At 41.1% G+C, this 72,089-nt stretch overlaps 2 protein-coding genes across 2 annotated transcripts; one reads left to right on the top strand and one right to left on the bottom strand.

Moving 5' to 3' along the window:
• Positions 1-21,226: 21,226 nt before the first annotated feature.
• LOC114302130 (UDP-Glycosyltransferase superfamily protein) lies at positions 21,227-27,215 on the top strand. The gene is made up of 5 exons (XM_028247108.2): positions 21,227-21,589; positions 21,687-22,520; positions 24,412-24,520; positions 26,267-26,402; positions 26,775-27,215. The coding sequence occupies exons 1-5, from the start codon at positions 21,378-21,380 to the stop codon at positions 26,897-26,899; spliced, it is 1,416 nt and encodes a 471-aa protein (XP_028102909.1). The 5' UTR covers positions 21,227-21,377; the 3' UTR covers positions 26,900-27,215.
• Positions 27,216-27,848: 633 nt separating this feature from the next.
• On the bottom strand, positions 27,849-33,867 carry LOC114302131 (uncharacterized). The gene is made up of 5 exons (XM_028247110.2): positions 33,113-33,867; positions 32,434-32,589; positions 28,768-28,866; positions 28,356-28,505; positions 27,849-28,241 (listed from the first exon to the last, which is right to left on the bottom strand). The coding sequence occupies exons 1-5, from the start codon at positions 33,614-33,616 to the stop codon at positions 28,110-28,112; spliced, it is 1,041 nt and encodes a 346-aa protein (XP_028102911.2). The 5' UTR covers positions 33,617-33,867; the 3' UTR covers positions 27,849-28,109.
• Between the last annotated feature and the right edge of the window lie 38,222 nt (positions 33,868-72,089).

Below are 72,089 nucleotides of genomic sequence, written 5' to 3'. Positions count from 1 at the left end.
TGTCCACAGGCCTAATACCCAGACTTGCAAACTGGTATATGCGTTCCTGTAGAGATACACTCTAAAAGCACATAGCAAGTAAGAGAGAGCCAAAACACCCCTATGTTGGGGTAGGGTTTCCCTGTCCTATTTTGTCAGGAACTAGGGTTTCACTACGCACACAGCGGTTTCAAACAACCTAACATCGGGTGAGCAACCTGTCCTAGTTTGGAATGGTCACTATGGATTTCAATATGCACTAGGTCGAATGGTCAAAAAGGGTGCCCTGGTAAAAAACCGGGGTTTGTGTTCCCATACTGTCAGAGCCCATAACCGGTCAGCCTTATGGCATGCTTTGACAAAGTCAAGCCTCCGGCAAACCGTTCAGGAATGGCAGATGGCAAACACGGTGTCCTAGGCGCACCAATGCACATGCAATGCAAAGAGACACATAAATGAAATCAAAACAGGATATCATGAGTTCGAGTCAAGCTCTCTAAAATCCCCAGCAGAGTCGCCAGAAACTGTAGACGCGCCCGCGTGGGGGCCTTCGCTACAGTTCGGACTCGATTTGTGTCACGGTTCGTAATCTTGAACCAAAGAGTCCAAATCTGGCAAATCGTTTTGAGAAATAGATTTTTTTGAAAAGAAGTGCCAAACATGGACTGCTTTGCCAGATACAGAGTCGCCACCTAAATATTTTTTATGGGGGAATTTAGGAAACCCTGACTCGGTGCCAAAGACCACGTGTCCGTCATCACCAAAGTTGCCTCGGCTCGGGAACTTGGGTACGATCGGGGAAGGTCAGCTATGAGCACCCCCTCTCGCCCGATCCGAAGATCGGCCTCTACTAACCGTGATATCCGTTTTTGAAAACGTTATGTGTTCTTATTCTGGTTATTATCCTAGAATTACTATGTTGTGCGCACAGCAAACAAGTATAGACCAAATTGCCTAAATTGGAACAAAACATTTCATGCTTGTTTTGAAAATGGTTTGCTACTCGCAAGTAGGCTAAAATGTAGGTTTTGCCACCCTCGAGTGGGCGTTTAGAAAAGATGGTTTTGCCACTATCTAGTGGGCTTAAAACTCACAGTTTTAATGAATTATCCCAATTTAAGCAATTCGACCTTCATCCACAGGCATTCAAACAGTTTATCACGTAAGCATCGAGCCACATGGTAAGCATGCTGTCATGATAGCATTCACACGCATGCGGTATGCTAAAGCATAAAAGCTCACTTAGTACTCCAAGCCAAAACAAAAACCAGTTAGTAATCACATGCATGATCGTAGTTCATATTTGAAATGGCTAATGTAACACATGCAAAGATGCAATCTAAACAGGCTCGGCCATCCTAAACATGGCATGTGAAGTGCTGCAACTAACAAATACTCAACTTGGAATTGAAATACGAGTGCAGTTAGCATGATGTACCGAGCCTGGTGCATGCAAGACAAATGTATGAATGCAAGCATGCATAGCATAAGGTATGCTAATTTAAATATGCCCTAGTCTACCATCATAAGCAGGTAAATAAAAGGGAAGAAAGACGTGGGGTTGGAAGACATGCACACACGCACCCACACTTATTACAAATTTGCCCTCGCTCGGAGGGACCGAAAGAATAATACAATCCGAATAACAAATCAACTATCCTAGCTAATTAATTATTACAGACCCTTAATTAATTAACAAAATAAATGCAGACAGAAGGTGGCCGCAGCCGTCGCCTTGGGATGCGCGAATGATGCATGCTTGACCCATATCGCCCGGAAACTCGCTGCCATAGCACTGTTGCCTCTGTTTTTCACTACCCTGCTCCTCTGAGGACTGCCAAAGTCTAAGGACATGCTCTCTGGATGTTGGGGAATACCACCGGCTGGAAGGGATGGCCACCGGCCATGGGAAATGGTCACCGGCCGCTGATGAAGTTATCGGCCATTGATGGATTGTCGGTCGGCACTGTATTTAACCGACCGGCCAAAGCTTCCTGCAAAACCTGCAATTGGCAGCAGCAGAGGGCAAGCAGTGTATGGCATAGAATTTTTAGGCAAATGTATGCATGGACACGCTCCCTATCATGTAATGGACTCAAGGGAGCATGGCCCTCGACCCTCGGGCCACCAATCACGCATTTCGATGCATGATGGCCAAAGAGTCAAGTATGCATTTCAATGTCAAATGCAATGCACACAAAACATACAAGGGACCCAACCTCAATCATGGTTGGTCAAGAGGCGAGGCAATGCACAACAATGCACATGCGACCTAAGCATGCAAGCAAACATACAAACATGCAATACAACTACATGGCACACACAATGCTAACAACATAACATGCACAACGCATTGAAACATGGCATACACAGTGCAAGATGGACTTACACCAATGTGAGTGGACCTCAGCCACACCCACATCAGTGGCCATCAGATGAAAACAAGACAACTCGAAATGCGTGCACGCGTGCACGCGAACCGAGGACCGACCCTCAGGTATCGAAATGCCACTCTCATGAGACATGGCAAAGACATGGAATATGATATGCAAACATGCAAAAATCAGTAGCAAAATGAGGGGGGCAAAACAGCCCCGAAACAAGGCGAAATGACACCCGATGCATGGAATTTCTCCCGAAATGCAAAACTAGGTACATGAAATGGCTTACAGCTATACAAAGCATGCACTATTCGATTATGACATGTGAAGACAGATTCTAGGCAGCCCCAAGATAAGCATTTTTACAGTTCAAAGCATAGCCAAACAGTAAGCACAAGTGGAGCTAAATTATCATACAAAAATGGCTCCGCAAGGGAGGCAATGAAGCGAGTGGTAGGTGCAAAGCCCAAACATAAAAAGACTCTTCTAAAACCCTGAAGAGGGACCAAAAATATTACTACTTACAGTTTATGGCAACCCCCAAAACAATATACAAGTATGCTCAAAATGCCATGCAAGGTAGGGCCCAAAAGAGGTCAAAACACAAAGTATACAAAACATTCATCAAACATCCAAAGACCCTCAATGAAACATGACAAGGGGGTCAAAATAAGACTGTTTTCAGTTCTGAAAAGAGCCCAAAAACAGAAGCATCCGAGGCTAATAAATCATGCAAAAATGAAGCAAAAACATGGATTTCAAAGCAAGTAGCACATGGTGTATCTAAACAGTGATGAGCCCTTCTTCAATGTTGAAGAAGGGCTCGAAAAATGCTCACTTACAGTTTATGACATGCCCCAAAACAGATTACACATAGGCCAAAAATAACATGCAAGATTGGGGCCTAAAGGAGAGATAAAGAAGGAAGTGCAAGATGGGGACCTCAAATGACAAAATTCCCTTAATAAAACATGAAATAGAGCTCAAATAAAGGGTACTTTCAGTTTTGGTCGGAGCTGAAAACAGCAAGCAAAAGGGGCTTAGATATGAAGCAAGGCAAGGCTAGAAAAGAGAGAATGAAGACTTACCCTTGAAGAGCAGCAATGCAGCAGCCTTTGATCCAAGAAAAGGAGTTCCTACCCTCTGAAAATTAGCCTCAAATGGTTGGAATGGAGGATGGAGGCCTTGTGCTATGGGTTGGTGTGTAAATGGCCAAGGATAATGGACTTTAGAGCTTGGAAGGGGGAGATGTATGGAGGATTGTATGTAATGCTCCAGCTGGTTTTTCTAACCTAGTATAAGGAAAAGGAGAGCTTCCTTTATAGAGCCAAGAGACTAAAGCTTCTCTTAGAAGCTTCAAACTAAGAGCCAAGATCCTCCATACACGTGTATGGAGAATCTAGTCTGTGCCCTCCAGCTGGCACAGCTGGCATCCAATCAATCTGTAGAATACTCCGGAAGGTCGTCGGCCAGCAAAAATGGCCGGTCAGCACAATAAATTACCGGTCGGCACAATAAATTGCCAGCCGGATAAATAGATTTCCGATAGGTGCTTCCAAGGTCAAAAAATGGCCGGTGGGTGTCCAGATTTAAGCCCCGGAAGTTAGCTTTCCAATGGCGCAAACCTTGCATTAAAATTCCTCCTGTGGAAAAAGTTATACCTATTTTGGTGAAGCCGCGCAGATTCGATCCAACCGGGATGATGCCCAACTTCAGCTGCTCATATCTCCCCCACCCGGACTTGGCTTTAAGAGATTCTTGAGTGTAAAATGAAGCCCCAGAAGTAAGCTTTCCGACGGTGGTGGCTCCATAGCTAAACTCCAACGGTACAGACAGATAAGCCCGATTCAGCGAGGGCTGCTCGACTCGCTTCTACCCGGATTCATGCCGAACTTCTTCCAAACTAGTTTTCTCCTCTCCTTTCCTCTCTTCTTCAACTTCAAACCCCTAAGTAAGGTGTTTTGAAAGATTTTTTTAAAAATTTCATCTCTCTTTCATTAATTTCCACTTTGTCCTTGCTTGGTTTATCGAAAAGCGCATCATTTGACAAAATGTGAGCCTCGAAACATTGTAGCAACTTTATTTCAAAAATGTTTTGAAAGAGAGGGTTTTAAGGTCTAAAAACCATCCAAAATAAATTTGGTCCAAAATGGGGTGTGAAGTTGAGATTTGTCTCTCTTCTTGCCGAAGAAACTGAACCTTTGCCCTGCACACCTGTCTCCACCAAGTAAATCATCAGTAACGCCCAAGTCTTATGGGCTGTCAAAAATGGGGTGTCTACAGTTGCCCCTCTTTGACAGAACTCGGAAGTCATAAGAATGACGGGAGTGAATGTCAAAGCCCAGAGACGACCTATTTTTGACAAGGCCGAAGACTTGGACAAACAAAATACAAATGAATGAATGGTTGTGCCCGCAGGCTGCCTACGTATCCCTTTGCAAGGAATCAAACCAGCGTAGTTCAGGGGCAGGATGCAAATAACATGCAGGAAGACTTTGATAATTGGACTTATACGCTACGCGAAGCCGGTTTGTAATTGGACTTATACGCTTTCTCGAAGCCGATTTGTAATTGGACTTATACGCTTTCGGGAAGCCGGTTTGATAAAACAATGCAAGTGGAATGTGCGTGACAACGCAAGTGAAGAGGTGTGCATGACAATGCAACCTAAGATGAATTCCAAACACACTGAAATCGTGTGGGGAAATGGGACAGGGAGAAACATAGGGACATATCCCGGTGTTTCGGAATGGTGTGAGCTTTGGAACGTATTCCGAACGCTTTTAACCGAAGAGGGAGAGACATAGGGACGTATCCCAAGGATTAGGGACGTATCCCAAAGAATTAGGGACGTATCCCAAGGATTAGGGACGTATCCCAAAGGTTAGGGACGCATCCCAAGGATTAGGGACGCATCCCAAGGATTAGGGACGTATCCCAAGGATTAGGGACGTATCCCGGTGTTTCGAAAAGAGAGAGAAACATAGGGACGTATCCCGGTGTTTCGAAAAGAGAGAGAAACATAGGGACGTATCTCGGTGTTTCGAAAAGAGAGAGAAACATAGGGACGTATCCCGGTGTTTCGAAAAGAGAGAGAAACATAGGGACGTATCCCGGTGTTTCGGAATGGTGTGAGCATTGAAACGTATTCCAAATGCTCGTAACCAGAGAAGGTCTAACCCGTCGCACGCGCGAGGAGAAAGAATGATAATTGCAAGTGAAAAGGTGCATAACAATGCAAGTAATGAGCATGACAATGCTAGATAGATGTGCAAAATCAATGCAATGAATGAGCATAACAATGCTAGTGAAGTGGGTGCATAACAATGCAATTGGAACGTGCATCACAATGCAAGTGGAACGGGCGTGACAACGCATATTCGGAACAAAATGCCGAATAAAGGAATACAAGCCTTAACAAGACCAATTCAAACACAACCTCCGATTTACCTCTCAGAAGGGTCACAATATATATTTCAAAAGGATACACCTCGTGCATGCCGACTGACGATGAGCTACGCATCGAAGACATGAATTGAAAATTCCGCAGAAACAATTTGAGCTGAAAGTGGGTTACTCTTGCTTATACTTCCAAAACGCAGTTACTACCTTTCTTTCCTGGCAAGGACTGGTTTTCTGAGGGAGCACTTTGATTGCCGTTCTGGCTTGAAGCAGACCTGATCTTGAGCTTGAGGTAGGGGCACACCCATACTTCGGAGTAGTGACAAGGCCTGAAGAGGTACATCCGGAGTATAATCACGGAATTTGCTGAAGGTGAAACACACTCAAATGCTTCGATTTTCCCTCTTTTCTTTTGCTTTACAGTCCGGAACCCATGTAGCTTCAGACAGGTCCTAGTTTTACTGTTCTCACCTGACCTGGGTTGAACCCTGCGATTTTATGAAAGAACAAATCTTGATTTGCACAATTGTGAAGAATGACACAGCACTCTAAGCACAAAACAATTTTATTTTTTAAATAAAGAAAAGAGTTCTTAACCGGGTATTGAGCCTACGACTGAACACAGTGAAAAAGACTCAACAACGAAAAATAAAAGGTAAACAACCTAAACACATCGAGACATGCTCGGAACGACTCAAGACAAGAATCGAGACAAAACAAAAGACACGACACACAGACGTGCACAGGGAGCCTGTTTCACCGGTTATTGTTTCCCACCCTCTCTCATTTGTGATCTTCACATCGGTCGGCCCTCAAGCTCTATTTTTCTGAAAAAGCCCTTTTCTCACTTTTTCTCTCATCGCACATCTCTCTATTCTTCAATCTCTCATTTTTCAATCCCTCCCCTGGGTGGTTGATGGATAAACTAGAAATTGTGGGCTCTTGCCGCTGGTATTCTACCAGATTCTCAATCTTGTTCACAACAGTGAGCTTCTCCCATAAAGGGGCTGCGCTACAACTGGGCGTGTAGCAAATTTGCAGCTGACATCGGTTGACGATGCTCTGTTGGGGAGTTTGGACGTGATCAGATTTGTCCAGATGAGGATGTGGAATATCATGATCCATTCCAACTGGTGCTTCGCACTTGGCTCGATACCTCGTTGCTTGGAGGATAAGAGAGCTTTTCAGCCCTTTTGCTGTTGACTTCAGTTGTGCCCTTCTTGGCAAGTAGGGTGCCCTTCTTAGCGAGTAGTTGATAACGGGGGAAAGACAGAACACCTGACTCAACTGTGCCCCTAGTTCATCATTTTGACCATTTTTTTTTGGTTTTCTACGAAAATAGTTTTGACCAATATGAGAGTTAGATTAACACACTTGTTCGATTTTTGATTTGAAATCATGTAAGTGAGGCTATGAGCACACAAAATTTTCCTATTTTGGGTCCAAGAAATGGTCCAGTTTTTAGAAAAGATGGAACAATTTTCGAGAAAATTAGTCAACTTCAGTAAAAATTCTCAAAAACTATTTTTGCAAACGGCCAATGCTTAACAAGCACGGAACCTACTCTTGAGACGCACAATCTCGGATTTGGAGGAAAATTGCCCCTTGCTGGAGGGAAGCTGCATGGCAACGGAAAGTTGCCCCTTGTTTGAACGGCACCGCAGCGCATTGAATGGCAACTAAAAGTTGCCCCTTGTTTGAAAGACACCGCGGTGCATTGAATGGCAACGGAAAGTTGCCCCTTATCTGAATGGCACCGTAGTATATTGTAATCAGCCCTCAGAGCGATGATTGCAACCGAACTCCCGGATACAGAAAAGACAAAGATGACTAGAACCATCACATGGACACAGTTGAATTTGGAGTGTTTTATGGCTGGACTTCAGAATGAAGTTGCCTACGTATCCCAAACATGGGAATCAAGCCTTACGTAGTTCCGGGATTAAGGTACACTCGGGTATTAACCTCTCCTTTTTAGGCTCTAACTTTTGCCAAGGTGTCCGTTGCGGGTTTTCGACCTTGCGAGCTTTGTTCTTCTTTTCTTTTCAAATTTTTTTTTTCATTTCTTTTTCTCTTCTTTTTGTTTTGCATTTTTTTTCTTTTCTTTTTTTCTTTTCTTTTTGTTTTGCATTTTTTTTTTCTTTTCTTTTTTTCTTTTCTTTTGCATTTTTTTGCTTTTGTTTTTTTTGTATTTTTCTCTTGCTCTAACTTTTGCCTGGGTCGCCCTTCTGGGTTTTCGGCCCAGCGAGACTCTCAAAGGGTAAAAGTGTAACAAGTCCATGCCGAATGGTTTTAGGGTTTTAAAGCCATCCGTATCCAGGAGAGTGGCTGTTGTATCGATTTGCAGAAGGATCCATCTTCGGCTCTTCGAGCACATCAGACATGTTTGCCCCTAGTTTAAGGGGGGGCTTCTGATCTAGCTTTACAAGCTTCTTTCGATCTGATCTTCTTGATCTGACTTTGGTGCCTCTTGTTCGAGGGCTGCTTCAAAATGGCCACATAGGCCTCACGTTGTGGTTGACCGTTGAACGTTCTGAACTCAGGTTGTGAGGGGTCGAATCTCAAGGCTGAGAGCGATCCTAAGCTGCACAATCTCAAGAGCGATCCCACACAAGTCTTTGCAGGACCGCGCAAAATATTTTTTGAAATTTTTTTTTAAGAAAGCGACAAATCGCTCGCGCCGAAGACAGTGTAGAACCAATCTGGATCAAGCCAGGGTCCTTCTCAGTACTCACATTAACAAGCATGATCTCAATCATTAAGGGCTTAGCATGCCTCTCTTTCTCTCAATTGATCAAGTTTTGCAAAACCTGAGGAATTCCTTCCTCTTCGTTTTTATTACAATGTTTCGAAAAGAGTTTTGAAAAACTTAGGTCATTACAATGACTTCAAAGGCACAGAAAAGGCAGGCGAAGAGCACTGTCACTTCATTCAAACTTTTGGCACAACTAGCACACGGTAGAAGCAAACACAAGAGTGTGAAAATCACTGTTGTTCCATTCAGATCTGTTGGCATAGCTGGCTCCAAGGCAGAAACAGACTCAAAAGAAAGCAAAAAGACAAACACAAAACAAGAGAGTGATGTCTGAGGTAACACCCCTGGAATCACCCGACTCTAACAAAACAGGACTGACTTGATACAACAAGACAGACCCGATTGACTCAATACAACGAGGCAGACTCGACAGGACTGACTCGATATGAAAAGACTGACTCAAAACAAAGAGACAGACTCAAAACAACAGAACTGACTCAATACCTAAGCCAGAACGTAGAAAACCCAGCATTCACAAATGCACAAAACAGTGCATGCCATACGCTACATCCGGAGTAAACTGAGCGAGGCCCGCAGATGGTTCATCCCTCGATCACATCGCATTATCCCCCACAAGTTCACTGGTCAAGTGTCGATATACTTTGCAGGACCTGGTGCGGGGATGACCCTGTTGTCAATTAAATTTTGTATCTCGTGGCGGAGACGAACACAACTGTCGGTGTCATGACCGGTTTGTTGATGAAAAGCACAGTACTTAGTCAGGTCATGCTTTGGAGGGAGAGGATCGGGTAGAGGCCATTGCTCTAACGGTTTCAGATGTCCTTTCCTGAGTAGGACCCCCAGGGCTTTAGACAAAGACATATAGAGTGGGGTGAAAACCCTCTTGCCTCGGGGCAGATAGTCTGAAGTTCGGGGGTTTGAAGCGGATGCACCAACAAAGGGGGTGGCTGCTCTTGGTGCGGTGGTGGCGACCATGCCCACTTCGGAAGATCTTGCAGCTGCGTCACCGCTAGTGGTCGCATTCGAACTGCGGGTAAACGCCCTCCTAGGCTGTTCCTTCTCCTGGTCAAAGAGGCCCTGCTTCATAGCATCCTCGATCTGCACTCCCATCTCATGCAAGTCTGGAAAGGTAGGGAAGGGGATCACGATCATTTTCTGCATTAGCTTGGGCTGGAGATTGCGCACAATCATCCGAATTTGATCTTTGTCAGTGGGCCTAAGGGTCATCATTGAAACCTTGGCCCTCCAGCGGGCTACGAATTCTGAGAAGCTCTCCTTCGGCTCCTGCCTCATCGTCTCAAGATCACGGGTCGTAATCTCGATTTGGGTATTGTATGAATATTGTGCGACGAAGGCCTCGGCCATCTCCTCCCAGCTTCGTTTCACTGAATCCTCCAATTTGGCATACCAGGTGACCGCAATACCCGACAGGGTCCTGCCGAAAAGGGAGAGCTTCTGTAATCTTGTCAAGCCCATCGAGCGCAAAACATCTGAAAACAAGCTCAGGTGGACCATGGGATCTCCTGACCCATCAAAACGGTCGATGTGAGGCATCTTGAACCTGTCCGGCAGAGTTACAGCTGCGTCGGTGTACCCATCCTCAATGCCCGGGATGGACTTTACCCCCTGGGATTTCTTGAACAACTTTTCAAGCTTGCTCAACTTCAACGCTGTGGGGTCGACCTCGAACTCGAAGGGAGAGTTCGATAGATTGGTAGGTGTTTTGGACAGTTGGGGTAAAATTGGGAGCGGAGCCGGTCCTGTTGGAATGTCCGTATCTGCCTGGACATTTGGTGTCTCCTCGGGTATCAGAACCCTTGGTGGGGGAGGAGCTTGGTGTGAAGTAGATACTCCAGTTTGCTGCTCTAGCCTGGCAATTGTCTCTGCTTGTTGGGCTATGACCACGGCCTGTTGCTTGGCGAATTCTGCTTGACGGACAGCATCTTGCTGCATGGCTTTCATACTATCCTGGAGTTGGCGCACCATCTCTTCCAGACTCGACATATTGTCCTGATCTAACTGAGCAACCGGTATATCTGTCTCTGTGGCAAAAGCAGATATCTCAACCCAACTGCACACAGGCGAGATGGATAATGACTGCTGATCTGAAGACTGTTGAACTGCTAATCTGTGCCTGACTACCCTGCTCTGGCCCTGATTACCCTTGAATTGAGTCTCTGACCTGACAAAGTCTATCAACACAAATTCAATGTACCCGGGGGATAGTGAAGCCTTCTGAAGCTATGGTTCCAAGACTACCTAGCAAGAGAGAAAACAGACAGCACCTCAGCCTGATTTCACCAAAACAGATATGAGCATAGCTGAATGATTGCACTCTTTACTAAATTATGCCCCAAATTCTGCCTGTAAACCGATACCCTTAGTTAAAACCGATTCCCCAAAAACTGATGCTGATGCCCACAGGCCTAATACCCAGACTTGCAAACTGGTATATGCATTCCTGTAGAGATACACTCTAAGAGCACATAGCAAGTAAGAGAGAGCCAAAACACCCCTATGTTGGGGTAGGGTTTCCCTGTCCTATTTTGTCAGGAACTAGGGTTTCACTACGCACACAGCGGTTTCAAACAACCTAACATCGGGTGAGCAACCTGTCCTAGTTTGGAATGGTCACTATGGATTTCAATATGCACTAGGTCGAATGGTCAAAAAGGGTGCCCTGGTAAAAAACCGGGGTTTGTGTTCCCATACTGTCAGAGCCCATAACCGGTCAGCCTTATGGCATGCTTTGACAAAGTCAAGCCTCCGGCAAACCGTTCAGGAATGGCAGATGGCAAACACGGTGTCCTAGGCGCACCAATGCACATGCAATGCAAAGAGACACATAAATGAAATCAAAACAGGATATCATGAGTTCGAGTCAAGCTCTCTAAAATCCCCAGCAGAGTCGCTAGAAACTGTAGACGCGCCCGCGTGGGGGCCTTCGCTACAGTTCGGACTCGATTTGTGTCACGGTTCTTAATCTTGAACCAAAGTGTCCAAATCTGGCAAATCATTTTGAGAAACAGATTTTTTTGAAAAGAAGTGCCAAACATGGACTGCTTTGCCAGATACAGAGTCGCCACCTAAATATTTTTTATGGGGGAATTTAGGAAACCCTGACTCGGTGCCAAAGACCACGTGTCCGTCATCACCAAAGTTGCCTCAGCTCGGGAACTTGGGTACGATCGGGGAAGGTCAGCTATGAGCACCCCCTCTCGCCCGATCCGAAGATCGGCCTCTACTAACCGTGATATCCATTTTTGAAAACGTTATGTGTTCTTATTCTGGTTATTATCCTAGAATTACTATGTTGTGCGCACAGCAAACAAGTATAGACCAAATCGCCTAAATTGGAACAAAACATTTCATGCTTGTTTTGAAAATGGTTTGCTACTCGCAAGTAGGCTAAAATGTAGGTTTTGCCACCCTCGAGTGGGCTTTTAGAAAAGATGGTTTTGCCACTATCTAGTGGGCTTAAAACTCACAGTTTTAATGAATTATCCCAATTTAAGCAATTCGACCTTCATCCACAGGCATTCAAACAGTTTATCACGTAAGCATCGAGCCACATGGTAAGCATGCTGTCATGATAGCATTCACACGCATGCGGTATGCTAAAGCATAAAAGCTCACTTAGTACTCCAAGCCAAAACAAAAACCAGTTAGTAATCACATGCATGATCGTAGTTCATATTTGAAATGGCTAATGTAACACATGCAAAGATGCAATCTAAACAGGCTCGGCCATCCTAAACATGGCATGTGAAGTGCTGCAACTAACAAATACTCAACTTGGAATTGAAATACGAGTGCAGTTAGCATGATGTACCGAGCCTGGTGCATGCAAGACAAATGTATGAATGCAAGCATGCATAGCATAAGGTATGCTAATTTAAATATGCCCTAGTCTACCATCATAAGCAGGTAAATAAAAGGGAAGAAAGACGTGGGGTTGGAAGACATGCACACACGCACCCACACTTATTACAAATTTGCCCTCGCTCGGAGGGACCGAAAGAATAATACAATCCGAATAACAAATCAACTATCCTAGCTAATTAATTATTACAGACCCTTAATTAATTAACAAAATAAATGCAGACAGAAGGTGGCCGCAGTCGTCGCCTTGGGATGCGCGAATGATGCATGCTTGACCCATATCGCCCGGAAACTCGCTACCATAGCACTGTTGCCTCTGTTTTTCACTACCCTGCTCCTCTGAGGACTGCCAAAGTCTAAGGACATGCTCTCTGGATGTTGGGGAATACCACCGGCTGGAAGGGATGGCCACCGGCCATGGGAAATGGTCACCGGCCGCTGATGAAGTTATCGGCCATTGATGGATTGTCGGTCGGCACTGTATTTAACCGACCGGCCAAAGCTTCCTGCAAAACCTGCAATTGGCAGCAGCAGAGGGCAAGCAGTGTATGGCATAGAATTTTTAGGCAAATGTATGCATGGACACGCTCCCTATCATGTAATGGACTCAAGGGAGCATGGCCCTCGACCCTCGGGCCACCAATCACGCATTTCGATGCATGATGGCCAAAGAGTCAAGTATGCATTTCAATGTCAAATGCAATGCACACAAAACATACAAAGGACCCAACCTCAATCATGGTTGGTCAAGAGGCGAGGCAATGCACAACAATGCACATGCGACCTAAGCATGCAAGCAAACATACAAACATGCAATACAACTACATGGCACACACAATGCTAACAACATAACATGCACAACGCATTGAAACATGGCATACACAGTGCAAGATGGACTTACACCAATGTGAGTGGACCTCAGCCACACCCACATCAGTGGCCATCAGATGAAAACAAGACAACTCGAAATGCGTGCACGCGTGCACGCGAACCGAGGACCGACCCTCAGGTATCGAAATGCCACTCTCATGAGACATGGCAAAGACATGGAATATGATATGCAAACATGCAAAAATCAGTAGCAAAATGAGGGGGGCAAAACAGCCCCGAAACAAGGCAAAATGACACCCGATGCATGGAATTTCTCCGAAATGCAAAACTAGGTACATGAAATGGCTTACAGCTATACAAAGCATGCACTATTCGATTATGACATGTGAAGACAGATTCTAGGCAGCCCCAAGATAAGCATTTTTACAGTTCAAAGCATAGCCAAACAGTAAGCACAAGTGGGGCTAAATTATCATACAAAAATGGCTCCGCAAGGGAGGCAATGAAGCGAGTGGTAGGTGCAAAGCCCAAACATAAAAAGACTCTTCTAAAACCCTGAAGAGGGACCAAAAATATTACTACTTACAGTTTATGGCAACCCCCAAAACAATATACAGGTATGCTCAAAATGCCATGCAAGGTAGGGCCCAAAAGAGGTCAAAACACAAAGTATACAAAACATTCATCAAACATCCAAAGACCCTCAATGAAACATGACAAGGGGGTCAAAATAAGACTGTTTTCAGTTCTGAAAAGAGCCCAAAAACAGAAGCATCCGAGGCTAATAAATCATGCAAAAATGAAGCAAAAACATGGATTTCAAAGCAAGTAGCACATGGTGTATCTAAACAGTGATGAGCCCTTCTTCAATGTTGAAGAAGGGCTCGAAAAAAGCTCACTTACAGTTTATGACATGCCCCAAAACAGATTACACATAGGCCAAAAATAACATGCAAGATTGGGGCCTAAAGGAGAGATAAAGAAGGAAGTGCAAGATGGGGACCTCAAATGACAAAATTCCCTTAATGAAACATGAAATAGAGCTCAAATAAAGGGTACTTTCAGTTTTGGTCGGAGCTGAAAACAGCAAGCAAAAGGGGCTTAGATATGAAGCAAGGCAAGGCTAGAAAAGAGAGAATGAAGACTTACCCTTGAAGAGTAGCAATGCAGCAGCCTTTGATCCAAGAAAAGGAGTTCCTACCCTCTGAAAATTAGCCTCAAATGGTTGGAATGGAGGATGGAGGCCTTGTGCTATGGGTTGGTGTGTAAATGGCCAAGGATAATGGACTTTAGAGCTTGGAAGGGGGAGATGTATGGAGGATTGTATGTAATGCTCCAGCTGGTTTTTCTAACCTAGTATAAGGAAGAGGAGAGCTTCCTTTATAGAGCCAAGAGACTAAAACTTCTCTTAGAAGCTTCAAACTAAGAGCCAAGATGCTCCATACACGTGTATGGAGGATCCAGTCTGTGCCCTCCAGCTGGCACAGCTGGCATCCACTCAATCTGTAGAATACTCCGGAAGGTCGTCGGCCAGCAAAAATGGCCGGTCAACACAATAAATTGCCGGTCGGCACAATAAATTGCCGGCCAGATAAATAGATTTCCGATAGGTGCTGCCAAGGTCAAAAAATGGCCGGTGGGTGTCCAGATTGAAGCCCCGGAAGTTAGCTTTCCAATGGCGCAAACCTTGCATTAAAATTCCTCCTGTGGAAAAAGTTATGCCCATTTTGGTGAAGCCGCACAGATTCGATCCAACCGGGATGATGCCCAACTTCAGCTGCTCATATCTCCCCCACCCGGACTTGGCTTTAAGAGATTCTTGAGTGCAAAATGAAGCCCCGGAAGTAAGCTTTCCGACGGTGGTGGCCCCATAGCTAAACTCCAAGTGTACAGACAGATAAGCCCGATTCAGCGAGGGCTGCTCGACTCGCTTCTACCCGGATTCATGTCGAACTTCTCCCAAACTAGTTTTCTCCTCTCCTTTCCTCTCTTCTTCAACTTCAAACCCCTAAGTAAGGTGTTTTGAAAGATTTTTTTAAAGATTTCATCTCTCTTTCATTAATTTCCACTTTGTCCTTGCTCGGTTTATCGAAAAGCGCATCATTTGACAAAATGTGAGCCTCGAAACATTGTAGAAACTTTATTTCAAAAATGTTTTGAAAGAGAGGGTTTTAAGGTCTAAAAACCATCCAAAATAAATTTGGTCCAAAATGGGGTGTGAAGTTGAGATTTGTCTCTCTTCTTGCCGAAGAAACTGAACCTTTGCCCTGCACACCTGTCTCCACCAAGTAAATCATCAGTAACGCCCAAGTCTTATGGGCTGTCAAAAATGGGGTGTCTACACTCAGCCACACTCACATAGGAGGCCATCAAATGAAAATAAGACAACTCGAAATGCGTGCACGCGTGCACACAAACCGAGGACCGATCCTCAGGCACCGAAATGCCACTCTAATGAGACACAGCAAAGACATGGAATATGGCATACTATAATGCGAAAATCAGAAGTAAAATGAGATGCAAAACAGCCCCGAAACCCGGTAAAATGAAACCCGATGCATAGAACAAGTCCCGAAACATGAATTTTGGCGCATGAAATGGCCTATAGCTATGCAATGCATGCATAATTTGTACATGATATGAAAAGACAGAAGCAAGGCAGCCCCTAGACAAGCACTTTTACAGTTCAAAACATGGCCAAATAGTAAGCACAAATATGGAAAAACTAGCATGCAAAAATGGCCCTAAATGTGAGGTAAAGAAGCAACTCACAGCTGCCGACCCCAAACAGATTAGGGGCCTTCTACAATATTGAAGAGGGGCCAAAAATATGATATTTTACAGTTGATGGACAAGCCTAAATCAGTACACAAGTATGCTCAAAATGCCATGCAAGATAGGGCCCAAAAGAGGTCAAAACACAAAGTATACAAAAAGTTCATCAAACAGCCAAAGACCCTTAATAAAACATGAATATGGGGTCAAAATAAGACTGTTTTCAGTTCTGTAAAATGACCAAAAACAGAAGCATAATAGGCTAATAGATCATGCAAAAATGGGGACCAAAAAGGGATATAATGACAAGTGGTACATGGAGGTCCCAAACAGTGATGAGCCCTTCTTCAATGTTGAAGAGGGGCTCAAAATAAGCCTATCTACAGTTTACACCATGCTCCAAAACAGATCACACATAGGCCAAAAATACTATGCAAGATTATGGCATACAAGAGGGATAAAGAAGGAGGTTCAAGATGGGGACCTCAAATGACAAAATTCCCTTAATGAAACATGAAATAGAGCTCAAATAAAGGGTACTTTCAGTTATGGCCGGAGCTCAGATATACAAGAAAGAGAGGCTAAGAAATGTTGCAAAAAAAGAGCTAGAAAGAGGGAAATGGTAACTCACCCTTGTAGACCAATATTTAGCAACTTCTTGGACCAAATTTGCTGCCTCCTAGCCTCTGAGAAGACCTCCAAGCTGCTGGAAATGGAATTGGTGGTGTGGTGCTAGGTGATGGTGTGTAAAAATGGTTAAGAACTTAAGGGGTTTTGAGGTTTAGAGTAGAGAGAGAGAGAGATTTAATGTGAGAGGCTTGATGGGAAATTTTCTTAACCCTAAACTAGCAGCTGGAGCTGCTGATATATAGGCAAAAATGGGGGGAAAAGGGGGGGGGAAATGGAGGGAAAACAATCCAAGTTTCCCTCCAAAAAGGCCAAAAAGTGGGATATAAAGGCAAGTGGTAGCTGCTGGACCCAAATGGCCGAGAGCCCTTCAACAAAGTTGAAGAGGGGCTCAAAACAAGATACTTTGTAGTTTATGACCAAGTCCGAAACAGCTCACAAGTAAGCCTAAAATACCGTGCAAAAATAGGCCTAAAAGGGCGTTAAAGAAGCAAGTGATAGGAGGAGATCTCAAACAGTAAAAGGTCCTTAATCAAACATGAAAAGGACCTCAAAATATGACTATCTCAAGTTTGGGTCGGAGCCCAAAAATGCAAAATGAAGGTTCGGGAGCCAAAACACGCAGTTCGGGGCCCCGAAAGTGGGCTGTTAGGCACCGGAAGTGGTGTCCGACCACGAAGTTGGTCTCTCGGACCACAGTGTCCCTCAAAAGGGAGCAAATAAGATGTATGCCAAAAACTGAGGCAAACGGAGGTGGTTAAGCGGTCCCGAACCGAGGCACACGGCCAACGGCTCCGAAAAACTGGAAACCGGGCTCCAAACGGGCAAAATGGCCTACAGCCACAAAATGTAGCCCGCGGCCACTGAGAGATGGTCTATGAGACCTCTCCCTCCCCTCAGGAAAAGAAACAGAGAAAACCGAGTCTGGTTCGCAAATCGAGGCAAGGCACAGAAGAAGGTTCTGAAATCCGGAGGCAGGGCTCACGGCCGCGACTCTGAGACTTCTAAACGAGCATAACATGTAGTATCACCGAGCGCTCAACTGGTGACGTCTGAGTCTTAAGGTTGGTCAAAAATGGGGTGTCTACAGAAGTCCATGAGAAATATCTGGACTTATTTGTTGATGTTTGAGTATGTAATGGATTTTGGTTATGTTAATGAAATATGAAACATTGTATATGTTTTGGATATGCGGGAACATTGTATATATTGTGTATGTTTTGGACACATAAATTTAATATAAACATTGTAAATGTTTGGGAAATGTAAATTTTGTTTTCAATATTGGATCTTGTGTATCAAGTTGATAAAAATAGATGACCATGGAATGAACCATGGTATTGGAATGGATTATCTATCGTTATTGTGTCTGGTTTACACAAAACTGTAAAACTTGATTTGAAATATCAGGGATGAAATTCTTTAAGAGGGGAGGTTATAGCAATTCCAGTTTGACCTGACCAATTTGTTATTCCGGACTCGGGTTTTATGGTTTCCAGATGTTGTTCATATCTTTTCTCCTTTATTCTTACTTGAGTTTGGCTATTGAGTCAATTGGAACAGGTTTGGAACAAGTTGGTTGCTTAGTTTTCACATCTTTGTTGCCTAGATTTTCGCTCTTTCACTCGAGTAGTATTTCTTGTGCTCGAGCAGGCTTTGTGAACTCTCAGTATTTTTGCAGGTTTGCAAAAATACAAGAGAGTGTATTCTACGCTCGAGCGGCCATTCTCGCGCTCGAGTGTTGGTCTGTTGTCTACAAAACTACTAGATGTGTGTATTCTACACTCGAGCGTCACTTCTTGCGCTCGAGCGGAACAACTTATTATGTTTGACGCTCAAGCGTCAACTCTTGCGCTCAAGCGGACTGTGCGTATATCAGTTCGTAACAGCCACATTTCTCATCACTTTTTCATCTCTTTCTCTCTCTAAAACATTTTAAAACCCTAGATCTTTAGCTTTTTCTCTCTAGAACTCACCTTCTCTTTACTTTTTTACCAAGATCCATTGGGTTCTCTACCCGAGTACCTTTGTTAAAAAGGAAGAACGTCTCTAGAGTTCCATTTTTGTCCGAACAAGATTTGATTTTGGCGTCATTGAAGTTACCCCATTATTGCTTTGGTCTTCTAAACTCGAAGTAGGGATTTTCTACACTCTTCTATGAGTTTTAACTTAGCTATTTGTCATTAGGTAGGAAATATTGGAACTTGTTGTGATTTTGAACAAATCTAGGGTTTTTGGCCAAAATCGAAAGAGTTTTCAAATGAACATATTGGAAATGGTTATGGGAGTAGACATGAGCTTGTGTAGTATTAAAATGGTTGACTTTGGGTGTTTAGGAAGAAATTAGGAAAAATGGGGTTTTGCCCTAAATGTCTTAAATAATTATTTTGTATAGATGATGAAATTGGTATTGAAAGTGTGAAATTGAGATGTTGCCTACATGAATGGTGTAGTTGGACTTATTTAATCTCTCACTCATGGAAGTTTGGATAATTTATCTGTTGTAAAGATTGTATATCTGTTTAGAAATATCAGTTTTGGGCTATCGGTAGAGGATAGTCATGATTATTGTAGAAATTACATAAGGATTAGGCAGATTGAACGTAATCTCTTGGTCGTTATCATTGAATATGATTATGAATTATATACATTGTATATGTATGATATTTGGGAGGAGAAAGGGGATGTACTCCGTATGTGGGAGAAGAAAATGGATGGACTCCATTAAATTAAGTTAGCTTGTGTGTCTAGGGTGAAAGTCTCGAAAACTGCGCGTATACATGGGTGCCGATTCCTGCGGACGAAATTTCCGTAAAATAGAAATTGAATGTATTTGTATGATATTAATAATTATTGAAGACTTGTGGGATGTATCCTCTGTTTGATTAATTGAACGAAGTGGGTATAAATAGTGAACTGGGATAAAATAAATTAAGATGTAAGTTTGGTATAACTTAGTTTTAGAGAAGAGTTGTGAAAGATTTTGTTATTTGGCTTGAACCTATGCATTTCACTTATATCTTTGTTAAATCTCATATATTGTGCGAGATTGTTTCTATTGGGTTTTGGCTCACTCTATTTGGAAAAAACCATATTCAGGTATCGGTGATATGCATCTGCCAAGGTAGTAACTTAGAGGGCTTTAGAGTGAGAGCTTCTATTTTTGTTGTATCTATTTTGTATAGCCTAGGGCTTTAAATTGTGATTGAGCTAGACTCATTTTTGTTGTAACCAATCAGTGACTTGGAACGATGTAAGCCATTAAGGCAATAATTATATATATAACTTTCATTCCTTCTTGTATCTGTCTCTCATGTATAACAACTCTGATGAATGAAGGTATGTTAGTTTAATTATATTTCTGTTCATGAGATGGGTTTGTTGTATTTATTTTTTTGAGACGTTACACGATGAAAACTCATTTGAGATTCACTCCAGAGATAAACTAGTTAAACTTAAACACAAATGTGTTTAGGAACACCTACATAAACCATCTTATTTTCTGAATTTTTGTCTTTAGAGATTTTTTTTAAAATCATATCAAAAATATTTTTTAATCTGTCTTGTATAGATAAATTTAAAAAATAAATTTCTTTTGAAAAATTGTAAAAAGAAATTGAAAAATCCAAAATAAGCTTAAAAAAATCATTATTATTATTATTATTATTTGCTTATTTTTGTTTTCTACACTTCTCCGATCTCCTTCTCCTCTCATTCCCCCTTCTCTAATTCTCCTCTGATATTTATCTCATTAGTCCGATCATCACAACTTTACTTTTTCTACCATCGAATCTAAAACTTTAATATTTGACTTCAAATCTTTAATAGTCCAAAGGCCGTCGTTGGATAACACGTTTATTTCACGATAAGCAACCACCTCAACTTTAATGTTATAACTTGACCAGCGGAGGTAAGGTTTTCAAATTCCAAGTTGAAAATTGCAGAGCAGTACACTTTTGAATGAGTTCAATGGCAACTTGAATTTGATTTTTTTTTTTTTTTTTTGATTTCTTGATTTAATTTTTGATTTGTTGATATAAAGTTTGAACCTCTCCTTCTATAAAAATTGTTTATCTCTTTTTTAAAAAAAATTGATTTGATATTTTATCAATTTTTGTAAGGAAGATTCCCAACTTAAAAAATAATAATAAAGGTTGCGTTTGGTAGAGTTTTCTAAATATGATTTGAAAGTATAAGTTGTATTTTGAGTTTGTGAGTTTTGGAATTATGATTTGAGTATAGAAAATTTGTTTGATGAAAGAGTTTTGAATTGAGTGAGAAATTTTTGATGTGACATATGATATTTGATACAAAAACTTACAACTCATAACCAAACATACAACTCAAAATTCTACTAAAACACATAAAAAAAATTTAAAAATTCAAAATATATTTTTTTTGAATATAAAAAAATTAACATATGTCCAAAAAAAAATTTTACTCCGATCAACCGGCTGGACAATCGATAGGACATCTGGTGGGACGACCAATTAGGCCAAATTTTAAAAAAAATTGAAAATCGCACTTTACATAAAATTTTTTGTAAAATTTTATGTAAAATTTTATGTTTGTTGTGAAAAACTAGTTAAGAAATTTTATCCAAACTTGATGTTACAATGTGCGGGTGGAATTAAGATTTGAAAATCCTTAAACAGAGACCGAAAAATTGTAAGAAACAGCCCCACTCTTCTCTGGTTTTCCTCTTACCTTCCACCAATGCAAACATGTGTAATAAACTTTCAAACCCGGTTTCTTCCATGTCTGAAAGTCTACCAAGACACTCTCACAAGTTACTCTTACAAACTCACTACCCAGAAATGTACCATCCAAACCTCCAATCTCTCAATCCCAAGTTCCCATATTTACATCCCCACCAGCCCCCCTCTCTTCTCCTCAACTCTACCCTCTTCTCCCTCCCACTTTCCAACAAACCCAGGCAAGCTCGCTCTGTCTCTCTCTCTCTCTCTCTACATGTTTGTGTTTGTGTATTTATATCTATTTCTATGTATATTCAACTGTGTTTCCCTTTTCAGGAACCTCAGGATCATCCATTGTCTGTTTCCAACAACTACCCACCTAAATGTTGATGTCTCCGGCGATCTCCGAGTCATTTTCGCCGCCGGCGGCACCGGCGGCCACATCTACCCGGCGGTGGCTATTGCCGATGAGCTCAAAACCCAAAACCCTAAAACCCAAATCCTCTTTATCGGAAACCCTACCGGAATGGAGAGCACTGCCGTGCCCTCCGCAGGCTACGACTTTGCCGCCGTAGCCTCCGCCCCATTGGCCCGCCCACTCCTCTCCCCACACAACCTCATCATCTTCCCCTACCGTTTGATCAAATCCCTAATCGAAAGTTGGCGCCAATTGCGCGATTTTGATCCCCAAGTCGTTGTTGGGACTGGTGGGTATGTTTCGTTCCCAATTTGCCTCGCTGCTTCTCTCAAAGGATTGAAATTAGTAATCCAAGAGCAGAATTCAGTGCCCGGTATTGCGAATTGGGTTCTTTCTTTCTTTGCTGATCGAATTTTCGTTGCTTATGATTCAACTATTGATTGTTTTCCTAGAAAAAAGTGTGTTGTGTGTGGGAATCCAATTCGGTTATCTTTGCAGCAGTACGTGTCGAAGGCAGTGGCGAGGATGAATTTTTTTCCGGGGTTGGGGGAAATGGGGAATTCGGAGGCGAAAGTTGTGTTGGTTCTTGGTGGGTCTTTGGGTGCCAATGCTATCAATATTTCCCTCTTGAATTTGTATTATCAGATGTTGATGGAGAACATGAACTTGTTTATCATTTGGCAGACGGGCGTAGAAGCCTTTAATGAGATGGAGAGCCTTGTGAAAAACCATTCGCGTTTGATTCTTACTCCGTGAGTCCTGTTCTTTGCTCTGAATGTGGTCTGTTCTATTATGATTTTGATTATGTTATTGTCACAACTCAGTTTTGGTTATTTTAGTGAAAAATGAGAAAACCCCAAAAGGAATTGCATTCTCTTCCATTAATTGAATTATGGATAGTAAAGTCTCATTGTTAAATACATCTTATTCTTGTTACTTAATGTGGCTACCGATATCGTAACTTGTGACTTAACAAATAAAAATGATTTGAGAGAGTAATACAAAAAAAAAAAAAAAAAATTATGTGAGCCTGAAATGTATGTTGATTGATGACAGATTTTTGTAGCTTTTTGTTGCATGAAAAAGTTAGCTTGAATTTCAGCTTGAACACATAACATTAAAAGCTTGAAGGTTAAATGTACCATATGCAGAAGGCAAGATTTGTTAGATATATAACTAACTTTGATCACCTTTGTCAGATTTTTTAGGGTTTTTTTCCCCCCTTTTATGAAGATACAGATTACATCATGTGCGCACTAGTTACTTTATTCATTTTATTAAAACCAATGCCTTGACCCCTCTATTGGTGAAATCAAATACACGAGTACTTGTCTTTAAACTAAAGTCATCCGTAATTATGCTCTGCGGTAATGGAAATGTTTGGAGGCAATTTATAGTTGATGTAAATTGCTTACCTTTTGCTTCCAACACCAAACAGTCATATCATATGGGATGCGTGTACAACTGTACTTAGAGAATTACAATTCTTCATAATAGATGCTCCTCACTTGTTTAAGTTGACCAAGAGGAGATTCATAATATAATGTTGAACAGGCTTCAAGGAATATCCCAAATGTAAGAAAAATGAAACACAGTTTTTTCCCCTGCATTTAAAAAAGGGGGAATTACATTCCAGTGGGAAGGAAAAAAAAAATAAATTTACACAAATGCACCCCCACAATTTTTCACTTGCACCCCACACGTTTTTGTAATTTTTTTTGTCTGTCCCACTGTGTTGAAATTCTCCCTTTAAATAATGTAAGGAAGGATATAGATAAGCACGCCTTTATCTTACTGTAGAAGAGTATGCATAGTGACAGGATTTTCTCAACTCAATAGAGCTATTTTTTTTTTTGCCTTTTCCTAAGTTCTACTTTCTGGACCAGAGGTGAATGAGCCTCATCTTGGTTGATCTCAAGCATTGTGGTTTGTAAAATAAGGTTGGTCTTGACACCCAGAAATCTGCTTCATTTGTCAATGTCAGCCCGATTTTTGAACTTGAATATGTTTTATGTATCAAAATCTTGACATGAACTTTAGATGTAAACCTGGGCCTGCCTTGTGGCATGCTGACAATGAGACTTGATTGACTGGTGTAAGGAAGACCTAATAGATTGGCCATTAATGAGTAGTGCTAAGAGAAAGAAGTTAAAGATCAGTTTTGTCATGCAGGCTGTCTTCAGGCTGCTATGTCTTATGGTGGCTATGGCATTATGCTATCATGTTCGATTTTAAGTTCCTGACTCTAGGCTGTGCTCCAGATATTTCTAGTGTTTATTTCATGCCAGTTATGACTGTTTCTTATGAGTGTGGGGTCATAGTTTAAAAAAAAAAAAAAATTGATTGTTTTAACTGAGATTTATATTGTGGCTGCAAACCGAACTTCAGAAAAGCTTATGATATTTGGGGTCTATGGGTTATATCTACTTTAATTCATATACATATGTTAGTCTTTTATTCTAATAAATTATACTCTTCCATATTTGTGGAAATGATTGTTTTCATGAAGTAAATTTGACATATTTTCCTTGAATATTGAACTTGAAAATTGTAATGAGATGGCTATCAGTGCTCTTACATTTTGTTAGCATTTCTAGTAGCAAGTTATTCTTTTGAATCTGATTATGTTCTAACATCGTGAAGGTTCTTGCATTCTATGGATTTGGCATATGCAGCTGCAGACCTTATTGTTTCAAGAGCTGGTGCAATGACTTGCTATGAAATTTTGGCCACTGGAAAACCTTCTATTCTGGTAATCAAACCATCTGTTAACACATATTTTCTTTACCATAAGCATTGAATGATAATACGACTCAAGTGTGAGATGATAACCTTCTCAATTTTGATTTTCAAAATTGAGTAGGATACTCTTTTCTATGAGCATTGTAGAATAATAATCTTCATTCAAAAAAATGAAATTGATATGTATTTGTTTCCTAGTATGCATTCTATTCCATGTGTTTGTGCACCCTGTATGGTTCAATTCGTGTGTCATCTAGTTATCTCTCCATGTGCGAGACAGGTTTGCACGTTAGTGTTAGATAGCTTAATGTATATTGTTAGAATCATTGAACAGTGCCCAACCAAAAAACTAAAAACAAAATAATGGGTGTTATTCCTGGATATATGGAGATGTCTAGTTCATTGGAACAGCCAAATCCCTCACCAATAGGATCGCACTTTGATACCTAATTGAAACTAGAATACAGAAAAATATATTTGGCAAAGAGAAAAAGTTGTATCTTGCATTCATTGTCGAATTTTATAAAGCAATGCCTGTCTGAACTTCCTAAACTCCAGTTTCTATGTTAAGAATGTGCTAGAATATGAATCCACATTCAGATTAGAAGGGAAACTCTTTCCTCTTTAATGTTTGCAACATTCAGTGTTTGTCATTGCCCTGTGATAATAAGAGAAAGCATAGATTGAATGAATTTCTGTGCTTATTCACTTTGCTATCTTTTCTTATGGAACCAAAAAATGAGGATGATTAAGAATTTTAATTTTTGGGAAGTATTATGGATGCACTCAACGCCCAAATCTAGTATAGTTCAAGTTTTCTCTGCTTTGGAAGCCTCAAGACTAACTGTATCACATTTGTTTGACAATTATATCTGCATATACTGGGTACTCATGATGTGCCAAAGTTCAGGAACTTTGTCAAGCACCAAACTGGTAGAAACACCAATATCTTATTATCTTGTCTTTCTTTTTCTCCCCACACATAATGATGAATATTATAATAATATCAAGGAAAAAGGAATATAAATGGTAATTAGTCAGTGTCCCTAACTGTCAGTTTTCTTACAAAATCTTCAATCACATGGATAAAAGGGTTCATGTTCAATGATGTGCAATAACTGGCCTTGGAAGTAATATCTTCACAGCAAAACGCAAGATAGACTTGAGGAAACAATAGGCTGCCATTTCAATTATTTACTTTATATAATATAGTGTAGCACAATTACCAATCTCGTGTCCAAGAACATGACTCTTATGACTTAATTTTTGTCCTTTAGAAGTAATGATCAATGTTTCTGACAATGGTGAAAGCTAGATTTTGTGAATTAAATAATTATGAAGGATAATATGTAATATCATCTTTTATTTATCAAAATATATATATATATATATATATGTAATATCATCTTTTATATTTGAAGAGAGGGTTTGTTTTCAAAGTTTCTTCACTTTTTAAACATCATGATTATGTAATATCAGAAAGGAGAAAAGAAAGCTGTTTTGAATTGAGTCTCACATTGTAATTTTGATATTATGCATTGTCCTTTATTTTGTGATATTTTTGCTTGAAACATGCATCGTTGCAATAAAATAGAACCAGTCACCCAGTTTTTGTTCTATGTTCAAATATATGAACATGTAAGCCCAAGAATCCGGCTAATTGCTTTTTCGTTGTCTTTACACATTTAATTTCTGTCTAATTGGGTTGATTTTGTTTCTTCATTAATCATTACTTACTATATTTTGGATTTTGTAGATACCATCACCAAATGTTGCTGAAGGACATCAATTCAAAAATGCTTCACTAATGGCAGACATAGCAGGGTCAAGGGTCATAACTGAAGATGAACTTGATTCAACAACCCTCGGAACTGCCATTGAGGGGATTTTGGGTATGTGGAATCTGTTTGTCTATATAAGGATCTAAAAGTCATGAGTTGCTTTGCCTACTTGATTTGCTCTCCAGATTCTGATATAACTTAACTCTCCCAAGTTCAATAAGCCTTGAAATGCCGTAGTCCTTTCGCACCTACATTTTTTCAACCTTTGGCTTTCATGAAATCGTGGAAGAATGGAAAGGACGAACAGTAGGATTGTCAGAACTATCATATTTAAACTGGGTGTCCCCACATTATCCACAGACAGATTGGACAGGAAATATATCACCCTATTCTCTCTAAACCTAATCATATTGTCTTCTATGATGCCAATACTGAGATCTTTAACTTCAAAATTTTCTCACCCGTGTTTTTTTTCTGTTTCAGAGAATGAGAGTCTAATGGCGGAGATGTCTGAGAGGGCCCTGAAGGCTGCAAAGCCTAATGCCTCTGCTGAGATTGTAGAACACATTCTTTCTCTAGTCAAGTTGTCAACAGCAAAAGAAAGGTAAAAATTGAAGTTGTCAAGAATGGAATATGAATCACTTGTATTTTCCATTAGACATGAAGTCCTTGGCATTCACTTTCATTCTGCTCAAATCGAATGCCAATTTCCTCAACTTACTCAAATTGTTCAATACAAAAGCAGGCATTGGAGTGTGGTTCATGGAACTAGGTTAGGATTCTTCTTTTTCTTCCATTTTTCTATTTTTCAAATTGGTAAAATTGACTCTCTGTGGCCTCAGTTGGATAATGTACTGAAACATGAAATAGCTCATTGAATACTTTTAGTGACCTTTCCTTGATTATGATAGTGTCTTCAAATCATATTGTTTGGTGATTGTGCTTATCTTATGGATTTGGTACCCTAATTTTTTCTCTTTTTCGTCTGCTTAACTATGAGATGATTTAGTAGTATGGAAAGATGTAGCCCGCAACCATGACCCATGACCACCCCTCTGGTGCCCCCTGTGAATTTTTCACCAGTGTGCTGTATTTTTTGAGATTTCTCAAAACTTCAAAGGAGAAAAAAAACATTTTTGGTCCAGATCAGGAGAAAGAATAGAAATGAAACAGTCAAGAGGATATGGATTAGTGGAGGATCATTAATTGGAGGAAGATCATGTGGAGGTGATGAACACCCCAAAATCTCAACCTTTCTCAAAAGAAGCTTCTCCCCACTACCCAATAAGGTTTTAAACAACGGTATCAAGATATTAGTATGATCAATATATTGATTAATATCATACAATAGTGGCTGATATATATCGATAAAAAACAGTATCAAAAGTCTAAAATCCCAATACATGTCTACTGTGCTGATATTTAAAACCATGCTACCCAGTACTAGTAAACCTCCACAAAATATTGTTCCAAAATAAATCCAGAAAATACCGTGCCACAATGTATCCAGAATCATTCCTAGCACTTCAATTTCCAAGCAGAGGGCAAAAACGAGAGTAATCAACTTTGTCATTTTCATTGTGATGTAATGAAAACAAGAAAGACAAATGAAATGATCATGGTTGATTTCCAGAACCATAACTTTGAATCAACATGGGGCTCTCAATCACGAAACACCCATCATTTCAAATTTTAATGTATAAACAAAGACCAAACCATCGGGCCAAAAAAAAAAATGAATAGAGTTGCTTGTGCTGCAGATCGAAACTATACAATGGAGGAAAGCAAAATGCAGACGTTTGAAGAGTTGGAGTCTCATTACTGAGACGCTGCAGCGGTTTTACAGATGGGGCAAGTATTTTTCTGCACAAGCCACTGTTTTATGCAGTCAATATGGTAGAAGTGTCCGCATTCCAGCTTACCCATCTCATCATCTGCTTCATAGTCCTCCTGCATAGGATAAACGAAAAACATTGTAATATTCAAACAAAAGTTTAAAAAATAAAAATAACTTTGAAAAACCTTAAAGTAGATGGCAGCATTAAGAACTGTTGATGAACCAACCTGACAAATGCTGCACTTCCATTCCATTTCTGTGGGGAACTGGGAAACCGAATTGTCCAAAAGCTTGGTTTCTCTGAGGCAGTGGACAATCTCATCTTCTTTCAATCCAGTATTCACATGCCCAATTCTATCTCCAAGCTCGAGTAATTCCTGTTTGAATGAGAAAGACTGTGATACAAGCACCAGAAGACAAAGTATTTCATAAAGGAACACTTACCAATCACTCTTATTAACTAAATATATTTACCTACAGATCCTGACTGATAAATTTATCACTATAAATTTATTCATGAAAACAAGAGAGATTGATAAATTTATAAATAGAACTTAATGGGTAATAAAGTCCCAAAAGTGGACCTATTGGTAAATAAAACAAGGGCTGAAGACTCATTTGTTAAGAAGACTGATGTACCTCATACGACATGTTATCCACATCGAGTCTCCAGTCCCTGTATCGATCAAAACCATCAGATCTTCCTCCCATCAGCATACTACCATGGAGCATCATGATCTGCAAACCAGTAAGCACTTCTTAAATATTTCGTGAAATCTTAGCTGTAATCAACAGTTAAATAGAGACGCTTCCCATATGATTTTCCTAATTGGTTCTTCAATTACATGTAGCAAAATCTTGGTGAACTAAAATGACGTCCCACAAAAAAAGTATAAACTAAGTCCTCCCATTAGAAAAAAAAATACCCAATGCTTAAAATTTAGCTTAAAACTATGAGTTTTACAGACAAGTAATAGACCTAGTTTGATTCAACTCATGTCATAAACTTATTTTCAAGGAAATAGTAAATAGAATATAAAAAGTAAAATGTTCCAATTACATTTTTCATACACTGCAATTTGGTAATTAAGAACCAATTCCTTGACTTGCTCATGAATCTAGTGTATACAAACAGATGAATCATTCTGCTGTGTCTTGCCAGAGAATACTTTCCAAGTATCAGTTTTGGTTTTAAAAAAAATGGAACTCAGATTTTAATAGTTGCCAGAATAATTGCAAAGTTTCAAAAGATCAACCAAAATCACAAGGTTCTACTAGAAAGAATCAAGACCTAATATTTCAACTGATAGGTTGCAAGAATCCAAAAACTGATGGGTTCCAGAAGAGGTAAGTCCATTAGATGTAGCTCATCAATAAAATTTAAAAACTTTTGCATGAATCCAGAAAAATGGTCTCATCCCAATCTCTCAGAGGATTATTGCACAATGTTGAAGTTGCCTCCAATACACCACGTACCATCCCATCTAAAGGCAACATCAGCTAATTCTGACCACATCTCTCTTCTTCGGTTCCCTCCATTAAACCATAAAGCCCCATTAAATTCCAAACAAAATCATCAGCCACCCATCTAAACAAACAGATATGGAGAAACTACATTCTCAAAATCCAGCCATTCCAACACCCTATTGTCTCCAACGTCATCAAACCTCCCATTCCCAAAGCACCCAAATAATCCCACTCACAAACCTCCCTCCCTCCCTCCCTCCCTCACATTATACGAATATTTATAGTTTTCTTCTAACATGATTAAGCATGTCATATAGTCTTCCGTTGATAATCCACACTGAACTGTACGTCTTCATTTTCTTTTAATTGCCCAAATAGCTTCCAGTTTCCACTAATGTCACTATTCCCTATGATAATCATTTGCTGTGCTTCTCAATCACAGGCAGCCTGCTAAAGAGAATGCTACCACTTCAAAATTCTGTTACAAATGCAGCGATTTTGTAATTTATAGTCACAGCAATGCATTTATTGACAATGGGCTCTTAATCAAGTGTGGGTGTTCATTTCATTCTTCTTGCCAATGCTAAAAGAAATTGAACATATTTTCATGGCCTTCACAAGTGATACAAAAGACTCTACATCAACTTCAGTGCATGTTAAATTATCAATACAGGAGCAATATCACTCAAAGCTCCTTTCACAAATATTTTATCCAAGAAGTACACATTTTTAACCAACCCAAAACTTAATTTATGAAATGGTAAAGCCACTAACTCAAAACTCTACATCCTAAACCTTGACACCTAAAAAACCCCCATTTCTACTGTAAAACCCAAGTTTTGAATATTATTATTTTTGGATAGATTGGTAATTACATTAATTTATATGGGTCACTTAGTAATATCAAGAATTAATTATGAGGTGGCATGATAATTTCTATTACTGAGATGGGTAATTTTGTAATTTTAAGAAATTAGGTTAATAGTCCTAAAATATATATATATACATATATAAATAAATAAAAAGAGGGAAAAAGGGGGTTTCATATTTCTTTTTATCACGACTGGGCAATGCATCCTTAGGAGTAACGACAGTTGGAAATTGAAGCCACTGAATGTTCTTGCTTGCCATTGACTGAGGTATTTTTGCCCCATTGTTTACTTTATGTAAAGGGATCAATTGTTTATTATATTATGTATAGGGGTCAATAGGTAGTCAGATGGTTTTGGGAAGGAAATTTGTGTGGATACCTAAATATTGAGAGTTTGGATGCATGGAGCAACGTGTATGTGCAATTGCATGGGTTATTGGAAACAGTGCAAATTATTATGTAGGTGTAGTTTTGCAATAGAATTTGGTATATTAGATAAGGTGTGTTTAACTATTAAATTAAGGGAATTAATTTGATATTTAGTATTTGAGATTAGTTTGAGAAATATTAGTTTAGTTGTTTGAGGTAAGTAACCCTCTATCACTGTTGGTACATTTTTTTTTTATTCCTATTGAATCGTTTAAAATTATAAGTATTTATTCATAGCCTCCATGTTCTCTTAAAATAAAATATGGGTCAAGTATAAAATAGCATCGAATATTATTATGAAAATTATTTGAAAATTTTATGGAACTATTATGAAAATTGTACTAAATGTTTATTTTGAAAATATCGAATATTTAGTTTAAAAGTTGTGTATTGTTAAATTTTGAACATCACTCTAGTCTGACTATGATTTAAACCCTAGACAATGGGGGTTATTTATTGGCACAGAAACTAGTTTCTTTTGGGGCTTTACCACTGGCCTATGTGTGGTTCTGGGCCTTGTCACGGGCTGAGTGATCGTAGTCATTAAGACTTGGGTTTTGTGAATCAAATCATTGAACCATCTGAATATCGAACCATCGATTTGAACAATGAATTACTTTGAATTATCTTGTTGGCTTTTCATTTAAAATGTGTTGTACATTGTTTATTTTTAGCTATGAAACCATCTTACAAATAATTGTTCATTTATTGAACTGTAGAAAAATTTATATTTATTGGTTATCGATTTATTTATAAAATTTTTTATACTTGATCCAGCTGGCCGTGATGGTTGGTTATTTACTAGGCCTTCTAGCTTACCCTTATTTTTTTTTTCAGATTCTGAAGAGTAGAGCTGCGCGGGATTTTTACATGTGGGAGTGCCGAGAGTAGGACTTTGAATTAAGTACTTGGATTATTGTTTTGTTAATGGATTTTATTAGTGGACTTCGTGGATAATTTCATATGATAAGAATAATCAATTTTCATGGATTTTAGCATTATGACAATTAAAGATTTAATTTGAGTATTTTATATTGTGGGTTATGTGATTGGATTCTTAGCCTTGCATGTTCACTTATATGAGTGTGCGGTGTTGTCACGGAGCTTGGAGCGTGACATCTACAAAAAATAAATAAATATATATATATATATATATATAAGTAAATAAATGAATCCCCAAGAAGAGAATTTCACTTAATAAGAGTCTTCAACCCTATCACTCACTCAAATTGTGCAATTGCAAAAGACTCATTCCCAATTAAAGCAAAATAAAGTACACTTGATACATCTAGTGAGTATAAGCTGAAAATTTGAACCATATATGTTCAAAAGCTGAAATCTTTCAGAAGGCATTTTGTAGCAAAGTTTGTATGTCAAGAAAATCACAAGATGATAATCATGATTGCACAACTTTATTTTGATATTAGGGAAAGAGATACTTAAGAGATTACATTTTAAAAATTATTCATGAAAAGAAGGGTTTTAAATTTCATGCTCCCAAGATACACACACATATATAAAGATACTCATGGACAAACCTCAGCAAGGCCTTCGGGAGAAGAATGGCGAAAATGACGGTGATACCTTGCTCCAAATACATCTAACCCTGAGTGCATCATTCCCATCGAATGGTCGTCATCCATAAAAGAGATGGGTTCAGGGTTCACCATTCTCCTTGTAGAATAAGAAGGACGCTGCCAATACAAGCAAAAGAAAGCAGTTTCAGCATATGCATATCCTTATATACACACAAGCATGATAATCTTCGAAGCCGCACTGATGAAAACAAAACAAATATGAAGCATCACTCAAATGAAAGGGGAATGCACCATCTTTTTCACAACAATCAAGACACCTGAATACATAAAAGCATGAAATACTACAATACACAGCAAGTCATTAAGAAAAATGCTAAATTAATTCAAAATAGAGAGTCAAAAAAATAATAATAATATGAGTTATAGTTAAAATTAGAAATTTTAACAATTAAATAGAAGAAATTGATATTTTATAAAATAGAAAAAAACAAATTTAGGGAATAAAAATGAAATTATCCCAATAAAGAAATAAAGCAACCAATTAATTTTGATTTATCACATGATCAATACCACCAATAATTAGTATTAAATCAAGATCAACCCACCAAAATAGCAAAATAAGCACAAACCCAAAATTAAGAACAAAAACCCAGAGAGAGAGAGAGGTGAAATTGAATACCTCCCTGGGATTCATCTTCTCAGAATCAACTTTGAGTCTTCCTGACACAGTCCTTCTTGACACAACACAATCAACATCAGTGGTGAAACCAATCCCAGGACCACACCAAACATCCGCTGATGATGATGGGTTTGTATGATTGGGGGGTTCTCTGTTCTGCTTCCTCTGTTTCTTCTTCCTCACCTTCTTCGCTTCCCAATTTGCCGATGTCCGAATCACCGCCGGCATCGATACCTGCGACGACGACGCGGCGGCGCATCCGAGTCCCCTCAATGGCCCAGACGGAAAGTTTTTCTTCTTCGGTGTGGCTGTGGCGGTGTCATTGGTGGTGGTGGTGAAAGTGGAAAGGAGAAGAGAAGTGATGGTGGATTTACAGCGTGTGGATTGAGTGATAGAAGGGATTTGTGGGGGGTTTGGATCTGTTTCTGAGATGGGTTGGTTTCTGGGTCTTCTGAATCGATTGTGCTCTGAAATTGTTGAGCTATCTCCAACAAAAACAGGCATGGTTGTACAAGAACACACACACACACACACACACACAGAGAGAGAGAGAGAGAGAGACTTGGAATTAGGAAATTTGAAGTATGTGCTTTAGAGAGAGATTGTGGATGTAAACAGGCGCGAGAGAGAGAGAGAGAACTGAGAGAGAGACAGAGAGTCTGCTCAAACAAAAAAGAGAGAGAGACAGAGACTGAGAGAGCTGTGACTTGGTATGGAGACTGGTATGGAATTAGAGGAGAAAATGTTGAGGACTCTTTTTTTTCTTTTCTTTTTTTAATTTGTACTTTAGGATAGTATGTGTCAAGGCATCTTCCACCTAAACTCAAATATTTTACTAAATTTACATTTAATAAAAATAGTATTTAACTATTTCATTAAATTGATATTAATCGGACGAACAACCGATTGGTTAACTGGATGAAGGACCAGATTGGAAAAATTTTAAAGAAAATTTACACTAGGCTGACCATCCAACCGTCTTCCCGTTCGATCGATTGTTTGATAAAAATTAAAGATGGTGAATTACACTAACAGTCTTTATAGTTTGATGCTTGTATCACTTTGGTCCATAACTTTTCAATTGTGATACATTTTATCCTGAATTTTGAGTCTTATTTCAAATAAAGACAAACCATTAAATTTTTCAAAGGCAAAATTGTCAATTTTATAAAATATAAACTAATTTGACAAAAATAAATGTTAAAAAAATATTTTTGAATTTTTCAAAATTAAAACTATCCACTAAAAATAAAATTATGTATAATTGATAAATCTTTTAGATATTTATTTTGTTTATCAAATTAATTTTTATTATATTTTTGGATGATTATCAAGTAATGGGTGATTATTTTTATTTTCATTAAATTAATTTCTATTTTTTCAACATTCAAATATGGTGACAACCTTGATATCATTATTAAACTAATCCATTAAATCAAATAATCCAAAATTAAAAACATTTCATTTATTAAATATATCGATTACACATTAAAAGCCTAACAACGATCCATTACATGATCATCATCCATATACATAATAAAAATCAATTTTGTAAAATAAATAAATGTCTAAAAAATTTATCAATTTTACATAATTTTATCTTTGGTAGGTAGAAATAATTTTTCAAAATTTTTTAAAAAAATTCACATTCTTTTTGTCAAATTAGTTTATATTTTATCAAATTGGCAATTTTGCCTTTGAAATTAAACAATGGTTTGTTCAATTGTCCTTATTTGAAACAAGATTGAAAATTCAGGATCAGATGTGTTACAATTGAAAAGTCATGGACCAAAGAGACATGACCCCCAAACTATAGGAACTATTAGTGTAATTTGCCCAATTAAAAATTTAGTGTTGAAATGTTTTGTATCAGATGAAATTTTTAATCCAAATCTTTATTCAAATTTAATGGGAAAAAAAAAAGAGTAAGTGTTGAAGATACTATTGAATAAAAAAATTTATTAAATCTGAAAAAAAATTTAATAAAAAGTTTGATTTAATACCATTCACTCCAGCTTTGAATTAGAATTTTTATAAAAATTTTTCACATTCCCAATTTCTGGAAGGACGTACAAGCAGATGTCTTAGAGGTCGTCTAGACATGAATAAAAAAAGTTGTCAAACTTGTTCTTGAGTAGACATCTAAATAGACATTTGAGAGGATCCGAACCAACAGTAATAATTAAATTTAATGAAAGATGAGAAACTTCCTTCATTTGATGATATTTTTTTATTTTTTTCTCATTTGATATGGGTTTGATGCCAATGTTTGAACATAAAAAGTGAGTCTATTTCATCAAATTTAAATTTAATGAAAAGTCTTAATAAGAATTGGAGGCGATCTAATTGTTGGAAAATTAGTTTATATATGGCTTATTTTGTGCCATCTTTGAGCCCAAAATTGAGTGAGCCCCGAACGTCTTTTGGGGCGGGTCCGAAGAGGTGAAGTGTTCCTTGTCGCGTGGCAAGTCACACGGTGAAGACGGTTCGTCAAAACCATTTATGAGTGAGTGGGAACATGACGTCGTTTTCGGGTTCGTGGAATGGACATTTAAAGTTTTTAATGTGAGTTTCCTTGTGAGGCTTGTCCCACTTTGAAATTTTAAGAGAGTTTTGTTGAGTATATAAGCTCTAGCCTACAACACTTGGGTTGGGCCCCAAGGGGCACCCCAAGTTTGTAGAAGGGAGGAGTTATGGACAAAGTGAACCTTAGCCCAAACCACCACACACGCGCTGTCCGGCCGTGCCAAGCGCGAGTGTGGGTCGGGTCAGTTCTTGTATTAATTTTTTGGACAAAATTCATTTGAATTTTTTCAAAAAATATTGCGAGAATTTAATTCAAATTTGAATTCCAATTTTTGTCTAACATTTAAGTCTCCTCTGTCTGAAATTCCTCTCAGATTCAAACTGAAAAACTGCCCAGCAGATTCGATTTTAATTGCCCAGCAGTTACAGATCTGTTACTTCCGAACAGATTCAAAACCTGGCAGCAAATCTGTTTGAATTTAAAACAGCATCTGTTCAAAATCGGTTTCACACCTGTTCACTTCTTTTGCACCTGTTCGGACAAGACCTTTTTTGGCTATAAATACCTATTGTTCCAGCAGTCTTTGGAATCCGAAAATCAGTCTGCAATTTTCATATTGCTGTCCAGAATTTTCTCCTTTGCATTTTAATCTTCATTCTAGTTTTAGAGATAAATTAAAGAGAGTATAAGAACACAAGGTTCTAGTTCGCCGTACAAATTTGTGTGGAGTGCTACTACAAGTTGGTGAAGATCATTGTATCCTGGGAGATAAACGTTACTCAATCGTAAGCACCGTAGCAGGGCGAATCTGTCTTAAGGACAGAGTGTCACACACTCGACTTGGTCTTTTAATTTTTATTTGGTTCGACGAAATAAATTCTGTAAGTCTTTATTTTATTTTGTTTGATGTAGTTTCCATTTATTTTATTTACACAGAAGATTATTCCAACAAGATCTAATAAATTCTTAAAAAGGTTAAATTACAATAAATTCTTTTAAATTATGACATACTTGCATTTTATTCTATCAACTTTTAAAGTTCAATAGTTAATCATCTTGAAGTTTTATTTTGTTATAGTTACTTTTTTTGTTAAAATTCTATTAGGGTAATAATACCATTATCTAGTGATCTCATTTGTACTTTAACATTAAAATAACATAGACAAATTGCAAATGTGATCACTATATAAGATATTATTGTCCTAAAAAATTCAATAAGTGTGTCATGTATTTCATACATGATCTAATTTCATTTAAATCTTAGTACAAATAACGAATACTGTTAAGTGTAACAGGATAATTGTGTTTTGAAGTTCAAGGGGATAAAATGCAAATGATTTATAATTTAAGAGGATTGATTATAATTTACCCTTTAAAAAATTGTACATTAAGCATAAAAGTATATAATAAAAAAATCTGTAATATTTTTAAGATTCTATATTAGTTATTTTAAAGAAGAATTTTTAAATTCATATCAATTTAAAATTTATTTGTCAAACTCACAAAAGTGTATTTTCAAAATATGATATCAAACGGAAAGTTTTGTTTTTATTGAAAAAAAAAATTATAGTAAATCAATTAGAAATCTATTATTTTGGGGTTACTTTTATCTTTTCTGGATTTTTTTTTAAATTTTCTGATTTGTCTCGTTAAATAAAATCTAGAAACTTAAATTTTTTTTAAATTTTCAAAAAAGTTTACAAAAATGAAAATAAATTAACAAAAAAAAGTTATCAAAATAGTAAATCACAAATACCCACTTAGTCAAATAATTTTTTTATGCAAAAAAGAAAGAAAAAACTTGAATTTAGAGAGGGGGGAGATTGGATAACATAAAATAGAGTTTTGGGTAAAGAATTAGATATATTTTTGAGAAGTTTCTTTTGGTGTTTGTTGGTTTTGGTGGGCCCTATTTTGTCATCTTGTTGGTTTTGTGGGCAAGGGGTGTGGCTATAAAAAAGCCTATGGCCACAAAAGTTTAAACACCGCTCTGAAACTCTGCACATTTTGCTTATTAAACTTTTGCTTTCTTTAATCAGTATATATTCTTGGAGGGTACTCTGTTGTCTGAGTCTTGAGTGTACTCTGTTAATTAATATATATTCATTTTTAGCATTCGTTAATTATTTATTTTTTTTTTAAATTGAGCCATCTGTTTAGTAACGTTTACGTTTTCAGTTTATATTTATAAAAATTTTATAAATTAGTTTTTGTTTATTTTTAAAAAAACATAAACTACAAACGCGTTTGGCTTAGACAAAATATTTAAAAAAATTTAAAAATATAAAAAAGAGTGAGAAATGGCAATTGGAGGCGGGTGGTGATGAGTGGTGGTTGCGGAAGACGGTGGTAGAAAATGATGGCAGGTGGTGGTGGCGGCGGAAGACGGTGGTGGAAAATGGTGGCAGAAGACGGTGGTAGAAAGTGGTGGCAAGTGGCAGGTAGGTGGGTGGGTGGTGGTGGTGGTGGCGGAAGACGGTGGTGGCAAGCGGCGGGTGGTGGCGGCGAAAGACGGTGGTGGAAAGCGGTAACGGGTGGGTGGATAGTGGTGGCAAGTGGGTGGTGGATGGCGGGTGGTGGTGGGTGATGGCGGATAGGTGGTGGTGGTGGGTGGCTGGTGGTGGTGGTGGCGGATGGATGGGTGACGGTGGCGGGTGGGAGATAGTGGTGGTGGTGGTGGGTGGTGGCGGGCGGATGGATGGTAGTGGCAGGTGGTGGGTGGTGGCGGTGGTAGCGGCGGGTGGATAGTAGGTGGGTGGTGGTGGTAGTAGTAGGTGGGTGGGTGGCAGATGGGTGGGTGGATGGTTGTGGTGGTGGTGGTGGTGGTGGCGGTGGCGGTGGCGAGTGGTGGGTTGTGGCGAGTGGTGGGTTGTGGCGAATGGTGGGTGGTGGGTGGTGGTAACAGCGGCGGCGGGGTAGATGGCGGCGGTGAGTGGGTGGTGGTGGTGGTGGGTGGTGGTGGCAAGTGGGTGGTGAGTGGTAGTGGCAGGTGGTGGGTGGTGGTGGCGGAAGACGCTGGTGGAAAATGGTGGTGGGTGGTGGCTAGTGTTGGGTGGTAAAAAAAAAAACTGAAAACTCAAAATTTAAACACATTTTTTGGCCAAATTTATAAACTGAGACCAGTGATTTATAAATCAAAAATTTATCAAATAAGTTTTTATTTGAGTTTTTAAAATTTTTGTAAATATAAACTGAAATCTGAAAACGTAAGTGTTACCAAACGGCACCTTATGGTTTCGTTTGAGAAAAATTAATTTAATTTAATTTTTTTGATGTTTTAATTAATTTAGTCTGACTGAATTGGGTTTGTTTAGTTTGTTTTTGGGAGAGTTATTTTTGAATTTTTTTAAAAAAAAATTTGTTTGATTTGTAGTTTTTCTCAAAAAATTTCTAAAATTACTTTCTCTCTCTTACATATCAATTAATCACTTTTTCTCTCTCCTCTCTTTCTCAATCACTTTTTCTCTCAGATACATCAACTCAATTACAATAAAATATCAAATAATCTCAAACTCTCAAATTCTAAAACTACTTTCAAAATATATAACCAAATAAACTAAAAAAATTTCTAAACTCTCTTTTCAATTTTTTTTTGAAAATTACTCTCTCAAAAGCAAACCAAACACACCAATGTTTGAAAAGATTTTTTAATTTTTTTTTTTTAGATGTAATGATTATGAAAAAAAAATAATAATTATAATTTAAATATAATATTTTATCTTATCAATTTATTTAATCTGTTTGATCTTTGAAAATTTTTTTAGTCCCAACCACAACATAGTTATTGATTGAACGTGGGTCAAAAGTTCCTATCAACTGCTGTGAGTTTTTTTTTTTTTTTAATAAATATTCTAAAAATAAATAAATAATTTAGAGAATTGACTCACTTTTTAAATTATTTAAGAAACTAAGCTATTTTTTGAAATTCTATTTTGAAAATATAATTTTATGATGACATGAACTTCACTAAGATATATTATATTTTTAACATGCAATTTCAACGGAAATTACATGTTAAAAATATGATTTTCAATTTCAAATCATATTTTTAAGATGCGATTTCAAAAAGTAAGTTAGTTTTTTAAATAGTTTAAAAAGTGGATCAATTTTTTAAATTATATTTTTTTAGATTATTAAAAAAAAACACCAACTACTGTTGTTTTTTACAATTTAAATTCATGGTTTTTTTGTAAAAAAATTATTAGAAGGGAGAGAAAGAGAATAGGGAAATAGATTATTAAACTTCGTTTGACTTTAAGTGTTTTTATTATTATGAAAAAAAATAAAATAATTATAATTTAAATATACTATTTTATTTTATTAATTTATTTAATCTATCTTACCTTTGAATAGTTTTTTTCAGTCCCAACCGCAACATAGTTATTGATTGAGCGTGATGCAAAAGTTCCTATCAAAGGCCTTATCAACTTCTGTTGTTTTTTTTTTATTAATGGGAGAGAAAGAGGATAGAAAAATAGATAATTAGACTTTGGTAAAGTTTGGGAAGTTCAAAATAATTCATCTTTTTATCTTTTTTTCATCACATCACTTCTCTATTTTTCTACATATCTTTTCGTAAAAAGACAAAAAATACATTTATTTAGGTCATCTCAAATAACCCATTTGTTTGACATTTCTACACCAGTCATATTGATCGGGTAGTTTATATAGTTACTTATTCAGTAGGCAAATAGCCCATCTTAGGTTAAAATAGTCAATAAAATAAATAGTATTATTATTTAAAATTAAAATTTTAATTTAATTTTTAAACTAAATAATATGATAATTAATTAGAATGTTAAAAACAACATCATTTCTTATATATTTTTTAATTATTAGCTAACTATATCACTTACATATTATTTTTTAAATTTGACTTACCCACATTAGATTTAGTAAACGGATTTACAAAGTGGACTTATATATCATTTGAGTAATGTTAGAGATCCCAAATATTCTATCAAAAGTTTTACCAAATGTCTCACATGAGTGTGGGACCCACAATTGTAGGTCCCACACCCATGTGAGACATTTGGTAAAACTTTTGATAGAATATTTGGGACCTCTAACATTTTTGATATCATTTATAAAGGGTAATGTTAGAAATATTAAATTTTGTATTAAATAAATACTAAATGCCTCACATAGGTGTAGAATTCATAATTTTGTAAACTCCATACCTTTATGTGAAATATTTGATCATTTATTTAGTAGAAAATTAGGGACCTATAATATTTTTCTTTTTTAAAACAACACACGAAATCCCATCATTTTCTTTACCTTTTTACACGTTGTTTTATAAAAAAATTAAATAACCAACTAAAATAATATATTCCTAACCACGGCCATGAGTTTGATTTCTCTTATTTATGGGTAAGTTATGACGTGAACTGTGGGAGAATAAATTTAGTAACCATCCCAACAATCAAACAACAAGAACAGCAATCCAAAATTAATGGTAATATGAGAAGAATAGCATCAGAACCACGATTGACAAAAGGACGAGAACACCAATCACAATAGTCAGTGCCAACTATCATCTTGATATGACAATTTTTTACTGGATAGTTATTCAACTAGAAAAATGTTTGGGGCACTAATTAGTGCTCCCACTAATGAGGTAGCAGTGGGTCCTGCCATTAATGATGTGATGTTTTGGTATTGGAGTTGTATTTTTTTTTTTTTTTACTTTTAATACATTAGTGCTATTAGTAGTGATGTTTTTAGTGGGATGAATCATTATTGATTCAACTAACCTATAGAAGAGTCTAACGCTTATACTAAGGACCTCTAATAAGTCCAATATTTTGGTGAAAATCCCTAATGATGATAAAAATGCCCCATCATCGTCGGATAACAAAGAATAATGGTAACTGTTAGGTTTTTTATCTTGACAATTTATTTGACAAAATTTTTTTCAGTTATAATTTTATTTATTTTTTTATTTCAGTGAAACTATGAGCATTTAGAGGCGAATCCAATTCAAATTGTGCCAATGTAGAGGAGTTTGTGATCTTAATCATATCATGTTTGCCACTTTGCTGACTATGTTAGGGATCGAACTACCCAGTCAGCTCATGGGGGTCCAGGGAGGAGTGCCCAAACAGGGTCGAGAGGCAGGGCCCCTAAAGTAAAAAGCAAAATTATAGTTGAAGTTGTTTGTTCGCTTGAGCAGCCATTACTGTGCTCGAGCAGATATCGTGACCTTTCAGAAGTTTCACTCGTCTGTAAAAGTATTGGGAGTTGTATTTTTCAACTCGAGCAGCCTTTCCTATGCTCGAGCATAGATCTGTGTTCTGAAACATGCGTTTTAGTCAGACCGCTCGAGCGTTAATTCTTGCGCTGGAGCGGAGATTGCAAATCTGTTTGTTATAAAAGCTGCAGTTCAGTCAAGTTTTAGGATACGGCTTCTACATCTTCTTCTTGGATATTAAGATTTTCTTCTGGAGCTTCTTTGCTTATTTCCTTTTATATCTATGAGAGTTTAATCATGAATTGAGTAGAATATATCAAAGGATTTGTTTAGTTTGTTTTATTCACAAAAGAGAGAGTGGATCTTCGGTGGATTCCATAGAACTTGAGTCTGATGCTTTGGTGGATTCCGAAGTAGCTCATCGTCGTGGATTCGACATCGGCGGTGTGGATTCAACGTTGGGTAAGACAATTTCGAAGTAAAGACAAGGTTGGAATAGGCACATAGAGGTCGGTTCGATTTGGACGTGGATTCGCTAGGTAATTGAGAGTACTTGTATAATTCCTTTGTGTCTTCTTAATGGATTATTTTGTGACTTTTGTCCATAGTTTTTTTATCACAATTGAAGGAGCTCCAATTATAATTTTTTTACGTTAAATCGTTGTATTGATTTGTCTTTGATTATTTTATTGAAATTGTTATTTATTAATTAAAATCAATATATAATCACAAATAAACATGTAAGAAATTTTAGATTTTTCAGTAACAACAGCAAGTTATGGTACATGAGGCAAGACTCGGGTAGGGCATAATCATGACGTCAAAGGACATTATGTTAAGCAAAACTCTACACTTATTGCACGCTTCTTCTTCAATTGATAACAGATATGACTTAATTCTGTGTTACTCTATTTGTTTGTTACATATGCAGAAACTCAATTTGAACCTGAAGCGTGTATAGAAAAAAGAAAATGTACGGGGAGCAAATATTTCGGCAAGCCCGTACTCCTTTCTTCCAAGCTCCGTTTATGTCCGATCACCTGCGCGCAAAGAATGGTGAGCTACCCGGCGGTGTGTGGCCGGAAAAACCCTCCGACGATCAAGTTAGCACACACCTTAGGATAGAGAGAGAGAGAGGGAGGTGTTTTTGTGTAAGAAAATCCTTACAAAGTGTTCATCCGTCGCGTATGGGGGGCGCAGACCTGCTTATATACCCTCTGTGCCCCATATCTACTCCCAGTCATCCCCTGACACGTGGCTCCGCTATCCCATCTGTCAGCATAAACCTTGCTGAACATCACCTAATCTCAACTGCCTGCCTTCACAGCTGGAGCTCGGCAGCCGAGCTACTCTGTCCATTACCGTGCCGTGCTTCATGTCCAAGCACTTCACTGGCTAAGCCCAAGGAGGACCGGGCTAGGCGACATCTCGGCAAAGCCTAGCCCGAGGCACCTCCTGTGGCCGTCCTTCCTGCCGGTCAAACAGTTACCTCGGTTGTCCACGCCTTTCCGGGCGCCGGTCACTCAGCTTGTCTTGCTTCGGCCATCATCTGATCGAGCAGCTCGGTCCAACCGAGCAGCTTCTTTACGGCCTGGGGCGACACACACTCGGCCCAAGTTCTGCCCGGCCCAAGTTCTGGCAGCCCATTTCTTGGCGGATAGTCAATCGTCTCGGCTCCATGCACCGTTGGGCTCTCAACCTGCTCGGCCGTTACCTCGGCCCAACTCCAGATCATAAATCACCCTCTCAATTGCCCCTTAATTCCGTTCGCGGAAGCGTGACTGGGATTACTCACTTCGACCGAGATAACATTTCTTCGGTCTCCAAGATGCCAAAGGGCGACCGGGCTAGTTACCATAACTGCAAACTTGACCGGTTGTACGCCACGGCTGACGTCTTCTTCTTCAGAAGTAGCTCGGTTGGCTCCTCGACTCTTCAACCCGTCGCATCAGTCCTAACGTTGCCATAAATGGGGACACGTGGCGGGCTGCCATTGGTCATCGAGCAGCCAACCCGCCGTTTTTGCCAGAATTTGAATTTGGGCGGCCTCTCGTGTTTACATATACAAGACCCCCCTTATGACATTTCTTCCTACTGTCTCTTTTCTACCTGACGATTCAGAGCTTAAGCCATTTCCTCTCATACACGACTGCCATTCTTCGTGCTTGGAAGAACAGCTCCAGCCCATCACAGGTAAGATCTTCAATCCCTCGAGTTGCTATTTTCTTTCATATTACACACATTAGGGTACAAAAACGTAGCTCTTAGGGCATAGGCCATAGAATCCGTCCCAAACCTCCCACTGTTCTTGGTGTTCTTCATCTTCATGAAGAACACTGAAGAACTGGGGCGAACCGGGCTCCTGGTCCTCTTTTGATCCAAAAAACCAGCCTAACTGAGCAAATAACAAGTTCGTCCCAACCCCAGCAAAAACCGAGATAATAAAGGGGCTTGGTCGCTCAACCGGGCTAACATCTGGTCTGCTTGGGCGACTGGGCTCCTTAGTTAGAATAGATAACCGAGGTGGTTTGGCACTCTTAATGACCGAGCTAAAGTCCAGCTCCTCTTGCGCAACTGCGCTCACGCTTACACTTGCCATCCTTTTCCTACAGAGTCCAAGGGGACAACTGTCATTCCTGAGGCTCTCAGGACCGAGCAGCAACCAATTACAGTGCCAAACCCCTCAGCCGTGATACTAAGCCGGCCACAAATGGGGAAATTCCGCTTCCTAGTGGATACTCCGGCCGCGCTAGCCGCTTTCAGAGAGGAGTACGGCATCCCGGCCGACGTCCATCTCGAGCTGGCAGAAGAGGAGACAACACCTTGGGGCAGACTAGACCAATGCCCCTTTACCGTGCTCTCAATTTTCGAGGGGGACCTCCGTTTCCCGCTCAACCCACTTAAAACCGAGTTCCTCCACCGCACCGGGCTGGCACCCACACAAGTGTCCACCAATACTTATAGAATAATCAACGGCGTTCACGAATTGAACAATCGGCTAGGCATCAACTTAGGTCTAGCCGAGATATTAAGGCAATACACAATGGGTCATACCGGGGACGGCCTAGCTTATTAATTGAAGATAAGGCCGGGCAAGGAAAAAATTATAACCAGCACCCCGGATAAAGATCTTCACGACGACGATTTTTTCTGGGTGTCGGGCAATTACGAAACAGCCGAGGTGCCGGGCTGGTTTATAAACAAGGACTTAGGTTCTTCATGTAAGCCACTCAAACTTGCTCAGTCAGGCTAACTCTTTACTTTGCAACTAACCGGTTTTCCTGTTTCTTTTGCAGCAATCCAAGCCTTGCAAGCCAACTATCAATTTCCCAACGTTGAGGCAATTCGGACCGTGCTTCGGTATTCACACCGAGATTGCAACGATTTACTCAGCTACACCCCGACCTACAGGTATTCTGCTCCGCGCCGGAGTAGAGTAACTGACTTCCTCCGAGCTCCTTCGCCACCTCCAGATCCTACCATTCCAAACGTCCGCTTGATCCGTTTGACAGAAGAACATGAAATGGCTAAGAGAAGTCGCATAAAAAACCTTCTCACCGCAACCTCGGCCGAGATACCGAGCGTTGTCACCCGCTCCCCGGCTGGTGGTCAATCAAGTGCAGCCGTGGTAGCCCTTGCTTCTCCAGCCGCCGGGCAGTCTGGCAGAGAAGCGCGCCGGGCTGGAAAAAGACCACGGGCAGATCCCTCTGCCGAGCTCGTCGCCGAGCTGACAACCGAACATCCATCTGAAACTCCTGTTCCCGTGCCAGCCTGGCATCCACAGCTGAAGCACCGGGGACAAGACATCCCGGCGACGGCTTCGATCAAGGCCGACAAAGAACATTTGCTTGCCTTCGATCTCTCCAAAGGATTTCTTCTACCGGGAGACGTGGTCGGCAGCGACCACGTCCCTGACACTCGGCTGGTAAAATCCTCAGTGAAGTCCATGGCCAGGGTAAGTCGATGTTCCTCTGAAAATTTCACAAGTGTTTGCCCGGTTCCTTTTGCTAATCAACTTTGCTTTTTGCAGGCCATTCAAAAACAACACCTGGTTTTGGAGCGCATCCACAGACTTAGGCAAAAGGCCAACGACACAGCCAGCCAGGTCGAGAGCCTTCAAGCTGAGCTCGGCCGGGCTAAGTCTTCCCTTGAGATGGCCAACTCCGATAATAACAGACTGCTCGGCCAGCTGGATGCGGCCGAGAAAAAACGGGATGAGCTCCAGACCAAGGTGGACACTCTGAAAAAGTCGAAGAAGAAAGCTTGCCGGGCTGCCAACAATGCCGATTTTAACGAGGCCGAGCAGAGCTACAAAAAGCAAGTCTTTGCAACACAAGACATCTATTTCAAGGCCGGCTGGAAGTCCACCTGCGAACACCTCGGCCAGGGCTCTGACACCGACGTATTTTCCAACCCTCCTCCAGCTTCGCTACCGGTCTACCTCGTGCCTTATGCAAACTACGTTTTCAGCGCTTTGCAAGCTGAGGCCGAGGAAGGACTTGAAGATGGAGACGGTGAGACAGATTCTGAGGCAGATGAGGCTGAGGTGCAAGAGCAGCCCAGCAATGCTGAGCCCGGTGCCCAAGACGCAAATCCAATCATCAACCTTGATGCTGGCGAGAACGAGTTCACCAATCTCTCCCCCCTAGTTTAGTTTTCTTTTTTCTTTTTTGTATTTTTGCTTTCAACACTTCTGATGTAACCGGGCTCTGTCCCCACCTTTTGTATTGATTTTCTTGTCAATGAAAAATTCAAATTTTGCCAAGTGTTTGCACGGTAGTCATCAATTCCATCTTCAGCAAAATATCTCGGTATAAATCATTGTTTGAACAGAACACCTCGTCAACCGGAATTCATAACTCGGTTGAAGTACTTAAGCAGAACAAAATAAATTTATAAAACGAAATAACCAGCCCGGTTGGTAATAACAAAGTTGAACAAATCATCAACACTTCTAATCGGATTAGATCATCTCGGTTGGGAATCCAAAGTTGGCCGAAACACCAACTCTTCCAGCCGGAGTACATCATCTCGGTTAGGAATCCGAAGTTGGACAAAACACCAACTCTTCCAACCAGAGTACATCATCTCGGTTGGGAATCCGAAGTTGGACAAGACACCAACTCTTCCAACCGGAGTACATCATCTCGGTTGGGAATGCGAAGTTGGACAAAACACCAACTCTTCCAACCGGAGTACATCATCTCGGTTGGGAATCCGAAGTTGGACAAGACACCAACTCTTCCAACCGGAGTACATCATCTCGGTCCTTAACATTAAAACAACAGTCCAAGTGCTAAAGCAAAATTACTTCTATAAATTGACAAAAAGAATTACATGCTGTGGTGCAAGCCAAAAAATTTCTTTGCACAAGAAAAGAAAGCAAAAGCTTAAAAATAATACAGTTTCAAGTTGGCTGCATTCCATGGCCGGGGTATTGCTCTTCCCTCTAAATCCTCCAAGTGGTAAGCCCCCTTGCCCGTCAGACCGGTGATCTTGTAAGGTCCTTCCCAATTTGCCCCTAGTTTGCCTTCTCCTGGCACCAGGGTGTTGTCCGTAATCTTCCTCAAAACCCAATCACCAACTTTGAATGGTCTGGGGTGCACCGTATTGTTATACTTCTTTGAGAGCTCTTGTTGGTTGGCGGCCACATGGATGAGGGCCTTCTCCCGACGCTCTTCCACTAGGTCCAGCTCCAAGGCAATAGCCTCGGCGTTCAGCTCGGGCTCAAAACTCTCGTTTCTAAGGGTGGGCATTCCAACTTCCAAAGGTATGACCGCCTCCATGCCGTAAGCCAAAGCAAATGGAGTTTCCCCGGTAGATCGCCGCGGGGTTATTCGGTATGCCCACAGGACGCTGGGCAATTCCTCAGCCCATTTTCCCTTTGCCTTCTCCAGCCGTTTCTTCAACCCATCCAGTATAGTCTTGTTCGATGCCTTGGCTTGACCATTGGACTGCGGGTAAGCCGGGGTGGATTTGTAGAATTCTATCTTCAAATCTTCACAAAATCCTCTGAATAGGCGACCGTCAAACTGGGTGCCGTTGTCAGAGATCAAAATCTTGGAGACGCCAAACCGTGTGACCACGTTCTGCCAGACAAACCGCTTCACGTCTTTCTCTTTGATGGTTGCCAAGGGCTCAGCGTCAACCCATTTCGTGAAGTAATCTGTGGCCGCAATAAAGAATTTTCGGTTGCCCGGTGCTGTTGGCAGTGGCCCCACTATATCTAGCCCCCACATGGCGAAGGGCCAAGGACTGGTAAGGGGAAGAAGTTCCCTAGCAGGCAGATGGATCTGATGGGCGAATTTCTGGCATTTTTCGCACTTGCGGACGTACTTTTGTGCGTCGGCCTGCATGCACGGCCACCAGTATCCCTGCGAAATAGCTTGGTAGGCCAAGGACCTACCCCCTATGTGGCTGCCACAAATGCCTTCGTGAATTTCGTACAAGAAGGCCTCCACACTATTCGGGTGCACGCACTTTAGATAAGGACCAGTGAAGGACTTCTTATACAACGCACCAGATGGAGAGAGCCAAAATCGCGCTGACTTCACCCGGATTTTGTGTGCTTCTTTCTTGTCAGTTGGAAGAGTCTGGTCTCCTAGGAACAAGATCAAGGGGTCCATCCAGGAAGGACCTAGCGCGGCGCAGAGTACATCCGTCTGCCCGGCGTCTTCAATGCTTGGCCGCGGAAGAAAGTTAATTAACAGGGGGTTTGGAGACGCACGATCTACCATGGAAGCGAGGCCGGCTAGTTCATCAGCTCGGCTGTTTTCTTCCCGGCCAATCTGTTGGACTCTGATGGCCTCAAACTGCTTGATATGTTCCCTAACCAGAGCTTGGTACTTCGCCATCCTGTCGTCCTTTGCTTCGTAAATCCCAGAGACTTGGTTAACCACAAGCTGGGAATCACTGTATACCAGGAGCTCGGCGGCCTTCATTTGGATTGCGCTCTTGAGCCCGGCGACAAGTGCCTCGTACTCAGCCTCGTTGTTAGACGCTGGGAAGCCAAGCGTGATAGAATGTTCAATGGTTAGGCCGTCCGGGGAGATAAGAACGATACCTAGGCTGGCACCATGATGGTTGGACGCTCCATCAACAAAAAGTTTCCACATTTCCCCCACAAAAAGCTTCCAGCAGTCGGATGGGTCCTGAGAGTTGTGAAGGGCAACGAGATCACAATTGCTCGGCTCGGCGGTTTCAAGTTCTGTGTTGACAGGTTCCAATTCAGTGCCCCTTGGTGATTCGGCACCGGACTCAGCAAGTTGTTCTGTAATGCTCAAGTCCGTAGGCGAATCATCAGGTTGCGGTGTGAAGCCGGTCGCAGGTTCTGAGCTGTGTGGATCCATTCCTACCCCCCTTGATGATTCGGCACCGGACTCAGCGAGTTGATCTGTAATGCTCAAGTCCATAGGCGAATCATCAGGTTCTGAGTGGTGTGGTTCAATTTCTTCCCCCCTTGGTGATGCGGGACCGGACAGAGTGGATGGGTTGGTAATACACAACTCCGTCATCGCATCACCGGGTGGTATAACCGTGCAAACTGAGGGTGCTTCACTGGTGCGCGCAAACTCCGCGTCGCTACTTCCACCAACTAGTTGTATCTCGGACGGTCTTGCGTGCATCTCATCATCTGCCACGGTAATATCGACCGGGCAAACCGGATGAGTGCCAGGTGAGAACTCGGTGACGAAATCTGCCAAGGTCTAGGCTTTGATAGCGGTGCGCGGCTGGAACTTCACATCAAATTGTCCCAACTCGACCGCCCACTTAAGAAGTCGGCCTGAAAAGTCCGCCCGTTCAAACAAGGCCTTGAGGGGAAACTCGGTCAGTACGATGATGGTATGGGCGTGAAAATAATGCACCAACTTCCTCGAAGCCATCATCAATGCCAACGCAAGCTTTTCCAACGGCAAATATCTCGTCTCAGCCGGCAGCAAGGTCTTGCTGACATAAAAAATTGGAAAGTGCTTGATTCCTTCAGCGCGGACTAACACCGCACTGACCGCGTGCTGGGAGACGGCAAGGTAAAGGTAGAGTTCCTCTCCCGGCATTGGTGTAACCAATAGTGGCGGAGTAGACAGATATTCTTTGAGCTCGGCCAAAGCTCGGTCACACTTTGCGTCCCACGAGAACTTTGACTTCAATGCTTGAAAGAAAGGGCGGCAGCGATCTGATGACCGACTTATAAACCGATTAAGCGCGGCGGCCATCCCGGCCAGATGCTGCACGTCCTTAGCCGAGCTGGGCCGTTTCAACTCCTGCACGGCTCTGATCTGAGTAGGGTCTGCTTCGATGCCTCGGTTCGTGACTAGGAACCCCAAAAATTTTCCGGATCCCACGCCAAAGGCGCACTTTGACGCATTCAAGCGCAGCTTGTGTTTCTTCAGAATGGCAAACATCTCGGCTAAGTCAGACAAATGGTTTGCCTCATGTCGGCTCTTTACCACCATATCATCGATGTAAGCCTCCATTGTCCGGCCAAGCAAAGGAACAAACATTTTGGTCACCATCCTCTGAAAGGTTGCCCCGGCATTCTTCAAACCAAAAGGCATGACTCGGTAGCAGAAGAGTCCCCTTGGAGTCGTGAAAGAGGTGATCTCTCGGTCAGGCCCATGCATGGCGATCTGGTGATAGCCGCGGTACGCATCCAAGAAACTGAGCCTATTGTGTCCAGCCGTCAAGTCCACTAGCTGGTCAATGCGCGGCAAAGGGAAGCTGTCTTTGGGATAAGCTCGGTTGACTGTCTTATAGTCGACACAAACTCGCCACTTTTCATTCTTCTTAGGCACCACTACTATGTTGGAAATCCACCGAGGATAGTGCACTTCCTGAATTGCTCGTGCCTCAAGCAGGTTCTTTACCTCCTCTGCAACTACCTCGGCGTGATGCAGCGCCGATCTCCTTGTTCGCTGGATGACTGGCTTTGCTCCGGGGAAGACATTGAGGTGATGGCAGATAAAACTTGGGTCGAGGCCAAGCATGTCGTAAGGCGACCATGCGAAGACTTCGATATTCGCCATCAAAAACTCAATCATCTCGGTCCTCTCTATGGCCGTGAGACTTGAACCGAGCAAGAAGAACTTGTCCGGCTGCTCTGTATCAATCCGCACCTCAACCAATTCTTCAACAGCCTTATCTTCGGCCTTGGTGCCCACATCATCCAAGACACCCTGGTCCTCCGGTCCCTCAATCATTTGAACGAATCCTTTGGCAGCCCGGCTTCCGTTGACCGCCACGAAGCACTGCTTGGACATGACCTGATCGCCCCAAATCTCCTCGATTGCCCCCATAGCCGAGGGGAATCTCATCACCTGGTGGTAAGTCGATGCTACAGCTTGCATGGCGTGTAGCCATCCCCTTCCAAGGATAAGGTTGTACGTAGAAGGCACTTGTAGCACCCAAAACTCAACTTGTTTGACCACGGATCCCGCTTTGACCGGCAGGATAATCTTTCCCAAAGGCCACTCTGGTTGCGAGTTGAATCCAACCAGTGGCGAAGTTGCCGGAGCAAGGTCTGTCTCCCGGAGTTTAAGCTGCTTGAACGCATCATAGTACATGATCTCGACCGAGCTTCCCTGATCGATCAAGATCCGCTTAACATCGAAGTCCTTGACACGTAATGTTACTACTAGGGCATTGTTGTGCGGCGTCTGGATACGCTCCAGATCCCTTGAGGTGAAACTAATCACGTCTTTTTCTTCAGTCTTCCCCCTTTTGATGGCAGGCTGTACCGACAAAACTTCCCTCATATGCTCTGCCTTTTTTATCATACCCCGGAGTTCGCAAACACGCTCCGGTTCCACAATGCCGTGGATGACATTAATAACTCCCTATGGTGGTGCGTCTCGGTCATCCTGTCCCCTGGGATCGACCGGAGCTTGATTCGGCTTCACGCCGCCATCAATGTAAAGGTTGAGATGCCCGGCCGTAACCAGCTCTTCTAAGTGTTGCCTCAAAGGCAAACAATCCTCAGTCCGGTGGCCTCTCTCCCGGTGGAATGTGCAACGATACCGCGGATTGTAGCCCTTTTGTCCATCGCCCAACTTAGCAGGAAACCGGACATACTCCTCGTCTCAGATTTCACTAAGTATGCGATAGATTGGAATCTTGAAGACCGTGGTTATGCCCGTCCTCGCCCTCATCCTTCTGTTTGCGTCCGCTACGTCATCTCGGGGGTAATCATCCCGGTCATTCCGACGTCCTCTACCCCGGTTTTTACGATTCGAACCACGGTCCGATTCCTCTGCTCGGTCACTTGAGCGGCTGGACTCTTGCCCAACTGCGTGCACTTTGCCTGCCGTCTTCTTATCTGTTGCGACCAGAGTGGCCTTCACGGTAGATGCTGACGCGTCATCCTCTACTCGGATGTGCTCATTGATGCGCTGCATGAGCTGGCCCATGGAGGTCGGCTGGTGCATGGTAAGCGAATCCCGCAGTCTATGTCCGACCGGGAGACCGCGCTTGTATTGCGTGATTGCAAGGTTGACCGGGCAGTCCAAGATCTCGTTGAAGGTTTCCCAGTACTTTGAGTTGTATACCTTCAGTGTGTCGCTCGGTTCCATCTTGACACTTAGCAAATGATCGACTTCCTTTGGTGTCTTTGTGTTGGTTTTGAAGCGTGTAACAAACGCCTCGGCCAACTGATGCCACCTTTGTATGCTCCCTTCCAGCAACCTCTCGAACCACTTTAAGCCCAGCTCGCCCAAACTTGACGGGAAGATTAGGCACATAAGTCCGTCATTGCGCCTATGTCCGGCCATAACCTGTCGGAAGTGGCTCACATGCATGTATGGATCGGTTTTTCCGTCGTAAAGTGTGAACTTAGGCTGGTGGAAGCCTGCCGGAAGAGGTGTCGTTTCTATATCCAGGGAAAAAGGGGTGGCACTCAACCTAGCCAAGTCCATATCTTCAAAGAGTGGCACTACTTGGCAGGGTGGAGGCATTCTGACCTCCTCACTGGCGTGAACCCCGTATGAAAGCCGCTGGAAAGCAGGTATTCTCTGGGCCTCGCGCCGACGAGCCCACTCCTTTAAGACCGCCCGTAAATCCTCTGACTGAGCGGAGTAAGAATACCTCGACGTCGTCGCCGGACATGAGGGTTTGTAGGTGCTGTCTTGCGCGCTAGACTTTTCTGCATGGGCGTCGGAGTCACCAACCTGGTAACTTCTGGTAATAGATATGGACTGAGTACGTCGCTGACTCTGACCGCCTGAACGACGGGATGGGGTGCGCTCACTGTGGTCTCCCACTCCATCTACACCCTTCCCTTTGACATGCCGCTTCAGGTCCTCTATCTCCGCCGCCGTTCGCCGGATGACAGCATCTTGGTCCCTCAACTTGCTCTCCAGTCGCCTGGAGTGTGAGTCTCTCCTCTGCCGGTGACCATCTGGGCTCCGTGAATGTCCATGACTTCTTCCGCACTTATCCCGCGAGTCTCCTGACTGTCCTCCGGTGGGCGTCCCCAAGTCCGCCATTGGATGGATGGCGAAAGGGCCTGCTCTCCTTCGGGTGAACTCCGGGGTAGCTCCATCTATGGCAGACAACGGAAACTCATCGTTGTTCGCCATGGACGGCGACCAAATGAACCTGGAAAACAAGGTTTTATCTGTCAAGATTCCCACAGACGGCGCCAATTGTACGGGGAGCAAATATTCCGGCAAGCCCGTACTCCTTTCTTCCAAGCTCCGTTTATGTCCGATCACCTGCGCGCAAAGAATGGTGAGCTACCCGGCGGTGTGTGGCCGGAAAAATCCTCCGACGATCAAGTTAGCACACACCTTAGGATAGAGAGAGAGAGAAAGGGAGGTGTTTTTGTGTAAGAAAATCCTTACAAAGTGTTCATCCGTCGCGTATGGGGGGCGTAGACCTGCTTATATACCCTCTGTGCCCCATATCTACTCCCAGTCATCCCCTGACACGTGGCTCTGCTATCCCATCTGTCAGCATAATCCTTGCTGAACATCACCTAATCTCAACTGCCTGCCTTCACAGCTAGAGCTCGGCAGCCGAGCTACTCTGTCCATTACCGTGCCGTGCTTCATGTCCAAGCACTTCACTGGCTAAGCCCAAGGAGGACCAGGCTAGGCGACATCTCGGCAAAGCCTAGCCCGAGGCACCTCCTGTGGCCGGCCTTCCTGCCGGTCAAACAGTTACCTCGGCTGTCCACGCCTTTCTGGGCGCCGGTCACTCAACTTGTCTTGCTTCGGCCATCATCCGATCGAGCAGCTCGGTCCAACCGAGCAGCTTCTTTACGGCCTGGGGCGACACACACTCGGCCCAAGTTCTGGTAGCCCATTTCTTGACGGATAGTCAATCGTCTCGGCCCCATGCACCGTTGGGCTCTCAACCTGCTCGGCCGTTACCTCGGCCCAACTCCAGATCATAAATCACCCTCTCAGAAAATAAGAGAGAGAAAAAGAAATATATTCCACCACATAAACCTTTTATCATTTTTTATTTGTTGAGCTGATGAAAAATTTGTTAGATAATGTCTCAATGGGACCACATAATTAAATGTGGTGTTATCATTTATAAGAAGCCTACAATTTAAGTGATTCAATTTAGTTAATAGGCTTAAGGGTATATGTGTTATGGACCTAATGTGTAGATACTAGTTGTATAATTTCTATTTCTATGAGAGGCAGAAATAGAAATTAAAACCAATAATGGTTAAAGTTGGTTTTCATTCCTTTTGAACTTCCACAACCTTTCAGTTTTGAAAACCAATAAATAGAAATTAAAACCAATAATGGTTAAAGTTGGTTTTCATTCCTTTTGAACTTCCACAACTTTTTAGTTTTGAAAACCAATTACAACCTTTAAAAGGTTATGGTCCCTATTCCATCCCAAGTAAAAAATAAGAATACTGTCATTTTTTTTTCTAAATCCTCTCAAGGAAAAACATAAGGCACCAAAGGGGAAAGGATTAGAAGTCAATAACATAATCAATAACAAAGAATTCATTGATAATCACGCTTCCGTTTAACCGTTCATCAATGGATTCAGGTATGTCATTTTGTCTTGATTTCTTGATAATACACATGGTAAATGATCCAAAGTGTAAGGTTTATGTTCTGAAATTTATGTTGACAATTGGTATCAGAGCATGCATATCATGTGTCTTATCAGAATTGATATGCTTTATTCATTCTATTTAGTTTCCCGAATCAGATTCTGAATTTTCTTATGGATGTAAATTTTTTTTTTTTCCTATTTTGTTCTGTGAAAATGGCAATCTGTTTTCTGGAATTGTAAAATGATTCGGTGGGCAGTTTTTTTTTTTTTTTCTCAAATGGATGAACATCATGTATTTATATATATATAGATATATATTGTGATTTGATCGGCTTAATTTTGAACATCATAAAAAAAAAAAAAAAAACTATTTGTTTTTGGACCCGTCAATTCTATTTATATATGTATATATATAATTGGAATTGCTGCAGCTTATATAACATATACGGGGTCACAAATTTAGAAATCTTTAAATTTAATGTAATTTCATACAACGTCTACAGAAATTTAATTTTCTAACATTCTCAATATAAGTCAATTCAAACAAGATGGCACAAAAGTGATCTCTCTTGTCTATATTGTTTTATATGAAATGTTTTGAAGTTCATGTCTGTGTATCTCATGCAGGTATTTATCGGTCCAAAGACATGATTAAGACTTGGCAGAATTACACACACATTTTGTGGTGATAAACATGTGCCAATTGTTAAGGAAACCTAATGTGAATAATAAATCCATCAAAAGATAGATTTGTTATTTGACATAACTTATTGTCAATGTTTGATCATTACAACAAGAATACCACTTACAGTTAATATCACTATCCAAAGGCTTGGTATTAATGTTGTGCTAGGTATCCTGAGATGTTGTCATTAAATTAATTTATTTAGAGATTATCTGTTTGGTAACTTAATGTGAGCATAATTGTTTATTCCTTTTATTTTCTTTTCTATTCAGCTTTAATGTCGACTACTTCAATCTCTGCTAACATGAACAATGTTCCAATGTTAAATGGAACAAACTTTAAGGACTGGAAAGAGAACATATTGATTGTTCTCGGCTGCATGGACATAGACTTGGCATTAAGGATGCCAAAACCGAATGCTCTCACTGCACAAAGTACTCCTGAGGAAACTGTGTACTTTGAAAAGTGGGATCGTTTTAACAGGCTAAGTCTTATGATCATGAAGCGTGGGATTCCAGAAGTTTTTCGGGGTGCAATAACAGAGGATGTTACCGTTGCCGGTGAATTTCTTTCAGAAATTCAAAAGCGTTTTGCTAAAAACGATAAGGCTGAAACAAGCACGCTTTTAGCAAGCTTGATTTCAATAAAGTATAATGGCAAGGGTAATGTTCGCGAGTACATCATGGAAATGTCTCATCTTGCTTCAAAACTTAAGGCACTAAAGCTCGACCTATCTGATGATTTGCTTGTGCATTTAGTTCTCATCTCTCTTCCTGCACAATTTAACCAATTTAAGGTCAGTTATAACTGCCAGAAGGAGAAATGGACTCTCAATGAGCTCATTTCATTTTGTGTGCAAGAGGAAGAGAGATTGAAGCAAGAAAGGACTGAAAGTGCTCATCTGGCAAGCACCTCCAAGCATACGGGCAAAAGAACGCATAAGGGAAAGGAAGTTGCTATTCCTCAAGGTCCGGAACCAAAGAAACAGAAAGTGCAGGATGGTTGTTTCTTTTGTGGCAAGCCCGGACACAGAAAGAAAGATTGTGCCAAATACGTCGCTTGGCGTGTAAAGAAAGGTACATTTCATGTTTTGGTCTGTTCTGAAATAAATTTAGCTTCAGTACCAAGAAACACTTGGTGGGTAGATTCTGGTGCTACTACTCACATATGTGTTTCTATGCAGGGTTGCCTGAACTACCGAAAGCCAACTGATGCTGAAAGATACATCTTTGTGGATGATGACAAGTCAATAGAAGTGCAGGCAATAGCGCACTTTAGATTATTACTGAAAACTGGTTATTATTTGGATTTATTAGACACTTTTGTTGTACCGTCCTTTAGACGGAATTTAATTTCTGTTTCTGTATTGGACAAATTGGGGTATTATTGTTCTTTTGGAAATATGAAGTTTAGTATGTCTATTAATTCCAATGTTGTTGGTACTGGTTTACTTAATGTGTTTGATAATCTATATTTGCTCGAAACTATTGCATCTTATAATGCAACCTTGCACGTGGAATCACGAGGTACAAAGCGTAAATTAACTAAGGAAAATTCAGCCTCATTATGGCACAAACGCCTAGGTCACATCTCTAAATCTAGAGTTGAGCGCCTTGTGTCTGATGGAATTTTGGACTCTCTTGATTTTTCAGATTTTGATGTCTGTGTTGAGTGTATCAAGGGAAAACAGACCAAAATAAAGAAATATGGTGCCCATAGGACTACAGATGTCTTAGAATTAATTCATACGGACATTTGTGGCCCATTCCCTATGGCGTCTTGGAATGGTCAACAATATTTTATCACATTCATAGACGACTATTCCAGATATGGGTATCTATTTCTTATCCATGAGAAATCACAGTCTTTGGACGTATTCAAGAAATTTAAGGCCGAAGTTGAGTTACAACTCAACAAACGGATTAAAAGTGTCAGGTCTGACCGTGGTGGTGAATACTATGGCAGATATGATGGATCAGGTGAACAACGTCCAGGACCGTTTGCAAAATACCTGGAGGAATGTGGAATCGTCCCACAATACACCATGCCAGGATCACCTAGCATGAATGGTGTATCTGAGAGACGAAACCGGACTCTTAAGGATATGGTAAGAAGTATGATCAGTCATTCTACTTTACCAGAGTCCCCCTGGGGTGAGGCTCTAAAGACAGCAACTTATATCTTAAATCGGGTGCCAACTAAAGCAGTTGTAAAAACACCTTATGAGCTTTGGGTTGGGCGAAAGCCTAGTCTAAAATATTTGCATGTGTGGGGGTGTCCTGCTAAGGCGAGGCCTTATAAACCTCATGAACGAAAATTGGACTCTAAAACCATTAGCAGCTACTTTATTGGCTATGCCGAACGATCACGGGGTTACAAGTTTTATGATCCCACAAATAGGTCAATATTTGAGACGGGAATTGCAACATTTTTTGAGGATGTTGAGTTTGGGGGGAGCAATCCAGTTAGAGACATTGTCTTTGAGGAGGAAGCAGGAGTAATCCCACTTCCTACTACTACTTTTGACCAATCACAGGTTCCTATACCTGTCATTGCTTGAGAAGTAATTTCGGATCCTCAACCAGACAATGTTGTTCAAGATAATATAGTTCAAACCCCCATTCAAGATGAGGTAATTGTTCCTGAGGAACAAACTCTACAACCTCAACCTCAAGAATCTGTGCCATTAAGGCGATCCACCAGAGAAAGGAGATTTGCATTTTCAGATGATTATATTGTATATCTCCAGGAACATGAGGTAGAAAATGGAATGTCGAAAGATGATCCAATCAACTTTCGTCAAGCCATGGAAAGTTCCAACTCTCATAAGTGGATAGAATACATGAATGAAGAATATAAGTCTATGCAAGACAATAAAGTTTGGGAACTTGTCTCATTACCAGTTGGTGTGAAGCCCGTAGGTTGTAAATGGATATTTAAAACCAAAAGGGATTCAAATGGTAATGTGGAGAGGTATAAGGCACGTCTTGTAGCCAAAGGCTTTACTCAAAAAGAAGGAATTGACTTTAAAGAAACTTTCTCTCCAGTTTCTTCGAAAGATTCTTTTAGGACAATTATGGCGCTTGTTGCATATTTTGATCTTGAGTTGCATCAGATGGATGTCAAAACAGCTTTTCTTAATGGTGACATTAAAGAAACAATTTATATGGTGCAGCCAGAAAACTTTGTGTCAGGAGACCCAAAGAATATGGTTTGCAAATTGACTAAATCCATCTATGGACTCAAACAAGCTTCTCGTCAGTGGTACTTCAAATTTCATCAAATTCTCACTTCGTATGGTTTTGAAACTAATGTTGTTGATGAATGTGTGTATCACAAGTTCAGTGGGAGTAAACACATATTTTTTGACGACATATTGCTTGCCACAAACGATATAAACTTATTGCATGACACCAAGAGATTTCTATCTAAGAATTTTGAAATGAAAGATCTTGGTGATGCTTCTTTTGTATTAGGAATCGAAATACTCCGAGATCGTTCTTGGGGTATTCTGGGATTATCACAAAGGAGCTATATCGAAAAAGTACTCAATAGATTTGGCATGCAAAATTGTAAATCAGGTGAAACCCCGGTTGCTAAGGGAGACAAGTTTAGTCTCAGCCAATGCCTGAAGAACAGTCTTGAAATTCAAGAAATGCAGAAGATTCCTTATGCCTCGGCTGTAGGGAGTCTAATGTATGCTCAAGTATGTACGCGTCCGGATATTGCGTTTATAGTTGGCATGTTAGGCAGATATTTAAGTAATCCTGGCATGGATCATTGGAAAGCAGTCAAGCGTGTTATGCGATATTTACAGAGAACAAAGGAATATATGCTCACATATAGGAAATCGGATAAGTTAGAGGTCATTGGATATTCCGACTCCGATTTTGCTGGATGCCAAGACAGTAGGAAATTCACATCAGGCTATATTTATCTGTTAGCTGGCGGAGCAATTTCTTGGAGGTCTACAAAGCAGATGCTCATAGCTTCATCCACCATGGCCGCAGAATTTGTAGCATGTTATGAGGCATCAAACCAAGGGATATGGCTGCGGAATTTTGTCACTGGGTTGCGTATTTTGGAAGGCACTGCAAGACCACTTAAGTTATATTGTGACAATAAGTCTGCAGTTTTATATTCCAATAACAACAGGAGCTCGACAAAATCAAAGCATATTGATATCAAGTTCCTAGTTGTAAAAGAAAGAGTGCAGAGTGGACAGATTTCCATAAAGCACATTGGGACAAACTCCATGATAGCGGATCCACTTACGAAGGGACTACCACCCAAGGTCTTTCATGAGCACACTGCTCAGATGGGTGTTGTTCTATTTGAGAACATTCTGGTTTAGTGGGAGTTTGTATTTATATTACTGCTTTATGTCAGCCTTGAGTTTTATCTATGTAATTAGATTAATTTCTGCAGAAATGAAATATTCAGTTTATTACACTCTGTTACGTATTGTGAAGTATTGATCTCAATAAAGTTAAGTAGGACCAGTTGGAAATAGGCATGTATGGATCACATCACATGTAATTTCCATGCTACGCATCCATGATTGATCTATGTCATTTAGCTGTATTAGTATACGTGACCATTGGTGGGTCGAGTTACGATTGATGTAACGAAGACCGCTTTGATCCTATATTAATATAGTTAATGGACAAGATTGTTTGGATACCCTCAAGTTATGATAACAAATTTTTGAGCTCACTAAAGTTAAGCACATTTTTCAGGATACATATGTGGTCCAGTGGGAGATCCCAATTGTCAACATAAATTTCAGAACATAAACCTTACACTTTGGATCATTTACCATGTGTATTATCAAGAAATCAAGACAAAATGACATACCTGAATCCATTGATGAACGGTTAAACGGAAGCGTGATTATCAATGAACTCTTTGTTATTGATTATGTTATTGCCTTCTAATCCTTTCCCCTTTGGTGCCTTATGTTTTTTCTTGAGAGGATTTAGAAAAAAAAAATGACAGTGTTCTTATTTTTTACTTGGGAAGGAATAGAGACCATAACCTTTTAAAGGTTGTAATTGGTTTTCAAAACTGAAAGGTTGTGGAAGTTCAAAAGGAATGAAAACCAACTTTAACCATTATTGGTTTTAATTTCTATTTATTGGTTTTCAAAACTGAAAGGTTGTGGAAGTTCAAAAGGAATGAAAACCAACTTTAACCAATATGTTTTAATTTCTATTTCTGCCCCTCATAGAAATAGAAATTATACAACTAGTATCTACACATTAGGTCCATAACACATATACCCTTAAGCCTATTAACTAAATTGAATCACTTAAATTGTAGGCTTCTTATAAATGATAACACCACATTTAATTATATGGTCCCATTGAGACATTATCTAACAAAATTCTTACATGGCACTCATATGGTCTGTTTTTAAGAGTAATGGAGGAATTTTGTCACTCTTCCCTTCCAATTACGCTGAACAATTCCTTAGCACCTCTATTTCTATCCATCAATATTTCTACTCTACCTCTCTCTTTCTAAAACTTTCTGGAAATTAGATCATCGGCCATTTTTTTTCTAATGATTAACAATTTTATCTCTCCAATTTCTCAGGTCTACCTACCTATAAGAATTTGGTATGTTGTTTGTTAAAGTGTCTAGTCACTGCTAGTCACTTAATGTGTAATGTTCCAAAATAATAACAATAATTGTGATTTTTAATGAAAAATTAGAAGATTATATATAATTAACCTTTCATTAATATTCTATTATCATACAAAAAATAACATATTGATTGGAGCCTGAATATTACATTTTTAACTTCTTAAAATATATTTTATTAGTCTATTTATTTTTACTATTTTATAGTTTTACATATTTTTTTGTATTTTTATATATTTTAAGTGTTTGTATAAAAATTAGTATAAATAATACATTTTATATATTATATGTATGGGAAAGAAATAAACCTTCTCGTATAATCCTGTTGATCAAGTCTACGCTCCTCCGTACAACGTCGCTTTATTCCCTGAAAATACAAGCGTGAGCTAGCCGGCGAGTGCACGCCGGATACCTCTCCGATGCCTAAGTCAGCAAAATAGACAAATAGACAAAAACTCTCTGTATTCGAGAATCAAAGTTGTGTTACCTCTCCATAGGTGATGTTATGAGCTCTTATAGGTTCCGCGTGGCACAATCCTAGTAGGACTAGGTGATGTTATGAGCTCTTATAGGTTCCGCGTGGCACAATCCTAGTAGGACTCTTACTCCTCCATGTAGAGTCCTCCTAGAAATCACATTCCTGAAAGATAATGCTTATCCTTCAACACCTCCCTCACTGCTTAAACCAAGTGAGATGGTTTTACCTAGGTCGGATGCCAATACGACCGGGATAACATGGCCGTGCTAAAGCCGCAGAATAGATCGAGCTCCACCTAGCTCGGTTCTTCCTTTCACTGCGTGTACCTTGGTTTCTCCTGTACAAACCATACTAATCCATAGTGTGCTTAGGCCGTGCTAACGAATCGCTAGGTCTGCCAGAGCTAACTGCATTATATCACGACCGGGCTAACTCTGAGTATGGTGACCGGGCTATCCGCAAAACTCTCCTGGACCGGTATAACAATAAGGCTTTCTAAGATCGGGCTAACTCCAAGACTTTCTTGGATCGGGCTAACGCCAAGGCCCTTTTACTCCGCCCTTCTTACTGTGGCCCACAGCGGCCTATTACCCAGCTCGGCCCAATTTATATATAAATTACCCTCTCAATTGCCCCTTAATTCCATCTGTATAGCATGACAGGGATTACCTTTTTACCAGCCGAGCTAAAAAAAGTTTTAGCCTACCAACCGAGCTAAATTCTTTAGCTTTACAGCCGAGCTAAATTCACACCGGGCTCTATCTGTCCGGTCAAAACGTCTCTTCAATCGCAGCAACTGAATCGCTTCTCATTCCAAGGACACGTGGCACACTCTGATTGGCCCAATGTAGCTGTCACGCCGTCTTCGTATCTTGCAAAATTTTGAACAGTCCCGCTCTTTTTGTCATTCCCTCTACACAAAACAAACCCTTTTGTTTTTGGATCTTTCACTTCACTTGCACTATTCTCCTTCTCTCTCTCATGTTTCTGATCTTCCATTACTCCTCAAACTTGCAACTGCAAAGCTCGTGAATCCCTCCAGTGCCGTTTCGAACTTCCAGTTCCTTTCTCTTCATTTGGTAAGCTACACAGATCTGTTCTATTTTTCTTGTTTTCGCACTTGTTTAATCCACAGCATATTGTTTGTGTTTTTGCAAAACACATGTTTCCCATTTTTGTTCTGCCTCGTGTTTGCTAAGAAAGAACCTTGTAAGAACCATTTGTATTTACGAAATAATCTGCAGAACATTGCATTTGATCCAAAATCACCATGTAACCGAACTAGGAGGTTGTTTGTAGTTGATGTCAGTCTAGCCAGACTAACCAACCGGACTAACACTTTGCGCTATACTAGTAGTTTCAACAAGTCAAACCATCTTTTGATTCAATTTAGCCGAGCTATCGAACCGTACTAGGTCTGCGCAATAGTGTGCTTGAATGCCTTAACCACGACCGAGCTACAGCTTGGGGCTAAACCAGCCCTTTTAGTTCGAATCGAACTAAGAACGCTGCCCCTAGAGGCTCAACCGGGCTAAAAACCGCCTACTCAAACCGAGCTAAGATCCGTAGCATTTCACCTAGCCGTGCTAGGTCTTCAATTATCTTGCATTTGTTTCTTTTAGCACGATCCAATCGATCTGTGCTTAACACCTTTGTTTTTCACTCTGCAGACTTAGGCTGTCCAGACACTCCTTTGAGCGCTCGACTGAGCTACTCAGCATCACCCTTTGATCGAGCTAACACCCCAGTTTAATTTATTCATAACTTAAACCATAAATGGGAAAGTATAGGTTCTTAGTTAACTCACCAGGTGCCATGGCCGAATTCTGAAAAAGATTATAACATCCCTGATGATGTCCATCTCACCTTAGCCGACCTGGATATCATACCATGGGGAAAACACGGCTTCGTTTCCTTTACCCTGCTATCCATAGTAGAGACCGGACTAAGATTCCCTGTACAGCCTCTTCTCTGTGAATTCCTTAGGCAGACCAACCTTTACCCAACCCAACTTTCCACCAATTCTTATCGTATAATAAATGGTATTACCGAGCTAAACCGCCGGGCTGGCCTTAATCTCGGTTTAGCCGAGCTGTTCCATCAATATTCTATAGGCTCCGCCGAAGATGGATGGGTCTACTATTTAAGAATAAGACGCCGACGTGAAAAGATAATAAAGGATACCCCGGATAAAGATGTAAATGACGATGACTTCCTCTGGGTGTCTGGGAATTTTGAGGACTACCAAGCCCAGATCCCTGGCAATAGAATAAATTGGAACAAGGGTGTAGCCGGTAGGGTTACCTCGGCTCCATTTGTATGCTGTCTTTTACTCCAGTTTTCACTTCTGGAACCGAATTAACTTTTGTTCTCTTTTTTTTTTTGCAGATTTGAACTTTCTTAAGTCCCAATACAACGACCCCAACTTGAATATATTTCACGTCGCCCTGCGATATCCCAATTGAAGTTGGATCGAGCTATTAGACTTTCAGCCGACCTACCGATATAGTGGCAAACGGAAGACCAAGGTAACTGACTTCTTATTGGAAGCCTCTCATGAACCGGACCCAAACTTGCCCCAAATCAGATTGATCCCCTTAACCGCTGAGCAAGTGATGGCCAAAAAACGAGCTGTGAGGGCCCTTTTGACCGAAACAAACCAAGCCAAGGTACCACCAGCAAGCCTACCCCAAGAGACCGTGGTGGCCTTACCGATGCATCAACCCTCTTAATCTCGTCCAAACAAGCGTGCTCGGACTTCCATGACCGAGCCACGCCTTGTTGATGAAGAGGATACCTTTCCTCCACCAAGCCCTCTACGAAGCCCACAACCGGAGCGCTCTGACCGAGCTAACTCTTCTAAGTGGGCTCCAAAAATCACTTTTCAAAACCGTGCTATACAGGATACTGACTCGGTGGTCGCTGAAAAAGATCACCTAATGGCCTTTAATCTGGCCAAAAGTGTTTGCCTTTCACTTGACATGGAGCACTACGACCACCTAACCGAGCTAAAGGCACTTCGCTCATCCACAAAATCCATGGTGCTGGTAAGTAGCTCTCTTGCTTATCTTTCAACTTCTTGCAACTTTCTACTCGGTCGTATTTAAAAAGTTTCTTTCCATCCTTTTGCAGGCCATACAGAAGAACCATATCGCTCACAAACGAGTGTTAGAACATCGAAAAACAACAAGGCAGGCTATGGCCGAAGTAACTGAAAAAACCGCCGAGCTAGAAGAAGCTAGGAAGCAGATAGCCGAGCTACGAACCGAGAATGATTGTCTGACCGGTCTTGTTAGCTCGGTTGAGGCGGACAAACAAAAGGTTGCGGCTGTGGTAAAAGACAAGTATCTGCGCGAGCTTGCCAAGCTCGAGGAAAAAAAGAACACCGAGATAACCAAGCTTGAGAAAAAGTTGGAAGATGCGGAGGACCGGGTTTCAAGGAAGGGGAGGCTCTTTACATTAAGCAATGTGAGGTAGCCAAAGACTTATTCTTTAAATGCGGATGGAGGGCGGCCGTGGCACAGCTCGGTCATAGGCCAAAGACCGAGGTCTTCAACCCTCCTCCGTATTTTATCCCGGTTTCGATAACGGAGTACGCTGCTGCCGTTCAGCAACAATTTTTTTAGGCTGAGGATGACAAAGAAGAGACCGAGCCAAACAATACTCTGGTTGTTAATGAATCTGTCGTTCAATCAGCTCAGTTGGAGCCACTAGTTGAAGATTTGACGACCGAACTACCAGATGAGACCAGGCTACCAGGTGAGACCGGGCTCTGAGTTGATCTTGACGCGGAAATAGATGACCTTTTTGCTTAATCTCTGTATTTTTGTTTTTTTGCTTTTGGATAAGAAGTTGTAACCGGACTGAGGTCCCACCTTGTGTATTCAATTTGCACTTAATGAAATCCTCTTTTGTTCCAACTGTTATCTTGGTTTATGCCCATGTTGGTTCTTGCTTTCTAACTGTAATCTGAATGAAGTATAACCTTCTCTTGCCGAGATACTTTATCCCAGTCTTTAGCTTTCCAATTTATCAAGCCATAGTTGCCAACCTCTTCAGCCTAGATTATTATCTCGGTTGAAGAACAATGTGTTGGTTTTTCCAGCCAACCACTCTTCAGCCTAGATCCTTATCTTGGTTGAAGAGTACAAAGTGTTGGTTTGTCCAGCCAACCACTCTTCAGTCTAGATCCTTATCTCGGTTGAAGAGTACAAAGTGTTGGTTTTTCCAGTCAACCACTCTTCAGCCTAGATCCTTATCTCGGCTGAAGAGGACAAAGTGTTGGTTTTTCCAGCCAACGACTAAGTTGGTTTTTCTAGTCAACTAGAGTAAAGTGTTTGGTTTTTTCAGCCAAACGTCCTATAGCCTAGATCCTTATCCTGGGCTTAGGAGGGGTGTTGGTTATTCCAGCCAACCTCTAAGTTGGTTTTTCCAGCCAACCTAGAGTAAAGTGTTTGGTTTTTCTAGCCAAACGTCCTGCAGCCTGGATCCTTATCCTGGGCTTAGGAGGGGTGTTGGTTATTCCAGCCAACCTCTAAGTTGGTTTTTCCAGCCAACCTAAAGTAAAGTGTTTAGTTTTTCCAGCCAAACGTCCTGCAGCCTGGATCCTTATCCTGGGCTTAGGAGCAGTGTTGGTTATTCCAGCCAACCTCTAAGTTGGTTTTTCCAGCCAACTTCTTCAGTACTGATCCTAATCTTAGCTGAAGAGAGTGCAAAGTTGGTTATTTCGGCCAACTATGCTTACTAAAACAATCTTTTATAGAAGGAAACAACTATACTGAAAAGAAACTACTTGTTTTATTGAGAAAGAAAAAATTACAGATACTTGAAATGAAAGCTAAAGATAAAATAGTTTGAGATTGGCAGTGTTCCATGGCCTGGGAATGACTTTGCCGTCCTTGTCGTCTAAGTGGTATGCCCATTTTCCTGCTAATCCAACCACCTTGTAAGATCCTTCCCAATTAGGCCCTAACTTGCCATCTCCGGGTGCCAAGGTATTTCCCATTACTTTGCGCAGTACCCAATCTCCGATCCTGAACTGTCTTGGATGTACTGTCTTGTTGTATTTCCTTGATAACTCTTGCTAGTATGAGGTGATGTGAACCAGTGCTCTTTTTCTTATTTCTTCCATAAGGTTGAGCTCTAAGGTGATGGCTTCTCTATTTAGGTCTGGATCAAAATTTTCACTTCTGATTGTAGGGAGGCCGACTTCCAATGGGATTGCTGCTTCCATGCCATAGGCCAAGGAAAAAGGTGTTTCCCCAGTAGATCGATGAGGTGTGGTACGGTCAGCCCATAAAACATGAGGGAGCTCTTCAGCCCACTTGCCTTTTGCTTTTTCTAGCCTTTTCTTCAATCCATCCAAGACAACTTTGTTTGATGCTTCTGCTTGGCCGTTTGCTTGGGGGTAAGCCGGTGTAGAATTGTAGAACTCTATCTTGTACTTTTCACAAAAGCCTTTAAAAATTTTGCCATCGAACTGGGTGCCATTTTCTGATATTAGAGCTTTTGGTATATCGAACCGAGTAATGATATTCTGCCAGACGAACTTCTTCACATTTTTCTCCTTTATTGATGCTAGTGCTCCTGCCTCCACCCATTTTGTGAAGTAGTCTGTTGCTGCTAGAAAGAACTTCCTATTGTCGGGTGCTGTTGGGAGTGGCCCTACTATGTCCAAGCCCCACATTGCAAACGGCCATGGGCTAGTTAATGGTAGAAGTTCTCTGGCTAGCTGATGTATTTGGTGTGCGAACTTCTGACATTTCTCGCACCTCTTTACATACTTCTCTGAATCTGCTTGCATGTATGGCCACCAATATCCTTGCGAAATGGCTCTATAAGCTAATGATCTTCCTCCTTGGTGGCTTCCGCATACGTCTTCGTATATCTCGAACAAGAATGCTTCAACTTTGCTGAGATGGACACACTTTAGATAAGGCCCTTTGAAGGATTTCTTGTACAAGGCCATTGATGGAGAGAGCCAAAATCGCTGCGACTTTGCTCTGATTTTGTTGGACTCTTTCTTCTCTTCCGGTAGGATGCCGTCTTTTAAGAATGCTATGATGGGATCCATCCATGAAAGGCCTAGTTCGGTGCAACATACTTCTTCTACTTTAGGTTCTTCAATGCTTGGTCTTGGTAAGTAGTCAATCAGTAATGGATGTGGGACGAATGTATCTGCCATTGAAGCAAAGCCTGCTAATTCATCTGCTCTACTGTTCTCTTTCCTACCAATCTGTTCTATCCGCACTACTTCAAATTTCTTGATCTTTTAGCTGACTAATTCTTGGTACTTAGCCATCCTGTCGTCTTCTGCCTCATAGTCACCTGAAATTTGGTTTACCACCAGCTGTGAGTCACTATAAACCATTAGCTCGGTGGCCTTCATGTAGGATGCTAATTTCAGTCCTGCTAAAAGTGTTTCATATTCTGCCTCATTGTTTGATGCTGGGAAGCCAAGGTTGACTGCTTGTTCCACTACTAAGCCATCTGGTGAGATAAGAACTATGCCGAGTCCTGCTCTGTACCTGTTGGATGCTCCATCCACAAAGAGCTTCCACATCTCTCCTACAAATGACTTCCAACAGGTAGAAGGATCGAATGATGCCTTGGGATCCTGAGTGCTGCTGGTGTTTTCTTTTAAGTCTATGCTTGCTGTTTGCCCCTCATTATCTAATTGTACCAAGTCTTCATTTGCTGGTGAATCTTTGCTTGGTGTAGCATGGTTTGCTTCTTTTTCCCTTACTTTACTCTAGTCTGCCTCAGGGTCTGACTGGGTATCCTGCACCAGGGGTTACGCTATTCCGGCATCAACTTCTAACCCTAGTTTGGTTGTATCGGTCAGGTCGACTGGGCAGATATAATGACTTCCTGGGGTGAATTCTGCGACAAAGTCTGCCAAGGCTTGGGCTTTTATCACGGTTCTAGGTTGGAATTTGATGTCAAATTGTCCTAACTCTACTACCCACTTCAAGATTCGCCCAGAAAAGTTCGCCCTCTCAAACAGAGCTTTTAATGGGAAAGCTGTGAGGACGATTATGGTGTGGGCGTGAAAGTAGTGCGACAACTTCCTTGATGCCATCATCAGGGCTAAGGCCAATTTTTCCAATGGTAAGTTCCTGATTTCCATGCCCAGCAATGTCTTGCTGACATAAAAGATGGGTAGATGTTGGATTCCTTCCGCTCGAACCAACACTGTGCTAATTGCGTGCTGTGAGACTGCCAGGTACAAAAATAGTTCTTCTTCAGGTATTGGGGTCACTAGCAGCGGTGGAGAAGACAGGTATTCTTTCAAACTTTCAAGGGCACGGTCGCATTCTTCATCCCACTGAAACTTGGCCTTCAATGCTTGAAAGAATGGTCAACATCTGTTTGACGACCGACTTATGAACCGGTTTAGCGCGGCTGTCATACCGGTGAGATGCTGTACTTCTTTTACTGAGTTGGGCCTCTCTAGATCCTGGATTGCTTTGATCTGAGAAGGGTCTGCCTCGATGCCACGGTTGGTTACCAGGAAGCCTAGGAATTTTCCAGATTCTACGCCGAACGCACACTTAGATGCATTAAGGCGTAACTTGTGTTTCTTTAGGATCTAAAACATCTTACCTAGGTCCTTGAGATGGTCACTCTTGTCCTTGCTCTTGACCACCATGTCGTCGATGTAAGCCTCCATAGTTCTACCTAACAATGGTTCGAACATTTTGGTGACCATCCGTTGGAATGTTGCCCCTGCGTTCTTTAGGCCAAAGGGCATGACCTTGTAGCAGTACAGTCCTCTTGGCGTTGTAAAAGATGTGACATCCTGGTCTGGTTCATACATAGCGATCTGATGGTAGCCTCTGTACGCATCGAGGAAGCTAAGACGGTTGTGTTCTGCCGTTAGATCTACCAGTTGATCTATCCTTGGAAGAGAAAAGCTGCCTTTTGGGCATGCCTTGTTGACCATTTTGTAGTCCACACAGACACGCCATTTTCCATTCTTCTTAGGTACTACTACTGTATTGGAGATCCATCTGGGGTAGTGCACCTCTCTAATAGCTCCTGCTTCTAGCAGGTTTTCTACTTCTTCCGCCACTATCTCGGCATGGTGGAGTGCCGATCTGCGAGTGCGCTGTATAATTCGTTTGGCAGTTTGGTGGACATTCAATTGGTGACAGATAAAGCTTGGGTCAATGCCAGGCATGTCATATGGCATCCAGGCAAACACTTCGATGTTAGAGGTCAAGAATTCCATGACCTCTATTCTCTTAGTGCTGGACATGGATGAGCCAAGCAAAAAGAACTTATCCGGGTTCTTCTCATCTATTCTTACCTGTACCAAGTCTTCCACCGCCTTCTGTTCTGCGGCTTTGCCAACATCCGTAAATAATTCATTATTTTCGGGCTCTTCCACTATCTGAACAAACCCCTTGGCAGCTTGGCTGCCATTTACTGTGACGAAGCATTGCTTGGACATAATTTGGTCTCCATAGACCTCTTCAATTATTCCGGCTTCGTTGGGGAACTGCATGACTTGATGGTATATTGATGCTACCACTCTCATGGTGTGCAGCCATGTCCTTCCCAAGATTATGTTGTAAGTGGAGGGCACTTTTAATACCCAGAATTTCACTTGTTTAGTCATGTTTCCTGCTCTGACTGGGAGGATTATCTTGCCGACTGGCCACTCTGGCATTGAGTTGAACCCGATCAGAGGAGATACGGCGGGTGCCAAGTCTTTGTCTTTTAATTTCAATTGTTTGAAAGTTTCGTAGTACAGTATCTCACATGAGCTTCCTTGGTCAATCAAAATTCGCTTGACGTCGTAATCCTTGATGTGAAGAGTCACGACCAGTGCATCGTTGTGAGGGCAATATATCATTTCCAAGTCTTTGTCTGAAAAAGACATGACATTCGTGGCCTCTGTTTTTTCCTTTTTAATGGTGAGCTGCGCACTTAATACCTCCCTTAAATGCTCAGCCTTCTTTATCATGCCCCTGAGTTCACATACTCACTCAGGCTCGAATACCCCATGTATTACGTTTATCACGCCTTGAGGTGGGGCGTCATTCGGTGTTTTGTCTGGGTGGTCATGGTTTTGGAGGGCTGGCTGCGTCCCTCCTTCTATGTACCGGTCTAGGTGACCAGCTGCCACTAACTCCTCCAGATGCTGCCTCAATGGTGCGCAATTTCCAGTGCAGTGCCCTTTTTCCTTATGGAAGGTGTACCGAGATCTTTCGTCGTAGTCCTTCTGAGCTTCTCCCAATTTAGTTGGCCATTTGACGAAAGGTTCATCGTGTATCTCACTGAAAATCCGGTATATTGGTTTCTTGAATATCGTGGTAATGGCAGTGCGGACTCTCAACCATCTTTTATCTCGGTCCTCTTCGTTGTCTCGCCTACCTCGTCCATTCTTGCTTTGTCGTTCTACCGTATTGACCTTCGCTGTAGTCTTCTTGTCTGGTGTTGCTGTTGCACCAGATTTTGCCTTGGCATGGGCGCTATCCTCCTCCACCCGAATATGTTGGTGTACTCTCTCCATCAAGGCTTCCATCGTGAGGAGTGGAGTCATCGTAATCGAATCCCTCAATCTGTTTCTGACTGGGAGTTCTCTTTTGTATTGTGCGATGGCGAGATTGGTGGGGCAGTCCCCTATCTGGTTGAACGTCTCCCAGTAGCGACTGTTGTAGGATCTCAATGTTTCTTTGTCGCCCATGTCAATGGAGAGTAGTTGATCAATCTCCACTGGCGTCTTGGTGTTCGTTCTGAATCTTGTCACGAACGCCTCCGCTAATTGCGCCTAAGAGGCTATGCTGCCTTCTAGTAGCCTTTCGAACCAGGTTAAACCTAGGTCGCCAAGGCTGGATGGGAATAGGATGCACATCAAAGCTTTGTTCCACCGGTATACTGCCATGACCTGGCGAAAGTGGCTTAGGTGCATGTAAGGGTCTGTCTTCCCTTCGTACGTGGTAAATTTAGGCTGGATGAAGCCTGAGGGTAATGGTGCGTTCTCAATCGCTGGAAAGAACAGCGAGCTATATAATCTTGCCAATGCTTTATCTGTTGGTTCGTAGGCAAGGTGCGGTATTGGCATTCCAACCTCGACGCTTCCATGCGTCCGAGGAGCCAACCGCAGAAGGGCTGAAACTCTGTATGGGTCGCGTGCCCTGACATCCTCCTTCTGTCGTGCCCTTTCTTCTAGCACAGTCCGTAAGTCGGACGATCTTAGTAACTCTGTTCGCCTGGATGATGTCTAGTACGTATGTGAGGGCCGATAGGTGCTTCCCTCAATGTAGGACCTCAATGATCTCGTTCTCTCAGACCTGGAGTAACGAGTTCTAGAGGTCCTTGATTGAGTGTTGCCTGTCCTGAGGCTCCTACTCTCTGCTTGCAATGGCGTGGTATGTCTACCACGATTTTCTGAGTGGCGAGGAGGCGTATTGCCTTTGCGCC

Source organism: Camellia sinensis, chromosome 15, assembly GCF_055761805.1.
Source record: "Camellia sinensis isolate YWXY chromosome 15, ASM5576180v1, whole genome shotgun sequence".
Classification (NCBI taxonomy): domain Eukaryota; kingdom Viridiplantae; phylum Streptophyta; class Magnoliopsida; order Ericales; family Theaceae; genus Camellia; species Camellia sinensis.
The sequence above is the reverse complement of the archived record's forward strand: the minus strand, read 5'-3'. Positions and strand labels throughout refer to the sequence as shown.

What these genes read in the sequence shown, in the direction of transcription:
- LOC114302130 (XM_028247108.2), top strand. Translation starts at nt 21,378, where the DNA reads ATGTGTAATAAACTTTCAAACCCGGTTTCTTCCATGTCTGAAAGTCTA. An exon ending in TCGCGTTTGATTCTTACTCC is followed by an intron (nt 22,521 to 24,411) that starts GTGAGTCCTGTT and finishes AACATCGTGAAG; the next exon opens with GTTCTTGCATTCTATGGATT. An exon ending in CTGGAAAACCTTCTATTCTG is followed by an intron (nt 24,521 to 26,266) that starts GTAATCAAACCA and finishes TGGATTTTGTAG; the next exon opens with ATACCATCACCAAATGTTGC.
- LOC114302131 (XM_028247110.2), bottom strand. Translation starts at nt 33,616, where the DNA reads ATGCCTGTTTTTGTTGGAGATAGCTCAACAATTTCAGAGCACAATCGA. An exon ending in AGAAGATGAATCCCAGGGAG is followed by an intron (nt 32,590 to 33,112) that starts GTATTCAATTTC and finishes TTGTATTGGCAG; the next exon opens with CGTCCTTCTTATTCTACAAG. An exon ending in CTCCCGAAGGCCTTGCTGAG is followed by an intron (nt 28,867 to 32,433) that starts GTTTGTCCATGA and finishes ACTGGTTTGCAG; the next exon opens with ATCATGATGCTCCATGGTAG.